The sequence below is a fragment of the Natrix helvetica genome, assembly GCF_964273705.1.
Source record: "Natrix helvetica genome assembly, chromosome: 5".
Classification (NCBI taxonomy): Eukaryota; Metazoa; Chordata; class Lepidosauria; order Squamata; family Natricidae; genus Natrix; species Natrix helvetica.
In genome coordinates, this window is record NC_138551.1 from 44858223 (window position 1) to 44930311 (window position 72089).

Consider the following 72089-nt stretch of genomic DNA (forward strand, 5'->3'; position numbering starts at 1 on the left):
TGATAATTTATTCTTAGATATGTCCTTAAAAGATGATTGTCCCAGTTGTTAAACTGTAATTCCAACAGCCATATCTTTAGATACAATGCTGTAGAATGCCAGGAGTTACAATTCACTTACTGATAAACAAGATTCCATTTTATCTGCTTTTAAAAATGCACTTTTATCTGCTTTAAGAAAAGTTTATGCAGGTCCAGCTAGAAATATGTTGAGGAAAGATAACTTGTCCCTTAAATCATGGACTTCAATTCATATGATCATTTTTGTTGAGGAGATGTGAGGTTTGGGATGCCACTCATTTCTTGGGATACTCTAAAGCACTTGTGTATTTGTTTCTTTGCATTCTCTGATCCTTTACCATTCCAACACTTCTGAAAATACGGACAGTTCCAGAAAGCAAATTCAGTCACATAATTCACTTTCTTATATCCTGATAATAGAGAAATTAAAATGCATACATTAAATTTCTACCTTATTATTTCATAATGCCTGTATGAAATCAACTCCCTGCTGCCAATGAGTGTTTAGTCCTTGATGTCTGCCAAGGCAGTCACACACAGGGCTTCAAAAGCAATTAAGACATGTGATGCCAGCGGAAGAATATACAGTATAATAACATAGCAAAACATATAATTAACACTAATTACATATCACCAAGCCCATAATCTTAATGGCCTTTGAAAGAGCTAGATCCACAAATTTTATGTGATATGCAGATTTCACTAGGCCTCCCAAATCACGTTCTTTCAATAGACTAAAAGGGAATGACTCTTAATTTCTTCATGGTTTCTAACAAGAGAGCAATCCTGAGAGTGCTTTGCAGGAGAAGTTATCTCAAGACCTCCCCCCACCCCCCAAAAAAGCCTAACAGGAAGCACATGTTTTTTATAAGGAGTGGAGAAGCTGCTTTGTAAGTAAAACATTCTCGGTTTTACAGAATTGGCTTGCCCACAAGATAGAAAGACATAAGCAACTAAAGCCTCACAAGTACCTCAGAAAATGTATTAACCTAAAGCACAGTCAGCAATCCAGGGGCTGCAAAACCTATCTTGCTTCTCCCACAGCACATCCTGGGCCTGAGTTTGGTGGGGAAATTGGGTTTTGAGTGTCTTCTAATAGGTAAGATGCCTTAAGGCACACAAAAACACATTTTCAAAACATTTAGAAATCTTTATAAATTGTAGTGGGTTTTGCCATGTAGGTGAGTGCCCATTTTATCCTCTATGGCCGTTCAGAGTGAAAAGAAACACAAATTTATTTTGGTCCTCCTCATTTTAATTACATCATATCTGTACTAGTCACTTCTCTTATAGCTCTCAAAAACAATTTTAAAAAGCTACATCTCCCAGGCTAGATTATAATGATAACCATATTGGGCCTTTAAAAAAAACCTGTAATCATGCCAAAATTCCTTGTTCCTCAAGGGGACCTAATTGGCTCCCAATCAGTCATAGACGTTTGCTATAAGAGGAAATAATTCCTCTTCATAATCATAATTGAAAGCAAAATATGAGTGCAAGATCTTGATTTCACTGCTTCTCCTCAACAAATAATTTACAATGAGTTGTAATTTTGACAAGTTGTAATGTGTCCAACTGCCTTTGCAAGTTATTCAAATTGGCAACTATCACTGCAGCTTTTCAGAAAAAATCATGCAATTTCTTGATGTGGTGTTTGACATACAACTCTCAAAAAAAAGCCAACAATTCTACTAAAAGGTTAATATGAAAAGTTAAATTCAATTAGCCACAGATTACAGATGCAGGCTAGGCTATTTGTCACAGGGTTGAAAGGCTGGTATAACTTTAACAAAAAGTATCTTCTGTTGTATAGTTAAAGCTGAAGCTTTCTTCCATGACCTAATCAACATATATTGCTAGTTTGAGAGTCTATTTGCTGAAGGCTAGTGCCCTTTATTCAATGATGAGATAATTTGCCTTGCCCATTTGGTTTGGAATGGACCTTATGCACTTAGTGATTGGTTTATCTATGAGTCAGTGATTATTTGTTGTATTTATGTAGATTGTATGAAACCAAGCCTTATGTCTTATAAACCATGGCTTATACTTAAAGTATTTTGGTTGAAAGCTCCACCCCCACAACAAGGCCTGGTATGCTGACTTAGCTTGGCAGGGGACAAAGTGTGTTTTTTGTACGAATGAGCAAAGAAAACCAGAAGTGTTTGACACTCAAGAATCCCACCCCCCCAGTGTGCAAGTCATCCCAGTGGCCCCACTAAAGCAAGCAGGGACTGTGTTAGGCAACAGGTGAATGATTGCATTTCTCAAGAAAACCACCTGAATAGTATTATATGAAAGAATCTCAAGCCAGGTGGCATTCAACATGCTACTTGAGAAAGATGGTCCAGCTATATTAAAGAGTTCCAGATGTCTTGTTATTGATGTTACCATGAAGGAAAATCCAAAACTGCAAAGATAGAATTACAGTGGAAACATGGAGCATAAGAAACATGAATATAGAAAAGCTTATTTCTTCACTTTCTTTAAACGACCAAAATTAACATACATAGACATCATCAGACAGAACTTTAACCAGATCTATATCTCGACCAAAATTAGGCTGAGGGGGGAGGTTTAAAAGTACAATGACTATATATGTATACTTCTTTGTTCTATTTTTACTTTATATGTTTAAAATTAAATATTGAAAAAGAACTATAAATACCATCAACATAAAATGGAGCTTATAAAAGAAATGGATCATAGATCAACTGAAGTTTTCTCTCAAGGCACAAATGACTAAGTTCCAAATATCTTCTTTTGGATATATAATCTGAAGACTCAGATTGTCCTCATCTTTTTCCTTCTTTCTTTCCCAGACTTCTCAAGGGATATGAGGATAATCAACAGCAAGATGGATATACTCAATTACAGCAATGATAGGTGCATCATGAAAGACCTGAAGGACAAGGCTAAGAGGAGACAAACTTCCTTTGAAGGCACTTGTAGTCAACTTGATGGCATATAAGCAATCAAAATTGGTTTAGCCCAGCCCAATGTGTTTTATTTAGGTTAACAAATAAATCATGGCTATTAAAACAATGGTTTTGTTACATATTTATATTTCTTATTTTATTTATTTATGTATCAAATTTAGAAATCATCCACCACTGTTGTAACAGCGAATCAGCGAGTAATCTAGCTTCACCATGGGAAGGTGAGAGTACCTCTAAAATGCTGTGCTTCCACTTAATCTTTGTAATTGGTCATCTTAAAGTATTCAAATTAAGCTCTTTGCAAACTACCACAAATTGTTGGTGTGGTTATCACTCACAGTATGTCAAGCACCATTCAGCTCTGGTAATCAAAACTGTTTTATTTATTGGCCTCTTATAAATATTGGCCTACAACAAAGAGCTATAAGATATATTTGACATTTTTGCTGTCATTTTTGTAGATTGAATGTGGCTAATTGTCATGTCTATATCATTTTCTATGGTACAATAACTTTTGGGGCCTGATTCACAGTACAATAAAGCTATAGTGACTTGTTGTTTGACTTTGACTTAGCAAGAAGTCTGAATCTAGTGGCTTGTAACCCACAATTTAACCACTGTAGTCTCTTCCACAAGACATAGTTAAAAAAAGATCTCAGGGCAATCTGTGAATTCAGCATATAGCAATTTTTCCCAACACCTCCCCCAAACATTGGGACACCACAAATCCCATTTTTTTCAGGAATAACATTCAAAGACCCCTTTTGGGGCAAAGCATATGGAGAGAGAAATTTACAATGGAGAAACCCTAGTAAAATTGTTTACCAAGAAATCATACTTTTTTCTTACAACTATTCCAAAATCTCTATTTGAGGAACTGAAAAAAAAAATCCTTTCCCTTATTTCTTTGTTGCAAATTGCCCTCCTCCTTTTCATGCTCAAAAGGCTGTTTTGCCTAACAGAAAGAAGTCCATTATATTACTTTTGTAAAATATATGGTTTAGCTCACTTAATGAGCTGATGACGCGTGGTAGTAAGGTAACCACTATCCCAAAGCTCCCTTGGATTTATGGAATTAGCTTTACTATTATTTAGAACCTATCCATTTAATCAGCATTTACATGCTACATAGCACACATAATCAGTTTGAAGCAAGCACTGACAAGTAACTACTTCCAGGTATAGAATAGAATAAAGAATATATAAACAAAACTCAACTTTGCTTTTTCTATGACTACTTATCTTTGCTGTAGAAACTAATTCACTGTATCAATGTTATTACATTTTTAATGGATGCCTGTAACATCTACATATATACTTCTCTAACGATTGAAGAAATAAGGCCTCTGAGTTTCCTAATTCCTAAATAATAGAACTAATACTGAAGAGCTGGTTAAAGAGATTGAGTAAATTGAGATTACAGGAAATACCTGGTTAAAGGAATTGAGTAAACATGCCATCTTGAGCTTCAGGATACTACAGGAAGAGAAATTGGAACATAGTCATACATCCTCAAAAGAAAATTAGGCTTGCAAGGGAAACCAAAAACAGCAAAAGAACTTCTTTTTTATTATGTCAAGAGTGAATGAAAGAAAATGGCTACTGTGCTGAATGCACTTTGCATATCATGTAGATGCTTATGCTCAATTGATCATTAGGCATTTCCTTTGTCAATCATATCAGCAATGATATACTCAAGCAGTAGATGGTTGTTGCATCAATAACCTACAAGATATCTTTGTGGAAGCTCCTGAAGACAATTTCTCTCATTGAGTCTAGAAACCTAAGGTTGATATGGAAGCCATTCACGGTGTGATTGTGCTTGCTGCTCCCATGGGGATGGGGTTGAGGAGGGCTATATTGTGAAATGTTAATGGAATTGGCCATGCAGAGTCATCTTGTGTGAGTTGGGGCACCATATAGATGTGTTTAATAAATACTGAATACAGTTGTAGGATCAATTCCTACAAGCAGCATCCTACTCCTGTACCTGTACCGCCTAACACCAATGGCAAGTGCTCACACAGAAGACCAAAGCAAAAGTAAAGATAAAGGTAAAGGTTTCCCCTATCCAGTTGTGTCTTACTCTATGGGGTGGTGCTCATCTCCATTACTTACCTGAGGAATCCAGCATTGTCCAAAGATATTTCCATGGTCCTGTGGCCAGCATGACTATATGTCAAAGCACATGGAATGCTGCTCCCTTACCAGCAAAGTGGTACCTATTTATTTATTCACATTTGCATGGTTTTGAACTGCTAGATGGGCAGGGCAAGTACTGCTGGGGCAAGTAATGAGAGCTCACTCCGTCATGTGATGCTTGGGTGTTGAACCTAGCTGTCACCTTTCCAGTTGACAAGCTGAACATTTTTAACAGCTGAGCCATCACACCCCTTAAAAGCAAAGGTAGGAGGACGCAATTGATATAGACATGATATAGTTGGACCTGGCCGCTGTATTGGATTGGATGAAATGTTGTTTGTGTTTAAAAAGCAAGTTCTGTACCTGTGGGAAAATGCTAGAAGATGAGGGTAGGATTTGCATTGTTTTTTCCACAAAAGTATTCAAACAGACTACCAAATCTTTTGACAAAAACAGAGAATGGCTAATCAAGATAAGTAAAGAGATTATTAGGCAGCACATGGCTACCATTAACAAATTTAGATATACAGGACCAGACAAATCATTTCCAAGACTTTTGAAGAAGTTTCCGATTTAATTTGGAGACACGGGGGCAGTTGTGAGCATGCCAAAATATGCCCACATAACATTACTATTTTGTGAATGGCATTGGTTGCAAATAACCTTCTTAGTGCAATTCAGTGTTCTCCTTATCACTTTTACATTTCTTCATGGCATGAAAGGCATTTTGAGTTGGGCAACCATATAAATTTGTTTCATAAATAAAATAACCCAACCCAGAGTACAAATCCAGGAGAGTTGGCATGCTTGGAATTGCATTAATGGGACTCAAGAAGCAGGTTGTCTTCTCCTGGCCTTCTGGAATAACACACCCTCTAGAGAAGTTTACAGCTCCAATCCTGAAGCTATTTAAATTAACCCCTGAATAAATTAATAAATTAAGAGAAAGAACTTAATAAATTAAGCTCTTAAGGCTTGGGGGTTAACGTAGATGGTGAACTCCTGTGGAGTGTTTGATTTGGATATTTTATAGCTGTATTCTCTGGACATTTATTTTTGATTTGATTGTACCATTTTAAATTCAGTGTTGCAATGGAGGTAGGTGGTCTATAAAAATAAACAAGAGAAAAAAAGAGTTGCTAAAACATCCTTGTGTCAGTTAGATAGCTCTAGCGCTTAGGCTTATATACCTATATAATTTCACAGTGCTTTACAGCACTTTCTAAGCGGTTTAGAGAGTAAGCATATTGCCCTCAACAATCTGGGTCCTCATTTTACCCACCTCGGAAGGATGGAAGGCTGAGTCAACCTTGAGCCTGGTGAGATTTGATCTGCCAAACTGCTGGCAGCCAGTGATCAGCAGAAGTAGCCTGCAGTACTACACTCTAACCACTGCGCCACGGCGGCTCAATACCTGTTTTGTCACTAAACTGGTTACCAGTAAGATTCTGGGTACAATTCAAAGTGTTGACTTGTCGCCAAAGATTGTACAAAATTACATGTAAATTATACAAATCCAGAACTTTTAACCCCTTTTCCATGCTGCCTCTGCCACAAAGAAATCTGCTATAGATTTTTTTATACAGATTAATTCACTTGTGAAGAGTTCCAATTCATCAGTCACTTCATTTCATTCAGTTGCACATTTGGTGATTTGGAGTGATGAAGAATCAAGGTCAGTCAGGAGCCAAAAAAATAATCCCAAAAGAACTGGGCCTAGAAAGTATGGCATCTTGCAGATTAACTGGAACAGCTAGTTCTTTTCCTCCCTCCCCCCACTTAAAGAATAATGTTTCATTTATTCAAGCTATAAGCACCACCATGTGTCTAAAGTAGCTAAAACATCAATTTGTGAAATTTCATTTAGAGACTGTAGACTAAGCACAAAGATTTCCTTCCTTATGCAGCATAAGATACCAGCAAAATCCACTGTTAAAAGTTGAAATAAATCATTACCATAGATTATTCCCAGTTCCAATGAAATGCTAATTATATTCTACCATATCTAAATGTGCAATCTGTTTGATATTGCTCTTTTGTCTCACTAGGCAAAAAATATTGATGTAATATGAAATAGTGCTTTTTCATATATATGAAAAAAACCCTGATATATTGGTTAATGGTTAAATAAATCATGACTTACCAAAATGTAAATCTCATTCTTTCCAGACATCTTCTACTAGTCAGGATGGTTGGGGAATGTAAAAGATACCAGACTGGGTTTCTTGTTATAATGCCATAATGTTTATATGCTTTATGAATAACTAAACAAAACCTTTCCTGCCCAGAAAATTGCCATGTCTCTTATATGGCCATTTCTGAGACATCTGCACATTGATTTAGTGATTTGAGGGGGGGAAAGTCAACCAGCACAAGGACTGGCTATTTTAAATGGGATGTATAGTATCTGCTTGTACAAATCTATTTTAGTTATTACTTCTAATACCTAGCACCATTCTTCAGAGCTAACCAAGTAAACATTGAGACAAGCTTGCGTCAGCACAATGGCCTCTAATCCAACAGCAGGAAAAGGTAAAATGCAGATTTCCTTGAAGCTTTAAGTCAGATTCACTCTCACTTATTAAACTAGGAATGTTAAGTAGTAATTAGAGAAAGATAGTCTTTGTTCAGGAGAATTTGTGCAAGAGTCCATTATATGTGCTTTGATTATTTTTGTGGGTTTTAACTCTATTAACCAGTAAATTAAAAAAGCTTGTCTTTCTGTGATAAGGATCATTTTTAAGAGTGTTCTTATTGAAAAAAAACCCCAACCATTTATTAAATTACAGAAAATGTTCATGTTGCCATCTAATAGGTTTTTTTTTCTGACACCAGTGTGGAATTCTTTGTAACTTAAGGAGGTATTTTTAAACTTTTAAGACGTTTTGTTAGGCTATTTATTTAATAAACAAGCCTCTGTAACCCATTCACTACAATTCATTTGCCCCAAGTCAACTTGTAGTTGCTGTTCTTCAGGTATTGACATGAATTGAAATGTTTTCATCCCGGAAAAAATATATAATTAAGGCCAGTTGATAAACCCATTAGCCACTACTAGCTCTTTTCAATTTAGTGTATACTATTAACTAAAGACCACAACCAATAACTTTTATGAAACCTATAACTCTTGAGCTTATATTTTCCTACTCCCATACATACATGGAACATCCAAACAAAAGGAGAAATAAAATATTTACAGACAGGTGTCGATTCCAGTGCATGTAGTAACTTCAAAGCTAACATACCAACACGTTTCTCATCATGCTGATAATTGTGACTTTTGAGAGCCAGGCCAAATATAACAAGGCAGGGAGTAGCCCTGCCCTGAAGCCTCAACTGTTTTATGTAGTTCCAACACCTTTATATACAGCAGTTATTCCTTTCAAAGAGAGAGTTGGGGAAACCAATATGATGAATGTGTAGGTCTAATTATTTTGCCTGTTCTTGTGTCCTAACACTGCTTCTTTTGCTGGGCAGAAGAATTCTTTATATCCTTTTCAACTATTAAAACTATAAAACCTAGGCATTCTGAACAGAAGTGGAAAATGTAGATTAAAAATTACTCATGTGTCTGTTATAGTAATAGCACATCTATTTTTCTCAAGAAACAAGTTTTAATGATCTTTTTTTTAAAAAGATCAGGAAACAAGCATAGTAGGGTTTTGTTGTTTATTTGTAATGCAGAATGTACCATCACACATTTTTTTTGACCAAAGCCTTAAGGGTGAGGAAAGAACAGCAAGATACATCATCATGTCATTCTCGATATTTATTTCAAAATTTATTAGGTACTTACTAACTTTAGTACTCAGACAGGGAAAATATACCAGATAATGAGTTTTCCTCCTTTCAAATAATCTACCAGATCATGTCTTTCCAAGAGTAGAGATATTGCATCACCATAAACATATTTAAAAAGTATAAGCTAAAGCAAGAATGTCAAACTCGTGGCCTGCAGGCTGGATGCATCCCGCGATGCCCCCCCCCTTTAGCGAAGGGGGAAAAAGTTGTGATACGTGACGACACAGGTTTGACACCCCTGACCTAAAGTGAATGTGGGGCCCTTAGTGCTCTCTGAATTTGCTTGTGAATGTATCAGTTTGTCTTCATTATGAAAGCCTTTATTAAAGTGTCCTCATTTCAAGATAATTTTTGATTGAGAGCTGCCAGAGTTTGTTATGAGATAGGTGATGAAATGAATGTTTTAAATAAATAACAAATTGTATCAACGGAATTGTCTGTATAAAAAATGGTCACACGTCTTTTTTTTCAGCGCTGTTGTTAACTTTGAGTGGTCGCTAAACGAGCTGTTGCAAGACTACCTGTGTAAGAATTACATGAAATAAATTCAAAAAAATGTATTTAATTGAATCAGTCCTTCACAGACTGCAAATCTATAAAACATTAATTTAAATGTGAAACACTGGTTTGATTTGATTGAACTGAAACATTTAAGTATAGTTTAAGGCTAATTCAGTTAACAATATTCCTTACATAATATATTTGAACTCTACATAACAAAATAACAGATGTAAAGCAATCGGCATCCTCTTAATGTAATAGATTTTTGCAATAAATATGAAATGGCCTTAAAAATGTGTTCCCTACTACTGCCCAACTAAATCAATAAATAGAGGAAGTGTGTGTGTATGGCCTTTAATTTAACTCTCAGGAAATAACAAGTATGACTGATATCAGAAGTCAAATATTCCTTCAGCAAAGTTCATACTAAATTGTGGCCATCCTGTTTCCGTTAGAACTGCTGAATAAACAATATTAGATTTAAAAGATAAGTATTTGTATTAGAGATTAGCATGGAAAAAAATTGTCTTCTGCCATACATCCCTTTATTATTTCTTGTAAATATCATGGGTGGGGCTTGCAATCAGAGAAATCAAATATTTTTAATGACTAATGATTGTTCAACCAACATTGAGTTTATAGGAGTTATATCAAGTTCAATTTCTTCAGTTTCAGAAGGAACTATATTCCTTTCAAATATCTTCATGTCCAATCACATAAAATGTTTTTAATGTAGGCAAGCAGAATGCTATAACAGAAAGTAAGATTACACTGACCACTTCTTCCCCAGGACAAAGATAGTTCACTTTATTGTGTAACATTTTGATGATCAACATTCTTTTTTTTTTTTTAGTTAAATGAAATTACGTAAATAATAATCCTTAAAAGGATAATTCTCATTGGTGACACATAGCTTCCACTGACAATATTTCAATATTTTTCTAAGTAGTAAGATATTCCCAGATCATCTCAATCCTACTACTCACAAGGGTGACTGGTACTGTGATGGAAGATAATATTATATTACAGATATAACTGCAGAGACTTAAGTTTTTACTAATGGAAACTGATTACAGCTCTACAGTACTTGCATCCCATCTATTGGTATGTCTTAAATTGAGAAAGATTTTTCTTCCAAAGTGTAAAAAGATTGATGCATGCTTATATACAGAGAGGAGCAAAAATTCATGAATAGTTTTGCAAGATTTGTTTTTTGGTACCAACTCAGAGTTCTGCTATCAGCCTCTGTCTATAAAATGTTCAACTGGGAGATTGTCAAGAGTTTCAGGTGTTTTGTTTGATTTTTTTTTTTAAAGACCAAGTGATTTCTGGACCATTTGTTTGGCTATTTTGTTGAACTGTTCTCGGTCTTCTCGCCACATTTTAGAAGCATCCACATTGGCTCCACTTTCATCATTTGGTTCTAAAGTGGGAAAAACAAAGACTGATCAATTGGTGAAAATACAGTAATAATATTTGCTTACAGTGTTTCTCATTAAAAGAAGCACACACACTGAAGTAAAACATACATAAGGTCAAGAATTCCAAAATTTATTCCATTTCATGTATTGTTCCAAAAGTATAGAGTACAGTAACTCCAGTCACTTACAACAAATATAAGAATCTTCTTTTTTAGCAACTACATAAAGTTATTTTAATTTTGATTCAGGTCCCTTGCCATACTATGTCTTGGCATTGCAAGTGATCATGATATTTGATTTCATATGTTTATATCTATCTTCCTACATCCACATGTAAGGAGAAAAAGGAAACTTCAGACTGTAGTTTGCTGAAAATGCCTTGATATTTCTTTTAAAACACTTAAAGAGGCACTTAATGTACTTAAATAACTCCCTGTAAGTTCTGATTGTGCACAAAGAATATGAGAATGGAAAGATCTTGAATTTTAAATATTTAACCTATTCCCATCATGAACAAGCAGACTATTAAGTGAATATTAACAGAAACATTAGCATCCATGGAGAGATGTATGTGTAAGGAATGAAAAATAAATCCATGCTACCAGGAAAAAAATTAAGAAAAAAAAAGAATGATGGATCTTCCTGAGGTAGTGTGTGGATAAAGACAAAGAAGCTGGAGTTGAATCCTGTTGAAACCAAGAGTCTGTTCTATTGCAGTCACTACAGAATTCCAACGTTTCTGAATGGATCTGCTCAGAATCAGCCATATTGCTGGAAGGAGGACCTAATAGCCAGGAGTACTCATTACTTTGGCTAATATGACAACTATAAACTCTTCTAGACAGTGATATGTTTGCCACAATAATATAACATGCAATGGTAACTTCAATATTAAAGTATATAACAGGCTACTTCATGGGTGTCAAATTCGAGCATGATGTTTTTTGCCTTTGCGGAACCGGGATGGTGTGGCCTGTGTGTGGCACATCTGGCCCGTGGGCCGCCATTTTGACACCCCTGGGCTACTGAGTGATTTTTAATAAGATTTTGTTAATTTATAAGACTCCAAAACACCTCAGTAAAGATACTATTTTCATATTGGACTACTCAAGTTTTTTTGCTCAGAAAGAATGCCCTATTGACTATGCCAGAGCTTGCCCGTTTTCATAGTAGAGGCATGTAACTGTGATTCTAATATGAGTATTTTCCATAATCGTATGTATTGTGTGAAATAAGCAATTAGGTAAGCCTCATTATGGAATGTCTGCTGAAAATTGAACATATACCTATTCACCTAGATATTGTATTTTAAAATCTGTCTTCATTATTTATTTTAATTACTTTAATCAAGTGTGTTTTTAATATTTAAATCTATATTTATATTTTTGATGAAAAGCATTATGAAAATAATAAAACATTTCTATTAATTTTGTGTCACTTTGCAATATAAGCTAGAATCAAATATCTAAAATAAAAAGTTTCTTAATTATTTCCTTAACTTTCAAGAATGGCCCTTTAAACTTGGCCTTTAAGTAGCTTAGCAAAAAAAAACCTTCATATTAATTTTTCATAGTGCCTAGCATTACTGAGACCAACTGTGTACCCATTCGTCTACATTGAACAACTTGGGAGATAAAATGTTCTAGAAAAGTCTAGTAATTTGTGTTTTATCTTCACTACTGTCTCTATGAATGCCATCCTTTCTCATACCTGCTAGCATGCTAACCACTGACAAGAGGATCTTCTCCACACTTTGCACAGGACTCCATCGTTCTGCACTGGTCTCATAGCCCATTGGATCATCTCCAGGAGCATGAAGAATGGAAATGCAAACTCTCCCATCTGGATAAACTGAGAATATTAGACAATAAAATGGGAAGAATTTTTCAAGTTAGTGCAATATTGATTCAATAAAAATTGTATTTTGAGACTACGTTAACAGCAACAAAAGAGTTTTACCATCAAGGATGGAAACTATCTCATCTAACACATTTGTTGAGAAATCTGACAGCAATTATATACTCTTTCAATTCTAATCTAGTTCTCTGTAGGCTGGAGTTAAACATCACTATAGCTTTCCTGTATATTTTCATTTTTGTCAGAGAATGGCATTATAGTAATTTATAGCTAAGTAGCTGTTTATAGGATTAATAAAGTTGACAGATAAAAGAAGTAAAGAAAAATGCAAGACAGGGAACATGTACTGGGGCAAATACCAGTTTCATCATAAAATAGCAAGATATGAACAAAAGAGGGAAGCTCTGTCTTTATGAGTTAATAAGTGTAGAATTGGCTTTGCAAAATTATAGCTGAATTTAAAATAATTTAGCTTCAGTAAATAGTAGCAATTTGCTGATCTAGTCTGGGCTTGAAAATTAAACAGGGTCAGGCCTGGTGCATATGGTATCTGAATCAGAGAATACCAAGGAAAACCATGGCTGTAGGCTAGAATGAAGTGTCAAAAACATGTTGGAAGAAGGCGATGATACTTCTATACTGCTCCCAAGAAAACTGACTAAAATCATTAGAACTGAGTTGATTCTGCAAATGATTTTCCTTAAAATAAATTACATCTGGGAATTTATAAATGGGATAGAACAATTATTAATGTGTAATGTTCCTCTAATGTTTATGTTGTGTATTGCCTTTGTTTTTAGTAACATTCACAAAATAGTATTAGCTAAAATCAAAATATATTTTGAAATACATTGTTTGCTAAAATTAAGAATTAAGGGTTCACACTGTAAAACTAAATCTCAATGAAAAGTCCAATTGAACGTATTTGATGCCTATAGTAACTAGAAGTGAATGCAACATGCAAGATGTTTATCTTTCTTGTTTATATTTTGAATATTAATAATAAAGTCCCCCTTCAGTCAAGTTCAACTACTAGTGTCCATATTGACACATCGTCCAACAGAAGTTTCCAATAATTCTAATAATCACTCTTGTATTTTTCTGTGGTACTATTTGTTTGATTGTGGCACTGAGGGAAGACCAAACCGTAAATAAATATTACTTTTGAAATTCCTGTATCCTGGGGAAAGTGCATTTTCCAAGTTTCAAATTTAATACTATTTAATTTTTATACTATTGTGTAACTGCAAACTGTTAATTGTTATACTTAAGCTGATATGTTTACTCCTTTTTCATAGCCCTAGGATAAAATGTAAAATAAAAGAAGGCATAGAAATTTAATAAATAAAAAAACCTGGATGCTTCCCTTTTAATTATTTATTTAAAATATCTGTATGGCCACTAACTTAGCACAACTCCAGCTGTGCTTGCCTAAAGCTAAATGCTACAGCCAAATTTCAGAAAAAGGAAAAGAAAACTTTGAAAGATTACTATAGTTTTCTATGGAGGCAATGTAAGCACAGCAGGTAACGATGTCACATTATAAAGTTCCAATATATTTTCTAAGAATATGTTTCTCTCTCTCTTTCCATCCATCCATCCAACACCAGGGCCTGAAGAAGAAACTAGAGACAATGTGGAAAGTAAAGACCAAAGTGGTCCTAGTAGTGACAGGAGCACTTGAGTATGTGACTCCTAAGCTGGAAGAGTGGTTCCAGAAGATCCCAGGAACATAAGAGTTCTTTGCCTAGAAGAGTGCAGTGCTACAAACAGCTAAGATATTATGCAAAGCCCTCAACTCCCAAGGCACTGGTAGAAGACCTAAGATTGAGGCTGACACATACAACCTATAGGATGAAAAGGGAATTTCAAAAATTATCTATCTATCATCTATCTATCATCTATCTATCTATCATCTATCTATCTATCTATCTATCTATCTATCTATCTATCTATCTATCTATCTATCTATCTATCTATCATCTATCTATATATATATATATACAATGATGATGTTGTGTTAATAGTTTTATGATGTTATGTTATTAATAGTTGATATTACTGTTTTTATTGTATTCATATATTATTAGTATAAACAACTTATGGGTTTACATCATAAAAGCAAAAATATGCTGTACAGCAGTATCTGCAGTGGTAGGCGTTCTGTTCCACAGCTCTCCGGAACAGCTTGCCTTGCAGAAACCTAACCATGTGAGTGCCAGCCTAATTTCTAGAGAGATTATTCTGTAATAGAGGACTACAATTAAGAAACATGGCTTACAAGATCTTGCCCACTTCAGCTTGCCTGCCTAAGAAACTATTAAAGATGTTGGCAACATCTGTTCTCTGGACAAGTGGAGTAGATGTTTCTATGCAGAGAAACCAATTTTGTACAACCTTTGGCGACAAGTCAACACTTCGAATTGTACCCAGAATCTTACTGGTAACCAGTTTAGTGACAAAACAGATGTTGAGCCGTGGTGGCGCAGTGGTTAGAGTGTAGTACTGCGGGCTACTTCTGCTGATCACCGGCTGCCAGCGGTTTGGCAGATCAAATCTCACCAGGCTCAAGGTTGACTCAGCCTTCCATCCTTCCGAAGTGGGTAAAATGAGGACCCGGGTTGTTGGGGGCAATATGCTGACTCTGTAAATCGCTTAGCAAGGGCTGTAAAGCACTATGAACCAGTATATAAGTCTAAGTGCTATTGCTATTATACAATTGTAAGGAATTTGAAAGAGCGATCACATTTTGAATTGCAGTTTTCAAAGACAACCCATGTATAGAGAATTGCAATAAACCAAACAAGCAACATGCCGAACTTATAATGGAAAGATTATCCTGCTCTAGATGGATCTATCACTAATGAATCAGCAAAGGATCTTGGCTTTAGTTTCAAACTACCTAACCAACAATGGTCAATAATCTAGGATCGTGAAGGCGAACCTATGGCACGCGTGCCACAGGTGGCATGTGGAGCCATTTCTGAGGGCACGCAAGGTGTTGCCTTGTCATCTCCAGCATGCATGTACATGCTGGCCACCTGATTTTTGGGCATTTTCAGAGAAGCCTCCTGAAGCCTCTGGAGGGAGAAAAACGGCCTAACGGGCAACCCGGAAGTCCATTCCCAAACTTCCAGTTTGCATATTGGGCCATTTTTTGCCCCCTCTAGGCTCCTAGAAAACCTCTGGAGCCTGGGAAGGGCAAAAAACGGACCTACTGGGCCCACCGGAAGTCGGAAAACAGGCCGTTTCCGGCCTCAGAAGGGCCTCCGGAGGGGGGCGTTTTTGCCCTTCCCAGGCTCCAAGAAAGCTGTGCGTGCATGTGCAGGGCAGCACGGGGGGGGGGGCACATGTGCATATGCAGGAGACACGGCGCAGGGGAGCATTAAATTATGGGGATGGACACGCGAGCACGTGCAATAGTGTGCACATGCGTCCTTTTGGCACCTGAGGTGAAAAAGGTTCACCATCACTGATCTAGGAGCTGCAACTCATGATTCTGCTCTTTCAGGAGAGAGCCATCCTTTTAGGTGTCAACATGGAGAGTTGTCAAGAGTTGTTAGGTGTCAAACACAGAGAGACTGTCTCTCTCTCTCAGCTGGTTTACATGCCTAAGGCAGTATTAGAACTCATATTTTTTTTTGTTTCTAAACTAGTGCCTTAAAACTAGACCAAACTCACTCTATGTTAAATATGTAATATATTTACTATTTTTTTTAAAAAAGTCTTCAGCCTAGTTCACTTGTGGAATTACATCTTGGTTTGGAAAAAAGTATTCTGAAGTACAGTCAGGTATTACATAACTTTCATCCCACATCTCTGTACACTGCTCATCAAAGAGAAAAATATTATCAACTGTTGGATAGATGCCGTCCCTAAGATTAAAAATCTGTTTAATTCATAACAAAAATGAATTTACAAGTGCAGAATTACTTATCAATTAAATGTGAGCAAAACAGTTAAGCAAAATCCTAAAAAAAAGTAAATAATTTAAAATCTACATCCTAATTGGTGTTGAAAAAGTTCATAACTCATTTAAAAAAGGATTCAGATTGCCATAATCTAGGGGAGAAAGGCAAAATGAATAATTAGTATTAGTATTTATTTTTTTTTAAAATGAGTTATGAACTTTTTCAACACCAATTAGGATGTAGATTTTAAATTATTGCATAGACTTAATAGGGTATTTCAATTGATATGAAAACAGTGCATCATCTACTGGCAAAACTTACTGTTAGGATGAAACATTTCACATGTGAACCTCATCTTTGGAGGACTTAAAGGATAATCAAGAGGAAAACTCAGAATAGCAGGAAAAACTCCATACTCAAAACACGTGTCTTCTGGACCCCTAGAAGCAAATAAATAAATAAACAAACAAATAAGCTTTTTAAAGTCTGGGGTTATTTAATACTTTTAAATAAACAAATATTAAAGGTCTGTTTTCATATAACCATAATAGTGAAATTCATTGAAATAAGAAAAAAACATTAAGGAATACCTATTCTATTGTTCTACTAACTGAGAAAGAAGATGTGTATTACAGGCATACAAACTGTTTCAGTGGCAAAACATTCTAACATCCCGTTCAAACTTTACCAAAAGTATGGCAATGCCCTTCCAGCTTACCAGTATTTCATCCTTGAAAAGAATCATTCTGACTGTGAAATGAAGTGTTTGGGGATAAGAATATTAGCTCCTAAATATGTAACACATATTTGTTACAGTTGCAAATGAGAAAAGTCCCCTAATGATACCATACATTTTAACCTTTATTTCTTAAAAAATAAACTGGCTATTTAAATATTAGGAAAGAGTTGTCCTAACTAGTGACAACTCAGTTATCCAAAGAGAATATGCATGATTTAAACAAACGCAGCTTCTCTAAAGTATAAGACTCCTCTTATTCAAATACGGCTAGGACTAGTGATATAAAACTTATAGGTTTCTTAGCTGGAACTACCTTTATATTGTTAATTATTTTAATAAAAATTACATAATGTTTTAGTGAAATTCTGAAACATTAAGATAACTTTGGAAGTGCTTAGATTTGAAATTTTACTGAGTCCTCTCTCTTTTGGTTTAGCTTTTACCAAATCTGAAGTACACATTTAAATAAAATGCATATAACAGAAATTATTTAAAAAGACAGCAAGTCTCTGCTCTCTACCGATCATCCTGCATTACATTATCAGTTAAGTCACATCACAACAGTTCTACACTAAACAGTCCTTACAGTAAATCTATACCAATTTCATCAGATTATTTTATTTCAAGAAAGAAGCCTAAAGAAATTTAGGCTAACCTTTCCCATATTCATTACCCCTACCCTAAAACAAAAAGCTGAAGGGCTGAGAAATCAAAGCTTGCACATTTAAGTTATAAGGAAGGTCACAACACTACATAATTGCTAGGGTGTGTTTATTTAATTGAATTCAATCTGTCTCCAAGGCATGTTCCAAATTTTAGTACCTGCACGTCAGGAAATATTGCTAGCAAGTACTGAAAATGCTGCTTTGAACACACTGTTTATTCAACATGGACAAAGGTGTCAAAAGCTGCAATTTAAAAGATTTTAAATAACAAAAGAGTATTACATTGCAGCCAGGCATGGAATATAGGCTTCTGCACACTAAGCAATTTGTGATTTTCTACTTTATGTTATTTAATGTTATTGTATTCTAGTTTGGCCCACTATACAAAAGCAAAATAGAAAGAAAAAAACCTAACCTCAACTGAAGTTGTAGTTTGCAATTATTTCATACGCTGAAATTTCATCACTTGAAAATGAAACTAATATCATGTGATAGAATCTTACTACAGTGTTCATTCAAGTCAGAGGTGGGTTGCTCCCGGTTCGGCCGAATCTGTAGTGAAATTCACGCCTGGGTCGCAGAACCGGCAGTGACCCAGGCCTGCCACATGCCCTAACCAGTTCCCTCACCACCACAATTTTATTTTTAGTGACTGCGCATACACAGTTCACTGTAAGTTGTTCTGCGCATACACGAAGAACAATGTACATTGAATAGTGCATGCACGCGCAGCATGCGTCTCGCACACACAAGAGCGAACTAAGCTGCGTGCGCATTGCAAACTAGGAGTAAAACCAGTAGCAACCCACCGGATTCAAGTAGAAGATTTTGTTTAAAACAAAATTTATGTGGTAGAAATATTGATCATTTCACATAAATATTATCTTATATTAAAGCATTTTGTAAATCCTTCTAAAAAACTAAAAGGATAGTTTTTGGACCAACTGTCTGCAGTTTGTTTCCATCTCTTTAGGAGGGGTATTTCTCACATCCTGGAAGTCAATAACTGGAGTTTCACAATAAATTATTTTTAATGTAGAAAAATGAACTGCGAGAATTTTCATTATAAGTCAGTGCTTCTCAATTATTTTGTCATGCCCCTCCTAGGAAGAAGAAAACATTTCGCGCCCCCCGCGCGACTGTAAATAGTATCATTTGTCTATAAAATTGTTATAAGTACACCTCTGCATAACACTGTATCCTTATTAACGTATAAGAGAATAAAAAAAAGAAAAATGTGGATCAATTTACAACAAAGAATAGCTTTATTAACTGTAGCAGAAAAGATTTAAAGGAGCACAGCTAGAACATATACATACATATATTTATATATAGAGTATCACAGAAGTGAGTACACCCCTTAACATTTTGTAAATATTTAAGTATACTTAAATATTTGCAAAATGTTAAGGGGTGTACTCACTTCTGTGATAACACTGAAGAAATGACACTTGTATGTGCATGTATACACACACAAACACACACATATATTTCCTGCACGCAGTGATTTCTAGAAACAACACCTGCTCGTCTCAGTGGGAAAGACCCACGCATCCCAGATGCGAAGATAGTCCAAGTGGTCTCTCCCTCTGTCTCTCTCTCTCCCTCGTCTCTCTCCCTCTCTCTCTCTCTCTGCCTTTCTCTTTCTCTCTCTCCTTCTATTTCTGTCTGTCTTTCTGTCTCCCTCTCTCTTTCTCTCTCTCTGTCTTTCTCTATCTCTCTCTCACTCTCTCTGTCTCTTTCTGTCTCTCTCTCTTTGTCTCCTCTCTCTCTGTCTCTTTCTGTCTCTCTGTGTCTCACTCTCTCTGTCTCTCTCTTCTCTCTCTGTCTCTCTCTGTCTTTCTCGGTCTCTCTCCTCTCTCTCTCTTTCTGTCCCTCTTTCTCCTTCTGTCTCTCTCTGTCTCTCTCTCTGTCTCTCTCTCTCTCTCTGTCTATCTCTTTCTGTCTCACTTCTCCCTCCCTCCCTCTCACTAGCTCTCTCTTTCTCTATCATCTTCTGAAGGTGGGGGGGGGTGAAAAGGGGCCCATTTTTTGTGCCTCCTGGGGCATCTGTGCACCCCATTTTTCACCTCCCCCACCCCCAGAAGCATTCTACTGGCAACAAATGGGCAAAAATTGCCCGTTTTTTGGCCAAAACCTGCCATTTTCACCCATTTTTTGTGCTTCCTGGAGATTTTCAAAAGACTTGATAGCAAAAGCTTTTGCTTCCGCTTCCCCTCGCGGCCAGTTGCAGGGCGTGGATCCTGCTCGGAGAAGGCGGAGCGGCAGCTCCTCCCTCAGCCAGGAGCCAGCGGGGGCTGGTCGGACAGGCAACCTTGGCGGGAAACTCCAATCCGCCGCCTTCGCCATTGCCGCCTTCGCCGCCGTCATTGCACCCAGATGGAAAGGGAGCCTTCGCGCCCCCCTTTACGGAGCCTCGCGCCCCCCCTGGGGGGCGCGCCCCACTATTTGAGAACTACTGTTATAAGTCAATAATTTCATCTTAAATAACAAGAGACAAAGTGGAACACCTCAGAATAATAGTTTTATGCAGTCATCAGATAATACATGTATCCTGGAATATACACAAAACATTTGACTACAACTGGCATTAAACAAAGTTGAAATATTGCTAAAGAAAATAAAAAGGTGGAGAATGTTCGTGCAATGATATACTTAAATAGGCAAATATTTACATGAAGTCAGTTAATGAGATAATCAGTGTTTTATGTTCATAGGAAGCTTATTTCTTCTGTTTTCATTTTATCCCACCCCTTCCACTTCCTAATGCACAAAGGGGAATTCCAAGTTGAAACAAACTCACATATCATAGAAACTAAAACATATAATTACATATCTAGATAACCTTTGGATATATCTTTACATATCTTTAAGCCTTTGGATTAAAGTTGTACTTATTATTTTAAAAATTAGCTGTAGGCTAAACCAAACAATGACCAGTGCCGATATTGTTATGATAATAAACACTAAGCTTTAAACAAATCATCAATTCCAAATCTAAGATATTCTGATATGAAATAGAAAAAACATTTTAGCCTGCATATAATTCAATGAATTTATTTGCATACAAAAGTATTCATAATCACAATTTAATAGCCAAATTCATTCATTTGTTGGAAGAAAGATGGGTATTTGTATGCTTTAGACCAGTGGTAGTCAACCTTTTTCTACCTACCGCCCACTAATGGATCTTTCTTGATGGAAAAATTTCCTTACCGCCCACCAGTTTTTGCGCAAGTGCAGAATATTTTTTAGAAAGGAGGGTGTTTTTTAAAAAAAGAAATGTACATACATTTATCTTTTTATTTCTACTTTATGCATGTTTCTAATGTTTTTAACTTTATAAAGTTTAATTAGAAAACAATAAAGTAAATTGAAATTAGCTTTACTAGTGATAATGGGATCTTTGAGGCTGATGCTGCGAGACTAAATATTTGATATCTGGTTCGATTTTCGTAAGGAACAAACTAAGGTCTCCTCTTTCGGTGCTTTTCCTTTTTATCTCCTTTTTTATCTTCCTTAGGGCTATGTACAAAAGTAAGTCTGAGCTAGTTAGCCCACTTATTATTATTAGCCAACAACAATTCTCTCCTGCCTTTTCTTTCTCCTATTTTGCAACTGCTCTGCTCCGCTTCTGCCTGTCCCTGCTATCAGTTTCTACTCGACTTCTCCTCCTCCTCCTTTCCCCACAACCCCACTCCCTTTTAGCAGTGATGATGTTACCTAGTTTGGTAATGAAATGTCTGTAAGAAAACCACCAAGCTCAGAAAGCAGCAAGGATCCCCTATCCCCCACCTCCTCTTTCTCCCTTTCATTCTCCTTTTTGTCTTTTCTGCTCCTTCCCCACCCCACCCCCTTCTAGCAGTGATGATGTTACCTAGTTTGGTAATGAAATGTCTGTAAGAAAACCACCAAGCTCAGAAAGCAGCAAGGATCCCATATCCCCCACCTCCTCTTTCTCCCTTTCATTCTCCTTTTTGTCTTTTCTGCTCCTCCCCCCCCAAGCTCAGAAAGCAGCAAGGATCCCATATCCCCCACCTCCTCTTTCTCCCTTTCATTCTCTTTTTTGTCTTTTCTGCTCCTTCCCCCCCCCAAGCTCAGAAAGCAGCAAGGACCCCCTATCCCCCACCTCCTCTTTCTCCCTTTCATTCTCCTTTTTGTCTTTTCTGCTCCTCCACCCCACAAGCTCAGAAAGCAGCAAGGATCAAAATAGGAGAAAGAAAAGGCAGGAGAGAATTGTTGTTGGCTAATAATAATAAGTGGGCTAACTAGCTCAGACTTACTTTTGTACATAGCCCTAAGGAAGATAAAAAAGGAGATAAAAAGGAAAAGCACCGAAAGAGGAGACCTTAGTTTGTTCCTTACGAAAATCGAACCAGATATCAAATATTTAGTCTCGCAGCATCAGCCTCAAAGATCTCATTAATCACTAGTAAAGCTAATTTCAATTTACTTTATTGTTTTCTAATTAAACTTTATAAAGTTAAAAACATTATAAACATGCATAAAGTAGAAATAAAAAGATAAATGTATGTACATTTCTTTTTTAAAAAAACACCCTCCTTTCTAAAAAATATTCTGCACTTGCGCAAAAACTGGTGGGCGGTAAGGAAATTTTTCCATCAAGAAAGATCCATTAGTGGGCGGTAGGTAGAAAAAGGTTGACTACCACTGCTTTAGACACTTGCATAAGATTCTAAATACTTTAAACAAGCATCATTTATTAGATATGGAAGAAACAAATTATTAAGCAAATGATCAACAGCAACTCTGCATGAATTTTTTTTCATATTTTGGAAATTATTTCAAGTAAGTTATTACAGATAGTCTTTGACTTGTATTTGTTTACTGACCGTTTAAAGTTACAATGGCACATGATCACTTGATCAAAATTCAGGCACTTGGCAACTGCCATATATTTATGACTGTTGTAATACTGTCCAGGAGTATGTATCACTATTGGTAACCTTCCTAGCCAGCAAATTCAATGGGGAAACCCATATGTGCTTAATGACCACATGATTTGCTTAACAACTGTGGCAAAAATGTCATAAAATGGAATGCAACTCACTTAACAACTGCCTTGCATAGCAATGGAAATTTGGGGCCCAGTTGTGATCGTAAGTCAAGGACCACTTCTACAATAGTTTTGGGTTTTTTTTTAAACTATGTAGTTTTTAAGCAACAGTTATATATATTCCTATTTAGTGTTGTAAACATAGTATTGTAACAATAATACATGAACTATGTGAAGAACTTTTTATATTTCTGTTGTAGATTTTTAGCTTTTTATCATTATGATTATTTTTAGAGTCTGATGTATTGTCTATGCCAGTGTTTCTCAACCGTAGCAACTTTAAGATGGGTGGATTTCAACAGAATTTTCCCAGCCATAGTTGAAGTCCACCCAACTTAAAATTTCTAAGCTTGCTAACTGCCATGCTGCCTAGGGAATTCTGGGTGTTGAAGTCCACCCATCTTAAAGTTGGGTTGCTAAACCCATGCTAGCTAGGGAATTGTGGGAGTTGTAGTCAGCCATCTTAAAGTTCCCAGGGTTGAAAAACATGGTCTGTAGGTCTTTAAATTGATTGTACTCCATTCTCTTTATATTGGCCTTTGACCATAATAGAGATTTGATTTGATTTGACTGTGCAGGTCAGTTACTTAATTATGATCTTTCATTTATTTTAGTATTTCTGTAATATATTGCATTTGTGTAATTTTGAAGCCCCACAAATACAAAAGTCAAGAAAAAAGTCAAATGCCAAGGGGAAAATACATTTCCAAAGAGAAAACCCGTGACTGCAAATCTTTCTGATCCTTACAATTTGTTTAACGCTATTATTACTGCAGAGCAAATGTCCAAGAGGTCTCTCCCCTCTCTATCAATCTCTTTCAGAAAGTTGAAGTTGGGAAGATATTCACTTTGCCCAGGTAGACTATGAAAGAAAAAGTGTGTTGCACCATCAGGAGGTTTCCCTGCTTGCAGATCAAACTTCCCAAGATTGTATCTCTCAGACAGCATTGCTTCCTCACCGAATGAGATTTGTAACATTTTATTCCTAGCAAATGGAGAAAGCCAGGATGTTCTTCTGTAGCATTGAGTCTTCCAAAAAAACATGGCTTTAATGCTTCAAAGAAAGCTACTTTGTTCACACTCCCATTCTTTCCAAAACATCTCTTCTAAATTCCAAAAGTGTTTTTTCAAGAGGCAATTGGACTTTTTGTTTTTTCTTGAAAATGTTTCGTTTCTCATCCAAGAAGCTTCTTCAGTTCTGAAGAAGACCTGGATGACTGAGAATCTCCATAGACATCTCTTCTACATGCTTCCAAAAGCCTTACTTTATATGAATTCTTGTTGACCATGTACTCAATCCACCAGTCCACTATTTGTGAGTGCATTTTGCTGCATTTGAATGGCCAAAAAAAGGTAGGAATACTGCTGATGAACCATCCTACAGCCAGTCATGATGATGTTGGCATGGCACTGAAACTGTTTTTAACCTGGTGAATGTCCTAGTCAAAAACTAAACAGGGTATGCCTGTGAAATACAAATTTGTTATTCCTTCTAGATCACTTGGAGTTCAAATTTGTAATTTATTATTTTTTCTGAAACATTTAGCAGGGCAAGATTTTAATTACATTATTTTGCAGTGGATCTGGAAAGTCTGAATCAGTAAAACAGTACTGACCTACTCTGTGCTACAAGGTTCAATATTATCTATTAGAATCACCATCTACATGAAACCACAGAAGATGATTCTCTGGAGCTTTGAAGTACAGTTCCGTCAGTATGCTAATGTGTTGTGGCCCAACAGGATCTGGTTGAGCTGCTGATGGACTCGGATAGCAAGGAACCATATGAGTCTGCCCTGTACGATGTGGAGGACCCTGTGCAGGGTTCAGACTCAGAGCAGGGACCAGAGAGGCTGGTTTGCCACCAGGAGGCACCTGAGGCATGGAGCAATGGGGAGGATCAAAGGCAGTTTGTCCCTGATGCTAGATTGAGAAGGGCTGAAAAACACTCCATAGGCAGACTCACAGAAGATGATTAAGCACAGGTGGTTGTGGATTGGCCCCTCCCAAGAGAGATTATAGGTGAGGCATTGGGAAGGGACATTTGCAGGAAACAACTGTTCGAATTAGTAGTTAAGAAAATCTATCTGTGTATTCTAGCCATGTCTGTTCATTTGGACTATCTGCGTTGCTTCATTTGAATTATCTGGTTTGCTGCAGTTACTCTATTGAACGTGAGTTGTCTGGGCCCTCAGCCAAAGGATTCGTTATCTCAGTAATGAAACAGTGGCAAACAGCCAAGCCTGTGTTCTGGTTTATTCACAGGCATGGGGGTGGGGGTCAGAACACTAATGATACCCACTCCTCTCATCAACCCATTCTAAGAAAGCAATTGGTGCCCTTCCAGAGTCGCCTAAGTTCAATAATAGCATAGATACAAAAGAACAAGTTGACATTTAATCCAGACAAAATATAAGTGTGATTGATTTTAAAAAATGGATAGAGTCTGTTTTGAATGGAACTGTACCACCTCCCTGAAAGAGCAGATCCATATTCAAAGAGTGCTCCCTGTCTCTTAGCTCATTGCTGAAGGCAGTTGTAGTGAGGAACACCATAAGTCATTTATCACATTATTTTAATGACAATAAACTGAGTAACTGGTGGGATACAAAATATAAGAGACTAAAAATTATGCATTAGAAATTTGCTAAGTAATTTCATCTTTTTGTATTCAAATTGCATTTCCCAATGATTGCATTAGGTAAAAGAGAATAGCTCAATGAAATTCTCCTTCCACATTATAAATTTGTCCAGGAAGATAACTGGTGTCTTCATATCTACAATTCACCTTGGGTTCCTGTATGCTATATAAACTATTACCGGTATAATAATGCTTCTATAAACATTGAAGATTCTTTCAGACATTGCAGAGGAGACCAATGCAAACACGTATTAACAAATAAAATGAAACCTATTTGATCAGCAAACTCTACCTTTTATTATTTATTTATTTAGAGTTGTTAGGGCCATCGACTCTCGGTGGCTTACAAAATCTTTTCTTATTAAGACAAAAATTAGTGCATTATAGAACTATAGAAACCTGCAAGCATAATAGTAACTTATGTGGATAGACAGATAAACAACATTTGAAGTGTTCCAGAAGAATTCTAAAATTTGACATTCTGATTATTAGAAAATTCACAAAGTCATTTTTTAATTTACGATGTTCAATAGTGGAAGTCCATCCATAATTTAAATTATCCACGATCTAATTTTGGAGGGGGAGCCGGACCTCGCCGGAATAACCGAGACCTGGTTGGGCCACGAGGGAGGTCTACCCCTTGTGGAAATGTGCCCACCAGGTTATCGAGCATTTCACCAGCCTCGGGCCCAGGGAAGGGGCGGTGGGGTAGCTGTGATTATCCGGGAAGACTTAGAGCCGAGAGAGTTCACTGTGCCGCAGACATCCGGGTGTGAGTCCCTCGTCGTGAGATGGGGCCCAGGGAGGCAGTTGGGCCTGCTGATAGTATACCTGGCTCCTCGCTATACGTCAGCGGCCCTGCCCGAACTCCTGGAGCTGATCTCATCGGTGGCGGTTGAGACCCCCAAACTTTTGGTGATGGGGGATTTTAACCTGCCGTCGATGGGAGAAGCGTCTGAGGGGGTGCGGGAGTTCATGGCTTCCATGACAACCATGGACCTGACCCAGTTAATTCAGGGCCCTACTCACGAGGGAGGCCACACCCTGGACCTTGTTTTTGTCTCTAGCCAGTGGACGAGTGATCTGGGAATAGGGGTCCTAGACATTATTCCCCTGTCATGGTCGGATCACTCACTTCTCCGGCTGGACTTCCCTGGTGCTACCCCCCGCCGCGAGGAGGCGGAACTGGAAGGTATTAGATGGTTCCGCCCCAAGCGCCTGATGGAACCAGATAGGTTCCAGACGGAACTTGGGCCACCTCCTGTGGACCTGACCCGCCCCCGGGTGGAGGACCTGGTGGACGCATGGAATAGTGCTACTACCGGGGCCCTAGACCGGGTGGCGCCTCTGCGGCCTCTCCTGCGGCGACGAACCACCCTGGCACCTTGGTTTACCGAGGAGCTAAGGGTGATGAAACGCCACAAGAGACGCCTAGAGAGTCGTTGGAGATCCTCCCGTTCCGAATTTGACCGAGCACAGGTACGAGCATATTTGAAGACGTACCTTGTGGCATTAAGAGCGGCCAAACGTCAACATTGTGCCGCTCTTATTGCGTCTGCAGATAACCGCCCTGCTGCCCTGTTCCGGGTGACTCGTTCCCTCTTGTCTGAGAGACCACGGGAAGCCCCACTTCAGGGCAGAGCAGAGGAGTTTGGGAAATATCTACAGGACAAAGTCGCTCAAATCCGGACGGGATGGGCCCCTTTCAGTGGTCCAGTAGAGACGCCCGTGGCGAGTCTTGAGGGACCGCTTTGGGAGGAGTTTGACTCGGTTGCCATCGAGGATTTGGACAGGTTGCGTGGACGTCTGCGACCCACCACATGTTTATTGGACCCGTGTCCCTCCTGGCTTGTAATGGCATCCTGGGAGGTTACGCGCGACTGGCTCCTGGGCCTGGTGAACGCCTCGTTGGGTGAGGGGTCTCTACCGGCCGCCTTGAAAGAGGCGGTGGTGAGGCCCTTGCTCAAGAAGCCTTCCCTGGACCCAATGGACCTAGTCAATTATCGTCCAGTCTCCAACCTTCCTTTTTTAGCGAAGGTTGTAGAGAGTGTGGTGGTACAGCAGTTCCCTCGTCACCTGGAGGAAAATGATTATCTAGACCCGTGCCAGTCCGGCTTCCGACCCAGGCACAGCACGGAGACGGCCTTGGTCGCATTGGTGGATGATCTCTGGAGGGCCAGAGATAGGGGTTGTTCCTCTATCCTGGTCCTATTAGATCTCTCGGCGGCGTTCGATACCATCGACCATGGTATCCTGTTGCACCGGCTAGAGGGGTTGGGAGTCAGGGGCACCGTTTTACGGTGGTTTGGCTCCTACCTCTCTGATCGGACGCAACGTGTGTTGGCAGGGGAGCAGAGTTCGACCCGGAGGTCACTCACATGTGGAGTGCCACAGGGATCGGTGCTCTCGCCTCTCCTGTTCAACACATATATGAAACCGCTGGGCGAGATCATCCGTGGTTTTGGGGTGGGATATCATCTGTATGCTGATGATACTCAGCTATACATTTCCACCCCGAACCACCCCAATGAGGCCGTCGAAATGATGTCCCGGTGTCTGGAGGCCGTACGGGTCTGGATGGATGGCAACCGACTAAAACTCAACCCTTCCAAGACGGAGTGGCTGTGGCTTCCGGCCTCCCGGTTCAATGAGGTGCTTCCATCTCTGGCCATTGGGGGCGTCCAACTAGCCCCCATGGAACAGGTGCGCAATTTGGGCGTCCTCCTAGATGCCCGGCTGTCCATGGATGACCATGTGACAGCTGTGGCGAGGGGGGCGTTCCATCAGGTTCGCCTGATGCGCCAATTGCGCCCCTTATTGGACCGGGATGCCCTCCGCACAGTCACCCATGCGCTAGTGACGTCTCGCCTGGACTACTGCAATGCTCTCTACATGGGGCTTCCCTTGAGATGCACTCGGAGACTACAGTTGGTCCAGAATGCGGCCGCGCGGGTGATTATGGGGAGGACTAGATACTCCCCTGTAACACCTCTCCTGCGCGAGCTGCACTGGCTTCCTGTGGTCTACCGAGTGCGTTTCAAGGTTTTGATTATGATCTTTAAAGCGCTTCATGGCACAGGGCCTAGTTATATGCAGGATCGCATCCTGCCCCACACATCCCTACGACCAATTCGCTCACACAGAGAGGGACTTCTCCGGGTGCCGTCCGCCAAACAGTGCCGGGGGGCGACACCCAGGAGCAGAGCCTTCTCTGTGATGGGCCCAGCCCTGTGGAATGACCTCCCCCGTGACATCAGGATTACTTCCGATCTCCGCTCCTTCCGTGTACAGCTGAAGACCCACCTCTTTCAATTATCTGGCCTGGCTCAATCGTAATCTTTCTTATTCCTCCTAACTGTTTTTAAATTGTATTTTAAACGTTAAATTTTAATTGTATATTGGGTTTTTACAATCGGGGTATTTTAATGCTGGTTTTTTAATTATCTATATGATGTAAATAGTTTCCTCCTCCGAGTCCGTGTCCGTGTATGCGTATGTATGTTTTGTATGTATGCCTATGTGTTTTTGTATATTCTCTATGTTTTATATGCCCCATTGTACGCCGCCCCGAGTCCTACTTGGAAAGGGAGCGGCTAATAAATTCAAACTTATTATTATTATTATTATTATTAAATGTACACTATTCAAATAACTTACATTATCAAAGCTTCACACTATTCAAATAACTTACATTATCAAAGCTTCCCACTCAAAGAAATTTTCTTCATTCATAGGCCCTATTTAAAAAAAATATTATGTTAATATAGGCTTTCTAATTTCAAGATACAGGTATATTTTTAAATAGAATGTCATACCTGCTACTATGCCTTCAGGAGGATTCAAAGTCAACTCTAAAATGAAGAATAAACATTTTCAATATTAATTTAGTTATACTTCATACTTTTCAGAACATAAAAACAAAATTGGCCAAGCAGTTGGCCGGGAAAATTACATTACCTTGATAATTTCTGCCTAGTAATAATAGTCAAATAAGAAAAAGGGAAATCTTTAGAATAAAAGTGAACAATACACATTGCTACATTTTAAGAGGACATTCCCAAATACATTTACAAAGGAGTGGGATGCAATGAGCACAAACTGAATCTTCACTATGCACATGATTGTACAATTACAGTGGCAGTATAGTCTGAAAAATTCTGGAAAAGCTTCCTGCTTTTTCTCTTTGAAGTTATTTATGTTAAAAAACAATCTTTTTTAGCATACAAGACATTTCCATTAATTTGTATCTATCATACATATTGATAATTGATCATTATTAGATTTGCTATTTCCTGCGAAATCTTTAACAACAAATGTCTCATCTTCATCCAAAAATTTAGCTCCTCAATAATTTTTAGGGGGAAAAAAAAAAGGTAGGTGAAAAAGAGAATGAGAGACACCAACCAAAGTGAAAAGAGGAGCTATTGCTCTCTCTAGTGGAAAAGATGCAACATCAGTTCAAAAGACCATTAAATTATGACTTTTTTATACCGAATCATCATGGCCCTTTATACATATGAACTAATGGTTAACTGATAGAATACATGACCGCCATTCATGAAGTCCTGATATTTAATCACATTTCAAGGCAAGACTGAACAAGGTAACAATATACAGAGTTCATTGCACTCGTCAATTTCATTGTACCATTTATCTCAGAGACAGCTAATATAGAGTTCTCCTGGTATTATTTTTCGACTCAACTTCCTATTATCCTTCACAAGAGTTTATGCTGCCCCAAAATTAGTAGAACATCTGGAGGCTATTTCTAGTTTATCTACCTAGCTCTAGTTCATTTAATAAGGCACTGAAACAATAAAAGAATGTTTCCTATTAGAGTTATCGCTTTTACAGATATATATACTTTGTGTTTGTGCATATATACTTAAGAACTTGTCACAAACACTTAGAACACATGGTGAAAGACACAAACTCTCCAAAGATTCAGACTTAGTGAAAAGATGGAAAGGGCTGATCTTAGGCTAGGCCAGGGGTCAACAACCCACAGCTCTGAAGCTGCATGTGGCTCTTTCATTCCTCTGCTGCAGCTCCCTGTTGCCGTTTGGCTCCACAATTGATAGGACTTTCAGTGAGGACAGGTAGAGGAAAAAGGATGCCGTGCTAGAAGACTCTATGGTGGGGGATCTGGACTTCCAGCTGGCTTCACGAGGAGCCCCCATGGGGAGCCGACTTAATGAGGGCTTCCGGTTAGGGCCTTTGTGGCTCTTTGAGTGTTTAAGGTTGCCAACCACTGGGCTAGACTGTTCTGTAATCAAAACATAAACTTCACCACTGTAGTTCAATCCTGAATCAGGAAACACTGCTGGTTCAGTCACCATACTTTACACTCTGGGGATCAGTTAATATGGGAATAATCTCTCTGTTGATTTATAGGAAATGCCACTTTCTTTTTTTACATTTAACATTTCAAGCTGTCCTACACAGAGGCAGTTCACAACCCCAACCAGTTTACACATTCAATAAGAAAACATTGCCAAGTGGTTAATGAACTGTACTAATCCAGGCAATCCCATATTTGTTTCCTTATGAAAAAGAAAACAGCCACTATTAAAACTCTCTTGTACATCTGTTTGTAACCTTCAGTTGGTTGAAACAGTGTGTCATAGAACACTTTATTTGTTCTATGTACCTCAAACAGATAAACTTACAGAATGTGTCCAAAAATAGGGACCCATGATTCCCATGGAATTTAAATTTTAAGGATTTTTGGGTGATTTTTATTGGCCCCTGCTGCACCACTGCCCTGCCATGTAGCAGCACCATGATCTGCTGCTTTTACATGCATGACTATGATTTCCAACACTCCCTGCCAACTTCCCACAAACTAAAGTCATTGGGGAAGCTGACAGGTAGTTTGGAAGTAGCTCCTGCTCCTGGTGCATTATGCCACAGTATTTTTTTTAATCAAGGTATGTTGGGATCTTTTGCAATGGTCAAGGTAGCCTAACGACATAGAAAACCACATCCTTTGCTATGCTTCAACACCTGCTGTTTATGCAAGAAATGCTAACCACAGAGCCTGTCCAGAGAACTCCGGACAGGAGAGAAAAAACCACATCCTATGGAAAGCTTTAACCAATTATATGGCTGTATGCTAACCTGTTTAGTTCTGCCCTGCCACAAGCAGGTAACCAATCATGTAATCACACGATAATAATGGAAACTTTTTGAATGCCTTCTGACTTAATAAAAGCAGGCTCCAGAACACATTCGGGGCTCATATCATCTCAAGGAAACTTTGCTGTCATCCTGTTATTTCATCTCATGTATGAGCCCTCCCTAATGCAGCTGGCGACGCTGCATTTTGGTGACCCCGACGTGATTTCTTTGCGAAGAAGCCGTTAGATCGAACTGCCCATTCTCATCGCTGGGGAAAGCCGCGCAAATCGTCCGTCTGAAAGACGACAGGATCTCGTGAGTTATGGGTGGAAAGTTTTCCCAACCTCAAATAGGTCATTTGAAGGAATTGGGGGAATTAATCGATGCTACTTCTAAGATCGCCTCTCAAAGTGGTAAAAAATTACCACGAATAAAGAAAAAGGAGATTAGGAATTTGTTAACTTACATTTGGCAAAAATTTCCATTTTACCCTGAGAAAGGGACTTTAAAAATCTCTATATGGATCAAATTGGGGGAATATTTGCACCAATCTCCTAGAGCACCTATTCAAATAGTGATTAATTGGCGCATAATTATGGAATGTTTAGTTGTTCATCATAAATATGATCCTAATTCACCTTCTAAACCAGGAGGTGGCGTACCTCCCCCGTACGATGAAATTCAAAAAGAAAAGGCTTCACTCTCTACCTTAAGCCATCCTAGAGCGACTGCTCCAATTCCTCCTTTACAAACTCAAGGAGGATCTATAGTCCAAGCTCTCCATCAGGCTAGACGGGAGGGTCAAATCGACCCTGAAGACCTTGAGACCTCTGCTCTGTTTCCAGTAAGTTGGGCAGCTCCACAGGGAGCTCCTGCCGGAGCAGCAGTCCAACCTGTTCACCATCATGTCAACTATAAAAATATAAGAGACATTAAAGCCGCTGTCAGGGATTATGGTCTTCATTCTCGCTATGTTCTTGGCTTGCTTACTTCACTTTCCTCGGCTACTGCTGAAATGCTTTTAGCTGACTGGCAATCTCTTTTCGGAATGATTTTAACTCCCTCTCAATATGTTATTTGGAATTCAGAATATGGAAAACAAATTGCCATTGCTGTCACTAGTGGCCTTCCTCAAAACGTACTTTTAGATGATTTAATGGGGACTGGCACTCGTGCAACCATTGCACAACAGATTTTGTCTGACAGAGCAGCATTTCCAATAATTAAGGACGCTGCTTTCACTGCCTTTAGAAAGGTAGATGACAACCAAGGTGTTCCCCTACAAACATTCTCAAAAATTATGCAAAACCCAAATGAAGATTATGCATCTTTTATTAGTCGTCTTCAATTGGCTTTAGAACGACAAATTGACAATGTGGAGGCTCGCAATGAATTAATGATGAAATTGGCTTTTGAAAATGCAAATCCTGACTGTCAAAAGGTGCTTCAACCCATTGCCAATAAGCCTGGTACTGTTTTAGCGGATCTTTTACAGGCTTGCCGCATTGTGGGTACTACAAGTCATAAAATGGCTGCTTTAGCTTCTGCCATAACCACGTCTTTAGCTCCGTCTTCTTCTTCCTCTGCTTCTGAGGTGCTCCCACTTTCGCGCCCTACGGGAAATTGCTTTAACTGTGGTAAACCAGGACATTTTAAAAATCAATGCAAAGCACCAGGAGGTGGCGCTAATCGCTATTCCTCCCCAACCATGGCCAGACCTTCCACTGTTTGCCCTAAATGTAAAAAGGGTTTTCACTGGGCAAACCAGTGTCGCTCCACCAACCAGTCTCAGCCACATCAAAATTTTCCCAAAAGCCCATCATCTCAAAACCAGCAACAGTCGGGAAACTAGTTGAGGGGCCTACAGCTAGCCCCGCCCCAAAGGCTGAAATTGAACATTCTAAAGTTTGGTCACAGTCATACCCTATGGTTGCTAATGATACAATTGACTATGTAATTCCTGGAAAAGTTGATTTTCTTTTTATTTCTCCACAAACCTCTATCCAATTGCCTCCATCTCTGCCTGTCATCGTTATGCCTAATCTTGATCTTACTGCTCAGGGGGTGCTTGCTTCTCCTTTTTTGCGTTCCTCTGACTCTCTCTCTGACTTAGCCTTAGCAATCATAGTCAACTCTCCAGTTACTATAAAAAAGGGAGATGTTGTAGCCACTATGATTGCTCTGGATTCATCTTCTCAGGCGTTGGCCTTAGAACAAACTGTGGGGCACTTCCGCCCTACTGCTGAATTTCACCTCAATGGGCGTTCCTTTTTTGGTATTTTAGACACTGGAGCTGACGTGTCAGTAATCCGGTCTGCTGAGTGGCCCTCCCATTGGCCCACTGACTCCGCCCCGGCCGTCAGAGGGGTAGGTGGATCTCAGTCAGCTCGCATTAGTAAGGATTGGCTTGCTGTCACTTCAGACTCCAGTACCATCACCGCCCACATTAAGCCTGTCATTTTGCCTTTTCACATCAACTTGTGGGGAAGAGATTTAATGTCACAACTTAAAGGCAAACTCACATTACAATGAACCCTCAACAATTTGTACTTCAATTGCAATTGAAGACTACGACCCCTATTTGGGTCGACCAGTGGCCATTACCTATAGAAAAACTACAAGCTTTAAAAGAATTAGTTGCTCAACAATTAGAAAAAGGCCACATTGAAACATCTGTTAGCCCATATAATTCACCTGTTTTTGTCATTAAAAAGAAATCAGGCCATTGGCGTCTTCTGAATGATTTGCGCCTCATCAACCACGTTTTACAACCCATGGGGGCCCTCCAGTGTGGCCTACCCAATCCTAACCTTATCCCTCAAGATTATGACTTAATGATTATTGATTTAAAAGACTGTTTCTTCTCTATTCCTTTACATCCTGCGGATAAACATCTTTTTGCTTTTACTGTCCCTGAACTCAACAATTCTAAACCTACTTCCAGATATCAATGGAAAGTCTTGCCCCAAGGAATGCTAAACTCACCTACCATGTGTCAATATTATGTTTCCCAAATTTTACAACCATATCGAAAGGCATTTCCTCAATTTTTAATTTACCATTATATGGATGATATCTTAGTAGCAGCCCCTGGCCCCAAAGGGACTGTCCTCAAAACCTTTCCTACACTGCAAACCATATTACAACAAGGAGGTTTGCATATTGCCCCTGATAAAATTCAAACTTCATATCCTTTTTCTTATTTAGGACACAAGGTCCTTGCCTCTCAATCTGTTCCTGTCCTTCCCTTTTTAAAACTTCCTGATAATCCTACTCTTTTGCAGTTGCAACAATATTTGGGTTCCATTAACTGGACCCGTCCTTATTTAAGCCTTACTACTCATCAATTGTCTCCTCTTTTTTCTGCACTAACTTTAGGAAAACATCCTTCTGATAGAATAGGTTTAACTCAAGAACATCATGCTGTTATAAAATTAGTTAATGAAGCCTTATCAACAAAATGGGTAGATAGGATGCAAGAAAATATCCCTTTATCAATCTTAATCATCAACACTCCTGTCATTCCCACTGCTGCCCTTGTTCAGGTTGTTTCTCCTCCAAAACTTTTTATTTTAGAATGGATACATTTATCTCACACTCCTCGAACCTCTATCACTCAGAAATCTTCTCAGTTTGCTCATTTAATAATAAAATCTAGAAATCGCTCAAAAGCCCTCATGGGCTTCGAGCCTGTTGTGTTGTTTGTTCCTTGCTCTCTTGTTACTTGGGAATCTTTATTTTCCACTTGTGACCACCTACAGTTTGCTCTTGCGGATTGGCCTGGTAAAGTGTCTTGTCATGCTCCCCATGACCCTCGACTATCTCTCTTGAACTCTGTACCTTTTCAGTGGTCCTCCCCCTACTCACCTGTTCCCCTTGCTAATGCAGTCACTGTCTTTGCTGATGGCAGCAAGCAGTTTGGTGCATGCACTTGGCAACAGGATGGTGAATGGATAATTAAAACCACATCTGAACAAACTTCTGCTCAACGATCTGAATTAGCTGCTTCCTTATTGGCCTTTCAACACTTTCAACATCAACCCTTTAATCTTATAGTAGACAGTTTGTATGTTTTCCAAGTTATTTCTTCCGTCTACATGTCTTATTTATCTCCCTCTATTGAATCTTCTTTGATGTCATTATTTTTAGCTTTACAATCTTTTATCAATGCTAGGTCAAATCCATTTCATGTTTCTCACATTAGAAGTCATCAACCTTTTCCTGGCATCATCCAGGAAGGCAATGACCGTGCTGATGCAGCTGCCACTGCTGCTTCTGCGTCTACAATTGTCTTTCCTCTTACCTCTCCCACTCCTTGGGAAAGTCATTCATACTTTCATCAAAACAAAAAGGCTCTCATTAGACAATTTGGCATCACTGCTGCCGAAGCCTCGGCAATTTTACAACAATGTCCTACTTGTAGTAAACAGTCTCATTCCATTCCTATGGGTGTCAATCCCAGAGGAACTGAATGTTGTCAAATTTGGCAAATGGATGTTACCCAATATCCTTCCTTTTCCCCATGGAAGTATATTCACGTATCTATTGATACTTTTTCTGGGTTCATCATGGCTTCACCCCAAAGGGGTGAATCCACCAAGCATGTTATGAATCATTGCATTCGTACCTTTGCATCGCTGGGACGTCCAAATGAACTCAAAACTGACAATGGCCCTGCTTATACCAGCAGTGCCTTTGCTGACTTTTGTTCGAAATGGGGAATCACTCATAAGTTTGGCATTCCCTATAACAGCCAAGGTCAAGCCTTGGTTGAAAGGGCTAACCAAACCTTAAAACATGCATTAGACAGACACATTGACAAAAAAGGGAAAAACCTCCCTAACCTCCCAACGGTGCAAAACATTTTGAACTTATGCTTATTTTCCTTGAATTTTTTAAACTTGACTGGCACTCCTGCCTCCTCTGCTGCCACAAGGCATTTTTCTTCCCCCTCCCTCTCTTTCCCCCGCCCTCAGGTTTGGTATCGCCAACTCCCAGATCCTGCCTGGAGAGGGCCCGCTGATCTCATCACCTGGGGAAGAGGCTACGCAGCAGTCCAACTGCCTGACAAAGTCTTGTGGGTTCCTGGTCGCTGTATCCGGCCTTACTTTGCACCAGCACCCCAACCATCTCCGCTGCCAGCCTCCCCGTCTCCTGAGTCTGCAACCATTGATGTGTGACTTTATACTCCCAGGCTACTCCTTGTGAATTCCGGATCGCCATGTTTGCCAATTCCATCCCAAGTTACATCCACATGACTGTATTCCTAACAATACTTTGCCTAACATGACAATCTTTAACCTCCCTCTCAGAAGTGGTTTTGCAAAACAGAAGAGGACTCGATTTATTTTTTTAAAAAAAGAAGGGGGGGTTATGTATGGCCTTAAGGGAAGAATGTTGTTTTTATGGTTATGTATGGCCTTAAGGGAAGAATGTTGTTTTTATGGTTATGTGTGGCCTTAAGGGAAGAATGTTGTTTTTATGCAGACCACTCTGGCATAGTGCAGGACTCTATGACAAAACTCAGAGAAGGCCTGAATAAATGAAAACAGGAGAAGGAAGATCAACAAGGATGGTTTGGAAACTGGTATAACCTTTCCCTTTAGCTCAACACTTTGCTAAGTGCTCTTATAGGACCATTAATTTTGCTTGTATTAGTGTGCACAATTGGTCCATGCTTATTTAATCGCTTTTCTACATTTATTACATCTAGAATAGATTCATTGCAGACCATGCTGTTGCAATCCCAGAATACCCTCTGGGACCTCGAAAGCAGAGGGACCTACCAACCCATACCTCAGGATGAGGTGTCAAATAATTTCATCGTGAGTGAAGAGGATGAGTCAATCCTTTAGCTCACTTTGCAAACCATACAAACATCTCCTCAGAAAAACATCAGGGTAAGGTCAACGATACAGGCTGAGTCGGAGGACTTGACCTTGTATCCAGTGGTCAGTGAGTGATAGTGAATCTCGGGCCCGGAGGGGCCTGGGCCACACTCCGGCTCCAACCGCCACAGCCTTTCCATTGAAATAAAAAAAGAAAGGAGGAGATGTTGGGATCTTTTGCAATGGTCAAGGTAGCCTAACGACATAGAAAACCACATCCTTTGCTATGCTTCAACACCTGCTGTTTATGCAAGAAATGCTAACCACAGAGCCTGTCCAGAGAACTCCGGACAGGAGAGAAAAAACCACATCCTATGGAAAGCTTTAACCAATTATATGGCTGTATGCTAACCTGTTTAGTTCTGCCCTGCCACAAGCAGGTAACCAATCATGTAATCACACGATAATAATGGAAACTTTTTGAATGCCTTCTGACTTAATAAAAGCAGGCTCCAGAACACATTCGGGGCTCATATCATCTCAAGGAAACTTTGCTGTCATCCTGTTATTTCATCTCATGTATGAGCCCTCCCTAATGCAGCTGGCGACGCTGCAAAGGTACTTCAAATCCACTAACTTAAAGAATGCATAAAACACCCAGGACTCATTACTGCTGTGAAACTCATGATCTCATAGGTTGTCTAATTTTCAGATAAATTTGTATACCCAAAAAAAAATAAAAATAAAAATAAAGAAGGTAACATATGCTACCTTTCCTCAGGTAAGAATTCCTGATATCTGAAAGCATTGCACAGTATCTTGCAGGCTCAAATAATACAATACAATAGCAGAGTTGGAAGGGACCTTGGAGGTCTTCTAGTCCAACCCCCTGCCTAGGCAGGAAACCCTATACCGTTTCAGACAGATGGCTATCCAACATCTTCTTAAAGATTTCCAGTGTTGGGGCATTCACAACTTCTGGAGTTGTGCAATCAATGTTGCAATCAAGCTGGTTAAAATCTTCCAAGTGGCTCTGACCTAATGACATTTATTCTATCACTCAGACCAAAGGCAGAAGAATATTGTCCTCTAGTGTTAAATCGCCCCAGTCCTGAGCAGATCAGGAAAGAGAATTTCTGGGCTGAGAAGCACGACCACTGGATTTTCCCGGCTTAATTCTCCCCCTGCCTTCTATTTTGTTTCCCAGTTCAATATTTTTCACACTTGGCAACAGGCTGGCTGGGGAATTATGAAAGCTGAAGTCTACGCATTTTAAAATTGTCAAGTTTGAAAAAACATTGCCCTAGTATAAAATTTGACCTGGCAAATTTTGGGGATGGGGGAGATATCTGAAAGAAGAGCGACAGCCCAAACCACTAAAGCCCGCCTCATTGCTCTCCCATAGTAGCCGATAGTAAGACACCCAACCCCCCCCCGGCCCCCTTTTCTCCCCCGTGCCAGGCAAAAGCGTCGTACGGACAATTTCCAGGGCCCCAGGAGGAGTCAACGCATGACCGGGCAAGAAAAACAGCCGGCGTCACCCGAGAGGCAGTCAATCCATCCCGATCTCTCTGTTTCCGCACACAAAGCCTAACTACTCACGCTTGTACTCCGCCATTAAGCGCTTGAGCGCCGTGCCCGCCATGGCTCAGGTAGCCTCGAGAAAGCCCAGCCGCCTTTCTAACTTGGCCGTTTTGGTTGTTTTTCTCCCTAGCTTGTCCGAAGCGCTACTTCCGGGCGGCTTTTACCATTAAAAAAAAAAACCAGGAACCAACCACAACCGAAATCTACTCCCCCTCGCTTCGCAATCAGCACGCGGAGCTACTAAACGTGCAGAGTGATCCATAGCCATTTCATAGACGTTGTTGCTATGGGCAAAGGGCGGAACTGGGACCAACTGAGAAATATATATATTCTGTTTCACTGCGGAATTGGAGAAAAATGTTTCCTCCCTTCTGTCTCGATATTTGATGTAATGCGAATCCTAAAAATACCCATCTACACAATGCACTTATCTCTATAAGGAAGCATGACAGATATTTATGTTTCTCTAATAGGCGTGTCTTAGACAGGGCAGAAGCGTCGTATTTTTGAAAGAAGTCTTCCCCGTCACTGAATGCAGCTAATTTCTAGTCCTCCCCACGGAATTTACTATGAGTTAGTTCAAACATTTCATGTATTCATTAATCCTGTTGCCCTCGAACCTAGTATGTCATCAAAAATGACTCCACTCATTCGCTGTGTTGGGTGGCCTCTAATTGGGTAATGAAATATCTGCAAGCGAAACAGAACACAAAGGACTGCACAATTCAATCCTGAGCTACGTATGTTCTTCCCTATTGACTATGTGTATATAATTGCAGATCACCAGTTTTATAGGAACCAATTACATTTTCTTAACTCAGATTTTGTCTATTACAGGGAAAATCCCATCAATTTGCATGCATAATACCAAAATAATATCCTCTCATATATTACCACAAACGTATTTCAATCCTACCTATTTCTCATGTTTCATGACTGAGCATCATGGGAAGACATTCACATAGCTCTTTAAAGAGTTAGTTAACATTTTTCTGAGTCATTAGATTGAAAAGAAATACTTTCATGAGTAGCATCAACCAAGGAACACAAGAAACAGGTTCAGGTTTCTTTTGCAAAGTTCTTTAATTGCTAGTATTTACTTCCAACTAATAGAAATTAAGTTATATTAGTAGTTAATGAGGAACCCAAATTGAAATCTCTCAACCATAATTTTTTTTTGATCTAGTCACTTTCTCTACAGTACCAGGTTATTGTTGGATTAAATGAATTCACTTCAGTGAAGTCAACCTGCACTCTAGATAAAGTGGAGTGTAAATTAAATCAAGCTATTTGGTTATGGCCAGATGGAATCAAATAATTATCTAATAGAAAATTGAGATATGTAATTTAGTTACCAAAGACACTTCCAAATGAAAATTTTGGAAGAGACCATACTTAATGGCATCAAATATTACATTCAGAAAATGTGTAAAGATTGGCCTGGATATATAAAATTTAAGAACCTTAGGAGCAAATTAGGTTATACTTAGTGGGCAACCATTTTTGGAAAAATGAATATAAAACATGGTCTTACTCTTTAATTCACTATCATGATTTTCTCTGCTTTTATAGTAAACATTTCTAATATACATTTAGATCAAGCTAGAACAAGGAAGTAACCATAGGAGCATTTTCTACAAAGTAACATATAGAATCTTCAAGATGGACCACTGTTATTGAAATTGTATTTCTTCGTTGGTTGTATTAATACCCTAAATATTACATCCATTCTCAATAAAAGAATTTTAATAAAGATGTGCATATGAATATTGTCAGCATTTCAGTGATACAGCTTTGAATATAGTCATATGAAATTCAGCAGCATTAAATGTAAGCCAAGAGACAGAGTACCAAATTAGGTTTACTGTGTACAGTAATAAAGGACAAGTATTGTACAATTGAATAAACAACAATTTTAAATGAATATCCCTTCCTGGACCATTTACAATTATAGGGAATAATCTTCTCAAAAGGGTTTCTTGCAAACCAGTACTGTTAAATATAGATATAAAAGGCAGAAACGTACTTTCCTAAGGAGCAATGAAAAAGCGTACAAAAAGTAAACAAAATAGTTTTAATTTAGATGCATCCAAATCATGTTACTACTAAAAGTCATTTAAATGTGAGATATTGGGAAACAGATCCTTCATATTCAATATTTTCCCAATGGTATACTTGAACATTTAATAGTCACTAATATTGAAATTCCTTGTTTTTTAAAGTTAAGAATTAATTTACTCAACAGAAAATAAATTCAACTCTAGCATTCCATTCTGCTTCACTGGGTTTCCCAGACAGTGGTTGCAACAAAGGAAGTTTAAGATCCTAATGCATAGGCAGAATACAATACACAGACCAGGCTATAAAGCAATGAGCGTATAAGATCAACTTTTAACAAAAAAGATATATAGCTTTTATTGTCCAATAAATCATTGAAGAAATGTTTTGGGTGAAAACTATCTACTGAGAGTTTCTCCTGCACAGGGAGTTGCACAATTAACAAGAATTACACAGGAGACCTTCTTAAAACATCCTGATCAATTAATTTAAAAACTATCAAATAGTCTGGCACTCTACCCTGGATATGTGAAATTTATAGTAAATGTGGAATATTATGTATGCAAATAGTGTAATTGCTGACAAACTCATTAACTTCCCATTACTTTAAAAATTGATTCTATACTATTTTATTATGAAAAAGCACATGTACATTTGCATTACCTTTAACTGCCACTATAATCAGCATTCTGCAAGTATTGCTCTTTTCATATATCCCCCATTAACAGTTTTAGAGTAATAATTGTTTATGATAAAATTCTTTTCTTCTATCCCAAACATCATTTGAGAAAAAAATCCTATCACAAAGAAAAAGTATTTCAATATTTACAGTCATAATTAAGCAATAAAACAATAACTAAAGGCAGCACTAAGTATGTTCATTGTACAGTAGGTTGGTGTTTAGGTCACCATTTTAGAAGAACAAGATGACAGTAAACAACCAGTAATTACTTATTTGAAAATTTAATTTTTTACTGGGCCCATTTTTATGAAGTTATTTTCCATAGATACAGCTTCAACTTGCACACGCAGAATATCAGGGACAGGAAAAAAGATTTGGATAAATGTCCTCAGAACATGAGAAGATTCCTGTATGATTGGCATGTTCATTTGTTTACTATTTAATAGCAAATCCAAGGACAGATGATGAAGTGGGTGATATTTTGTATTCCTCTTCAGAAATGAAAAGGACATTTAGCATATGCCACCAGTTTGCTGTTGAAAAACATCAATAGTATCTTCATCTTCCATTTCCAACTGTTAAAACACAAAGAACAAATGTTTAAAAATGTTATAATTTGATTTTTGTAACTTGTTAGAATTTTTTTGCAACAGCTCAATAAGGGAGATGGCCAGTTAAATGCTGTAGAATTTTCCCAGATATTATGGTTTCATATTTCAACATTCCATTTCTGCTGATTTAAGAGAACCTCATAATTAGAAGAGGAAAATCTCTGGAGAAAAAAAAGTACTATATAACTCTCATGTACAGGAACTATAACATATATAGAGATAATACATTAAACGAAGTCTTAATAAAAGCTGCCCCATATCTTTTATAGAAACCTGAAGTGTGAATTGAAATATTAACCATATTAAAAAACATATTTTCAATTATATTCCCTTATTTTCAAAAGTAATTCATTGATGCTTATTCAGTAACATTTAGAAGATCTTCATCTCTTTCCCAAATACTTTATGCCAGTGATTTTTTAACCTATGATATGTGGACTGCTGCAGGAACACGATGTCACCAGAAGCTTCACAAAGGCTTGAAGATTATTTAAATACTGAGTTAAGTCTTGGGGGTCCGTGGCCACAAAATGTATTTAAAGGGGACCCATGGTGAAGAAAAGGTTGAGAACCACTAATTTATGCCACAGGTACTTAGCAAAAGATTGGTTAAATATGACCACAAGCAACTACTGGCTAATGATTAAAATAAAAATTAAATCTACAACACTAAACAGAGAATATTCATATTCAAATGATTTTGATCCAGGACTAGATGAACATATTTCATTCATTCTAAGACTAGCTCTTGAAATGTGACTACAGCTTGTTTTTTTTAATCCTGTAAAATAATAATACTTTCATTTTTACCTGGAATTAAAAACAACTTATAATAGTCTTTTAGATAGGTTTACAAATGAAGGCAAATATGTTGATATGCTTAAATCATGCTCCCCCAAACACTTATGTACAGAGTTGGAAATTATCACATTTTAATAGAATGTATTATCAAATATCAGCATTATAAAGTTGTAGCCTTACTAAGGACCATATTCATGTGGCATTTTCTCAATTCTCCAAAAAGTATATTCAAAGTGAAATACAATGATAATTAATACTGATTTTATAGGTGAGAAAGCTCCCACCATGAAAAATTATTTCCTACAAACAAGAACATATATGTACAAATAAAACAAACAATGAATTGCATTGTCTCTGGTATTAACTATAGAATGTTTATTATTTCTAATTATTATGAGGTGTATGATATGGAAGACCCAGTAAATACCATTCATATTTACACCAACCAGCTTTATTATATTCCATGAAGGATTATGCCCTACAGTTATTTCATTACTAGTATATGTCTGTTCCTCCTGTTCTATCCTTTCCCCATTTTATCAGAGTTGGATAAGAAAGTCCTCATTGTTTTAATAATGATTCTATCAAGAATGTTATGATTTAGAAATGTAGAGAATGTCTATTTCTCTCATGGAAGGGGCCTCACGGAATGAGATCATTATATGTGGATTATGCTCAATTGTACATCATCATTGGTGAATTTAGTGATGCTGTGGATGTCATATCTTGGAGTAAGGGGGATATGGGGGTCTGGGAGGGGAATAATCTTCAAGTAAGCCCTGGCAAAATGCAGTGGCTTCAGATTTTGAGCCCCTCTGGATCTGAGAACTTATTATCTTTGATACTGGATGGGGTTACACACTGCCTCAAACAGACCTTGGGAACAATTGGGGGTCCTCTTAGACCAGGAGTGGGCAATTCATTTTCCTAGAGGCCACATGTGAAACTGGACTGGGGGAGGATCAAACCAATAGGGATGCTGGTATGGCCTCTGTTGTCACCACCATGGACCAGATAGGGGCAGCCATTTGGCAGCAAGCTGTAAAATGCCTAAATCTGTTCCAGACTCATAACTCCTGCTCGAAGAGCAAGTGGCAGTTGTGACTTGGAGGGTCTTTGCCCATATTGTATGCCATTTGCACCCATTCCTACACCAGGAGACCTACGCATGATCACCCATGACCTGGTAAACTCTAGGTTACTCTACTGCAATGCACTCTACATGGGCCTGCTCTTGAGAAGTATCCAGAAATTTCAGTTGGCACAAAATGCAGCAGGGCAAGCAATTATGTGTTTTTAGAAGATACCTATCATACCTCTGCTTTGTATTGGTTACCAGTTTGTTTCCGGATCCAATTCAAGGTACTGTTGTTGACCTTTTAAGGCTTTCATGGCATTGGGCCAGGTTATTTGAGTGACCACCTCTTCCCAATTTCATCTGCCCATGCTATTATATCTAGTAGAGGGAGCATATTATGTGTTCTCTTATCTAGGGAATTTATATTGGCAAGCTCTAAACAGTAGGCCTTTTCTGCTGTGCCACCTGCACTGTGGAATCTTCTTGAAGTTGAGGTTGGCCTCATCACCGTTGAGCTTTCATAGATTCCTCAAGACTTGGTTATGCCACCATGCCTAGGAAACCCAGAGAACAGGTGAACTTAGGAAGTGGCTCCAGTTTTTTAAAACATCCCTTTGTCTGTTATTCTTTTAGCTTGCTTTTTAAAATTGTATTTGTTAACTGCTTCTAGCATTGTTGTACACTGCCCAGAATCACTTGATCATATGAAATGAGACTCTTACCTGTGCAGGTGTATCTGTTTCATTAATTGGCTGCCCATCAAATCTGAATCTAATCTGTCTCATTGACAAACCCTAGGAAAAAATAACTATATTATATACACACACACAATGCTTGCATTGCTAAATCTGCATAAAATAAATCTTAGGTTATGTCAAAGTGGATATAGCATAAAGAGAGCAACCAGAGTCCCTTTGTGAGAGAGATGGATGGTTCCCAAATGTGATAAATGAAATAAACCTCCCATTTTGTTAAGACTAACAACTGATTAATTCTGTATATGCATTTGCTACAAGAACAAAGTTGCCCTCATGCATGCATGTTCAATACATGTCTAATTTTACCGATCAAAACCACCCTATTAGAAATATAAAATAATTTGCTTAGTATAAAGACAGCTATGTGTGAGATCTCCCCCTAAATAAACACACACAAACTAGATATGTAATAAATACTGGACAAGGTAACAATAAGTTGGATCATCTAAATCCAGTTATCCCTTGTCAGCGACAATGTAATATAACATGAAAAATGATTGTCATAAAATGAAGAGATTCTACAATACAGATATACTTGGCTCTTGTTTCTTCCCTAATGAGAAAGGTAAAATACACTAATTAAATGAATACAGCATAAATAGGTGCATTTTTAAACAGAAAACCTGTTGCTGGAAATACAAGTATATCTAATTTTATGTAGCGTACATGTTTTATACCACCATTGCATTAGCACTTGAGAAATATTTCAGCATTGGATCTCCCTGGGAACACAAGAACTTGGGCAGACAGAAATATATTCAGCATAAATGTTAAGACTTAATAATGTTAATTTAATTACCTGTCTCTCACAATAAGCTTTCATTAGTTTACTTAACGGCGTGTGGCGCTTTATTTTAAACTGGACCACCGATCCATCTTGACCAGCAACTTTTAAATTGATATGGTCGTTTTCTGTTTTTACTCCTTCCTGCAAACAGAATATAAATGTATCAGTGTTCATGAAGTTGTCACACACATGATCCTGCAAAAATATGAAACACTTTTCAAATTGATATTTACCAATATGTGCTCCCTTGTAATGCAATTTCATGGTGCACTCTCAAAAGTGCTTTTTAAAAAGGCACATGGACTGCTTTTTCCTTGAAGAAGAAGAAAGTGTTTGGCTTTCCATCCAAGAAGCTTCATCAGTTCTAATGATGGGGGGATGAAAAGATAGGTACTTCTTGGAAAAGAAGTGAAATAGGAAAAAAAAAAACAATCCAGTTGCCTTTTGAAAAAGCATATTTGAGAAAATTATGTGGCTAATTGGATTATCTCTGGTTATGTTGCTTCTCTTCTTCCAGCCTCATGTTTTCAGTACATATGGACACATACACCTCCCTCCCCCTACTAAAGTGGGGTGTATGCTTCCATATATATATACACATTTCCTATCTTCCTCCTGTTAGAACTCTCTAAGCCGGGCATTTTCTTCTAACAACCCCCACAGTACAAATTTTAAGATTTTTTTCAGGTTCCACATTTTCCTCATAACTTTAAATATTCTTGCATTTTAGAAAACATTATTTATAGCCAGATCATTTTTCAAACATAAAACCTTTCAATAGCTCACTAAAAACATAAACATGTTATAGGAAAAAAGAGGCACGAAAATTTTCATGCAATATAAACACAAATATAAGATAAAAATAGGCTAAAGAAGAATAGATGGGGAACTTTATTTACATTAGGGTGAAAAATTGTACCAATGCTATTTAGCGTGGTCTGTCTTTAAGATACCAATTTTATTTGATATTGCTTTGCTGTGACTTTTTATACTCTTGGAGCTTTTAGGTAAAACTATCTTATATAAAATATAAACTGAACTCCAGAAACTAGTAAGTAAGTGTTTACTACTAGCAAGAACTTAAAAGAGTTTGCTACATTTCTACCCAAATTATTTTATTGTAAGGCTATGGGATGGTTTTACAAGAAAAGACCTAAATGATCAGGTTCTAGGGACAGATGAAGAAGTTCTAGCTATTTGATTGCCAAGAGTCAACATTGGCTTGATGATACATAATCCATCAATGCATACTATATTGGAAATAAATCCCACTGAAGTAAATGAGGTATCTCCAATTAAATTTGTGTTTGTAGCTCTTGTAAATTTCACACTCCAATCAGCACTGCAAGCTCCCCAATTCTAACTGCAAGCAAGAGCTATCTATCATTCATCTATCAATCATCTATCATCTATCTATCTATCTATCTATCTATCTATCTATCATCTATCTATCTATCATCTATCTATCTATCTATAATTACATTCATCCGGTTCTTTAGTTAACGATATGATATCCTACCATATATATCTAGGATTATAGGGTTTATAATCCAAAACATGGAACAATTTTGGAAAACGAATTCCTAACGAAATGAATTTCCTCTGAAGCAATCGAAGAGTCTTTGGGAACCTCGGTAAGGACTCTCATCCACCTCCACTAATTGCACGCAGAAAGACAAAAGGAGGAGGAGGAGGAGGAGGGAGGAAAGGAAGTCGAGGTCGGCCCTTTACTTAAGCCGAGACTTCCAAGCACGTGGTGAGATCCCGCACTATCTAACTCGGTAGCTGGAGGAGATCGGGAATCCTTTGGCTGCTGTGGCCAAGCCAAACCGACTCCTAACGCCGCCCCATCACGGAGATTCTCCGGGCAGCTCAAAGTACAAGGCACAACGTCGGAGGCGCATTATAATGCAGCCCATCTACCGACTGGGCTGGGCCGGATACCGAAAGTGTCCGAGGTGTTGAAGAGAAACACGCGGCTGCGGCCTAAGTACCCTTTCCCAATTCCTGCGGGAGCTCCTGAGAGAAAGAGCGTAGGCGAGCCGCCCCTTCGCAGTGCCCTCCTTCCGGGTGAGGCGGGTCCGGTTTCTCGCTCACAACCGGGGCGGGGAACATTCATCCTCGGGCCCAAGACGGGGAGTGAGCCGGGTTTCCCTTTCGGGAGGAGCCCCGCTCTCCGTTCTCTAAGGCGCCGAGCGCGGCCGCGGCATCACGGAAGCCCCTCTGAGGGGATAGCGCGCCCGCAGACTCCCGAGAGGCCTGGGCCTCCGCAGGGAGCCGAGGCAAGACACCTAACGAAGAGCGAGATAGTGCGGAGCGAGGGCGACCCAGCTTACCTTAGGTTTCTCCTCGGACATGGCGGCGCGTCAGGCAGAGACCTCTCAGGGAGCGAGTCTGCACGCGCTCGGCTACGAGCCCCTCTTCCCTCCTCGCTCGCCTCTCCCGCCTGCAGCAACTGCTCGCGTGAACGCGCTTCGCGCCCAGCGATTTTCTGCTTCCTGTTGGGCCCAAGTGGGTCACGTGGGGCATGCACGTTCCCGGCGCGCGCTCCCGAGCGATGCTTGGCTCGTCGGGAGCGCGCTCTATGGGGGTGGGGGTTGGGGGAGGAGGTGATGGCGCCGAAGGTGCGTCACGATCGTCTGAAGTGGGAGCTCTTGTGGTTCCTAGAGAATGTTACGAGGTAGGGGCGTGGTCACTTAGAGCGCGGGAGGAGGAAGAGGCGGAGCCAGTTCCCCTATTTTTTAAAAAAATGCTGGGGAACTGGGTGGGGCTGTAGACTTATTAACCTAAAAGGGGTCTGAGCTATGCTGTAGTGGTAGCAAAAGAGAAAGAGAACCTAACCTGAAAACTTCTCAGCACGTGTATCTTTTATAACACTCACTCGCATGAAAAAGGTTACATTTGTAAGTCTACTTCCAAGCTGTGGTTTAGAATTTTAATTGGAATAGGCTATTTAAATTTCAATCCCCCTCATGAAATGGGAAATCAGTAATTAGAAAATGAACGAGAACAATGACATCAGCATTATATCTATCATTCTTGATTTGTATTGTGTGTGTGTGTGTGTGTGTGTATACAGCAGGGGTGTCCAAACTTGGGAACTTTAAGACTTGTGGACTTCAACTCCCAGAATTCCCCAGCCAGCATGGCTGGCTGGGGAATTCTGGGAGTTGAAGTCCACAAGTCTTAAAGTTCCCAAGTTTGGACACCCCTGGTATACAGGAACTGCGGATTAGCAACTTGTTTAAAAATATTGGCCTGGGGGAAAAAATGAAGCTCTAAATGCATTGTTCTGTAGGAAGTTAGCACCCACCTCTCTCCAAGGAAAATGAAATATTCTAGGAAATATTAAAAAGTCAGAATGTTATGTTTCCCTGGATGAGAAATGGAGAAACATGATTTTTTTTTAGGCAGGAAGCAGACTCAATAGCTCTCACCCTCCTCAATAGCCCACAGCAGATGTCAGCACTTGGTATCATAAGCAAATGCCCTCAGCCAAGATCCAACAAAGGTAGGATTAGCCCTCAGCCATAGTAGGAATTGCCCAAAGCCCCTTCATAACACCATCACCCAGCAAGATTCAACCTGTCCCCATGGGAGGCTGACAACCAATCAGAATACATTTATTACACAGGAACGGGAAGTTCCAAGGCAGGACCCTCCCTCTCTCACCTATGTACTTTTTTTTCTTTTTTGCCCAGGACCCAAAAAATTCCATGTGGTCCTGTCTACCATTAAACCAATTTTCCAAGTCCACGTTTCCACTTTCTTCTCACTTGGAACGGAACCCAGATGGACACTTCTTCCAACAGTTCTTAGAATAATCCTATGCAAATGCCCACATACACACACATTAACAACTATGAGTATTTCTATTATGAAATACAACTGCTTCACAATTTTAGCCTATGATAAAATCATGCATCACTCGGGGTGGGGAACCGTGGCCCTTTTATGACTTATGGACTTCAATTCCCAGAATTCCTGAGCATGTCCGGCTCATGAATTCTGGGAGTTGACATGGTTGACACATGTCATAAGGGCCAAGGTTCCCAACCTCTGCTCTAAGCCATAGATTGTAGTTTCATGATACACTAATTATGAACCTAGACTCAATATGCAGGGTTTTGTGTTTTGTTTTTAATTGAGTGTTACATGAAGTGTGGCACTATAACCCCATGGTTTATGTGGCTTACCATAATGTGTGAATCCAGCCACCTTTGCCACTACATGCATGAACTGTTCAGTATGAGTTTCAAAAGTCTTTTGTTCTTTGAAAATGAAAGCTTTTCCTGCATACCTTTAAAAGGTAGGAAATAAGATGATCAATATGACAATCCTACTTGAAGCAATAAAATTCTTTCCCTATGGAAAGTTCCCTACGAACTTGCAGATTTATCCCCCCAGATTGGAAATGGGAATGAGGTACAATTAAATACAGTTCTCTGAATAAATTGGCAGAAGGCATGAGCTAGAGGAATTAGTCATTCTATTAAATTATCCCTCAAAAAATGCAGAAATTTCCTTTGCTGAAAATTTGAGAAATAATGAATCTGTATAAGGTTCACAGAAAATAAACCAGATAAGTAAAGACTTTGCCTATTTTCTTAATTTAACTGAATTTTTTAAAATATGCATTTAAGTTTTAGCATTTACCCCTTCTACTTTCTATTAATTGTCAGTATACCATTGTTCTTAGTATTCTTTGCAAATATGTTACTAAGTTTGATTTTACGTAAGAAAGTCATTTCCTTAATTTAAGCACAATGGCAAGCATATTCACAAGGGGAAAATGTATTACTTTAGAAGGCATCCAAGTTTCATTAAGTCAAAGTCACTGAAATCTTTATTTTATAGTGGCAAGAAATTAATTCTAAATCACTGATTTAATACTTTTTAGTAGCTGATCGTTATTTTCAATCACCTGCACATGTATAGCATGTTATAATTTTTACACCTTATTTCATCAATCCAGAATTCTGATGCAGAATTTATAAAAGGAGGAGGAGGAGCTTCCCAACAATGGCGGTCGCCTCCTGAGCTCCTAAGAGAACTATGGAGCTCCCGACTGGGTAGGGATTGCAGCCGGCCCAATGGCACCGGAGGGGCTGAGAGCTGATAGCCCGACCACCCTGGCTTGTTTTGGGCTTGTTTTGGCCTGCTAGGGTGGTCGGTGAAGATCGGGCAAGAAGGAATGGAGGGCTGTAAGCGGCAAGCGGCTGGGAGAGGCTCGCGTAATTATGGCGACGATGCGGCTGCGCTGACGGTGCTGGCGCCGACAGACTGGAGACAGCCGGAAAATGCCGAAAAAACAAAGAGGAAGGGGCGAGAACCACCGGAGAGCCACCGGAGCGCCATCGGAGGCACCGGAGGGTCATCTATGGCACCGTGGGCACAGGGAGGAACAATGGAACATCGGAGCGCCGGAGAGGCATTAAAGACATTCTTTTTAAAGACATTGGAGAGGCACCAGAGAGGTGAGCAGGGAAGAAGCAATGGGAGACGGCTGCGGCGATGGAGGAGTAGAAGGAGCCGCAGCCAGGGACTTCCTCATGTTATCTTGCTGTTCCTTCCCGTTTTGGCTGGGAAGTGAATGAAGACCTGAAACAATGGCTGGGGGCGGCTGGGAGCCTTCGAGGCCACTAGTGACCTGAAACAACGGCTGGGGGCTATGGACAGGCCTGATTAGCTGCCTAGGCTAAAATAACCAGACCAAGAATGCCCCCCCCCACCCATTAAGGAACATATATCCATCTGGGACCATCTGAACCATCTCCCTCTCTTCTACCATCTTTGTCTCTCTCCATCTTTTGGGACACTTAAATACCTTCCCCCCTTCCCCCCCCTTCTTCTTCCAAATTACCATCTGGACATTACCATCTGGACATCACCAAATTAACATCTGGACATTAAAACTCTTGGTCCTCCATTGAGACTCTAGCCCTACCGGCTATTAACTGTTATCTATGTTTTATCTGCACCCTTACCCTATGGGGACTTTTAACATTCAACAATTTACTCGAGTTTGACCTGCTCCACCTGCGAGAAGCCCCTCTCTCGCAGGCATGGCCCTTGGCTCTCTCAACGGCCCGCCTTGATGACGGGTTCGTGGACCCCGAGAGGTGCAGGAACCGGAAGCTAAGGGGATTTTTAGTAAAATGTTTTTTATCTTTTTTAGGGGGTCCCAGGGTGGGGGGGAGGGTTAATCAGACCGGGAGGAGGGCCAGAGCCGGACAGACAGGTGAGTCCAGGAAGGACGGGGATGCGGTGGAGGGGGGGAATATAAAGGTCACTAAAGCAGAGGGTTGTCCTATTACAACGGTCGCGGGGAGGAGGGGATGCGAGGACAGGATAAGATCCCAAGGTCGGTTGGGAGACCGCGGCTGTTGGTTACGCCCGGTCGCTTGTACCAACCCCTGCAGTCTAGGTGGACAGGTCCTACAGAGCCAGGGCCTGCGGCTGATGCTTTGCAACGCAAGGTCTGTCACCAACAAGGCCCCCCTCATTAATGAGTTGATCTCAGAGGGGGAGCTAGACCTTGCAGGGATAACAGAGACCTGGTTGGGCCACGAGGGTGGTTTACCCCTCGTGGAAATGTGCCCACCGGGTTTCCGTGCATTCCATCAGCCTCGGGCCCTGGGTAAGGGTGGAGGGGTGGCGGTGGTTATGCGGGAATGTTTAGAGCCGAGGGAGTTCACTGTCCCTCAGATACCCGGGTGTGAGTCCCTTGGTGTGAACTGGGGCCCAGGGAGGCAGTGGGGCTTGCTGATTGTATACTTGGCTCCTCGCTATGCATCAGCAGCCCTGCCCGAGCTCCTCGAGCTAATCTCAGCGACGGCAGTTGAGACTCCCAGACTTTTGGTCATGGGGGACTTCAACTTGCCGTCAACGGGAGCGGCTTCCGAGGTGGCTCGGGAGTTCATGGCTTCCATGACGGCCATGGACCTGGCCCAATTAGTGCAGGGCCCCACTCACGAAGGGGGCCACACACTGGACCTCATTTTTGTATCTGAACAGTGGACGAGTGATCTGGGAATAGGGGATTTAGTCATCACGCCCCTGTCATGGTCAGACCACTCATCCCTCCGGCTGGACTTCCCTGGCGCTATCCCCCACCGCGAGGAGGCGGAACCAGACTCTATAAACTGGTACCGCCCCAGGCACCTGATGGAATCTGACAGATTCCAGACGGAGCTTGGGCCAATTCCTGTAGCCTTGTCCCGCTCCCGCTCCGAGGACCTAGTGACTGCCTGGAATAGGGCGACGACTGGGGCCTTGGACCGGGTTGCGCCTTTGCGACCTCTCCTGCGGCATCGACCCACCCGGGCTCCTTGGTTTACTGAGGAGCTTAGGGTGATGAAGCGCCACAGGAGACGTCTAGAGAGCAGGTGGAGGTCCTCACGCTCCGAATCTGACCGAACACAGGTAAGAGCCTATTTGCGGACTTACCTTGTGGCAATAAGAGCGGCCAAACGTAGACACTGTGCTGCTCTTATTGCGTCCGCGGATAACCGCCCTGCCGCCCTGTTTAGGGTGACTCGCTCCCTTTTATCGCAGGGGGCGCGGGAGACACCCTTACAGGGTAGAGCAGAGGAGTTTGGGGAATATCTTCAGGACAAAATCGATCAGATCCGGAGCGGGTGGACCTCCGTCAGTGGACCAGACGAGCCGCCAACAGCGAGTCTTGAGAGACCATTCTGGGAGGAGTTTGACTCTGTTGCCCCCGAGGATTTGGACAGGTTGCGTGGACGGCTGCGACCCACCACTTGTTTAACGGACCCGTGCCCCTCCTGGCTGGTACTGGCAGCCTGGGAGGTGACACGAGGCTGGCTCCTGGGCCTGGTGAGCGCCTCACTGGGTGAGGGATACTTACCAACCGCCTTGAAAGAGGCGGTGGTGAGACCCTTGCTCAAGAGGCCTTCGCTCGACCCAATGGAGCTAGCTAACTATCGTCCAGTCTCCAACCTCCCCTTCTTGGCGAAGGTTGTTGAGAATGTGGTGGCGCAGCAATTTCCACGACACCTAGACGAATCCGATTATCTAGACCCACGCCAGTCCGGCTTCCGACCCGGGCACAGCACTGAGACAGCCTTGGTCGCGTTGGTGGATGATCTCTGGAGGGCCAGAGATAGGGGTTGTTCCTCTATCCTGGTCCTATTAGACCTCTCGGCGGCTTTTGATACCATCGACCATGGTATCCTATTGCGCCGGTTGGAGGGGATGGGAGTCGGAGGCACCGTTTTGCGGTGGTTCGGCTCCTACCTCTCCGACCGGAAGCAATGTGTGTTGACAGGGGGGCAGAGGTCGTCCCTGAGGCCACTCACTTGTGGGGTGCCACAGGGGTCGGTCCTCTCGCCTTCTGTTCAACGCATATGTGAAGCCGCTGGGTGAGATCATCCGTGGTTTTGGGGTTGAGTACCATCTTTACGCTGATGATACTCAGCTGTATATTTCAACCCCAAACCACCCCAACGAGGCTGTCGAAGTGATGTCCCGGTGTTTGGAAGCCGTCGGGGTCTGGATGGGGGACAACAGACTCAAACTCAACCCCTCCAAGACCGAGTGGCTGTGGTTACCGGCACCTCGGTTCAGCCAGCTGACTCCATCGCTGGCCATAGGGGGCGAACAACTGTCCCCTGTGGAGCGGGCGCGCAATTTGGGCGTCCTCCTTGATGCCCGGCTGTCAATGGAGGACCATGTGGCAGCCGTGGCAAGGGGGGCGTTCCACCAGGTTCGCCTGGTGCGCCAATTGCGCCCCCTACTGGACCGGAGTGCCCTGCGCACGGTCACTCATGCGCTGGTGACGTCTCGCCTGGACTACTGCAATGCCCTCTACATGGGGCTTCCCTTGGGACGCATCCGGAGACTGCAGCTAGTTCAGAACGCAGCCGCGCGGGTTATTATGGGACGTACACGTTACTCCCACGTAACACCTCTCCTGCGCGAGCTGCACTGGCTACCTGTGGCCTTTCGGGTGCGTTTCAAGGTATTGATCACCATCTTTAAAGCGCTCCATGGCAGAGGACCTAGTTATCTGCAGGATCGCATCCTACCACATACGTCCCTGCGACCTATCCGCTCACACAGGGAGGGGCTCCTCCTGGTGCCGTCTGCTAGGCAATGCCAGCGGGCGACACCTAGGAGTAGATCCTTCTCTGTGATGGGCCCAACCCTCTGGAATGACCTCCCCCCAGACATTCGAACTACCACCGACCTCCGTTCCTTCCGGCAAAAGTTAAAGACTCACCTATTTCAATCAGCTGGCCTGGCACTTTCTTAGTTTTACCTCCCAGGGATTTATTTTATTTTAGGGTTTGGGGTTTTAATTGTGATGTTTTTAGGTATTTATTTCTTAGTACAGCCTATCTCCCCCTCCAAATGTATTTTAAATGTAGCTTAAATGTATTTAATTATTATGACTGGTTTTATTGTATTGACTGTACACCGCCCCGAGTCCCTTTTTGGGAGAGGGGCGGTCTAAAAATCTAAGAAATAAATAAATAAATAAATAATAAAAATTGTTTCTACAGTGTTATTCATATCTCAATAATTTAATGCACATTTCGTACATCTAGGTGACCTGGAATACCATTAAAATAATTAAAAAATACACTTGCTTAAAAGAAATGTTTACAATCTGTACATAAACTGTAGAGTTCCAACAGTAGCCACCCCACCCAGATGTCTTCTATAGAAAATACTTTGTGACATTTCTGGTCCAAATGGAAGCACAATCTAGGTACAATTCAGAGGAGAATAGTTTTGTAGGATATGTAGGATAAAAGAGAGCAGTAACCTACAATAACAGAAGAGGGCACTGATTACCTTTGTTAGCAATGAACTAATATTTATGATCACCAAAAACCAGATAATGTTCTTAAAGATCCTTTGAAATCCTTAACATTAATGAAGAACGGATTAATAATTCCAGTCATTAAGATGAATTTTGCATCAAGATTATCTTAAGAGGAATTCCAGTGTTAACTTCTATTAGATAAATTCATGAGAATGTTTTTAGACTGCCTAATGCCACATTCAAATGCAAGTTCTCATTTTAAGATCAAGAGTTCTGAAGATTAATAGGAAGAGATTTTAAAATGTTACGGTAACTTTTTATTTAGTTAGCCAAATATTTTACATTTTTCACTATTGTTAATCTTAATATGACAAATGATTTGCATTAAAGTTTTTGTAATACAGTGTTTTATCTTTTGGAAATACATATATTCAAGCGGGGAAAGCTCTAGAGAAACTTCACTATGACTTTTATAAAACAGTCAACTGAAGAGTAAATACATGATTTACATTTCAAAGGAATTGTAATTACTGTACAATTGACAACACAATACTCATAGGACTACAGAAGAATACTATATATTTCAGGGCATTTACATTTTATTTAAATGGGTTAAGATGAAAAAAAATTAACGCTAATGTTGTTCCATATTCTTCACCAAATTCTCTGGTGTTTTATTATTTTCTTCCATTCATTTCTCATGTAGGTAAAGAGCTCAAGTAAAATACTCAGGGAAAAAAATCTGTAAATTATTATAATGTACCCTTTAAACAAAAGTTATTTAAATGTTTTTTTCAAAAGTTTTCCAATTAACATTAAATGTTACAAAATCAATTTTTCTTAGTCTTGATCTTGTCAGAAAAAAATAAAATTTTTTACCTCCAGTGCATAAGATCAAAATGTAGAATTGTCTGAAAACAGACTATTGCATCAAGCCGAAAGATTTTATCAATAAGACTTAACGTACATAAACTTACATTGTGGTTATAAAGGACATTCTTTCTGACGTTATACAATAAGTTACCATTTGGATACACAAGGATACAATGTGATATAATTATACGTTATACAGTTTGGCAAATTTTTATTACAATATTAAAGTAGTTCAAGAAGACTGAATATAGCTGAACCTTTACAGTTTAAATGCATATGGCTAAAGTATAAAGTTTAAAGCAGTATCTTATTAACATTCAGTTTAATGACTTCTATGGTAGATTTTAAAGGCACAAAAGAGAAGGACTAAACATATTTTGCAAAAAAATACAGAATCAATTTATAAAAGTGCAGACCTTCAGAATTCCATGATAACAAAAATATTTTGAAAGCAATTTCTTTCTGGAATAATTTAGTCACTTTTGCCAGAGAATCTATTAAAGTGTATGATATTTTTGTATAGAAAATTCCTAAGTATATACTAGGATTTTTAAAACCTTATTTCTACTATTAATATTAGAATGTCTCAAACTGTTGGTCACAGAAGAAAAGGATACAATATGTGCACCATCCTGTCCCAATTTATCAATAAATTTGGCTTAAGACTTTGCTAGCAATTGAATAATGCACAAAAAGCAAAATATAGTAGCACAAGCATTTGCTTAATAGTTAGGAAAAAAAATAACATGAATATATTGCAGCCTCCAGAGTTTTAGAGGTATGTTGGTTTGTTCATAAATTTCAGTCTTTATCTGTCACTGTAATTATGGTCAGTTCCATCTTGCATTAAGACCATTTTTCTATTTGCAATTAAGGCATCTAATGTACATATCTTTTTTTTCACACCTGTACATTATAGAGACAGTACTGCCAGATGATATTTGAGTATTTCAAAAGAAATCTTAGTTATTTTCAAATTTGGCATACGGATTTTCCTCTTTAAACAAGCCTGAAAGAAAAAAAAATACATATTTAGAACATTAAAAATATCAGTGTTATGTGGCAAAGTCTAAAAGGCAGTGGAACAGAGGCTGGCTTTGTCCTGAAGTCCTTCCAGATCACCAGAAGGTAAATGCTACCACCACGACCCCAAGTGTTTTCATACCCCCTTTCTTTTAGCTAGAAGCAAGACTTAAAACTTCTTATTGTGCTGGGCACTTTTATGTTATACATGCCAGTTCTTTCCTTGGCTTCCAAAATGAAGTCAGGAGACCCATGTAATAAAATCCAGTGTTAAGACTTAAGAGAGCTGAAGAGACGGGTTTCCTCCAAAGGACAAGAAGAAATCTTAAGCTCTGCTTTCTAGCTATTGGCTACTAAAAATGAAGACCACAATAGGTTATAACTGTCAGAAACAGGATTTAGAGAACCTTAAACAGATACCAGATAGTAACCAGAAGAGATTAGGAATGTAGATATGGGCATGCAAGGATAGTGAAAGGTTGCTGCAGAGGGCCAGCAACCAAGTAGTGAAGAAAAGGATGCCTCATAAATTTAACAGAGAGGCAGCACTGAGGACTTTGGACAGATCATGGAAGAAGGCACCTGTACAAAATCTCACTCTCTTGCTATCAGTAGATCTTTGCCAGCACATGAGGTCAGCAGAGAAGACAGCAGTGCATTGGCTGGAATCAACAAACAAGTGATTTTGCTGGGAAAGGAGTAAAGTATGACAAACTTACAGCAGAAATGCTCTTAAAGATTAAAATAGGACAGAGATGATAGATTTAAAATTATTAAAGTATTAATTAAGTATTTAGTAGAAAGACACAGATTAAAAAACAAAACAAGGTACAGAAATATGGGACCTCAAAACAGAAAACAGACTAACATGCAAAACAAAGTTATAACATAGATTAAAATTAAGAATATCAAGATAAAATAAGGCCATAGTAATTAGTAGGAAATACATAAGACAAAGTAAGAATAAGGTAGAAAAAAATAAAACAATTAAGCAGGTTTCATGTAATTTATGGCGTATCTTTTTATTATTGCAATAAACATTTTCCAATAAAAGTGGGAGTGTTTTGCTTGAATCCATACCATCCCTGAACCTACAATAGTCAATATTTAATAATTCAGACTGCAGATGTAATGATATGGTAATGTAAGAAAAAAGAAATTGCTCAACATCTTCAAATTAGCAACTTGTTTTTCAACAATTGTTAAACATTTCTTACAGTTGATATTTATATCTACTGTGTAAAATAGTTTTTTCAAGTATATGCATTTTCAGTTGCAAAGAAATTATCATGTATTTTATAATTCTGAATATCGTTTAATATGTATATGAAATATGTTATACATTCTTTAGATAAGACACTAAACAACACTTCAAAGTCCATATCATAATCACTGAAACACAAATACTGAAACCAGTCGGTATACACCCTTCTTACTATGTCAAATAACAATGCAATTGTTTTCCTCCACCCCTTTCAAATTCAGCTTTAGAGGAATCAAGAAGTATCAGTCACGAAAGGAAGAATATACTCCTGAAAACTATTTTGGGGCTTTATACCCAGATCCCACCAATATGTTAAACAACATTCTTTGTAACAAAAATATCATGACATAAGATAGTTTACGGTAAAAGTAAAGGTTCCCTTCGCACATATGTGCTAGTCGTTCCCAACTCTAGGGGATGGTGCTCATCCCCATTTCAAAGGCAAAGAGCCAGCGCTGTCCTAAGACGTCTCCGTCGTCATGTGGCTGGCATGACTTAACGCCAAAGGCACACGGAACGCTGTTACCTTCCCTACAAAGGTGGTTCCTATTTTTCTACTTGCATTTTTACGTGCTTTCAAACTGCTAGATTGGCAGCAACTAGGACAAGTAACGGGATCTCACTCCGTTATGCAGCGCTAGGGATTCGAACTACCGAACTGCCGACCTTTCTGATTGACAAGCTCAGCGGCTTAGCCACCAGGCTTTACTTTAAAAAGATATAAAATATAGTACACATTACCATATTTTTTCCGGATTTCATCATGTCTAGTTTTCATCTCTGCTCTCCTGTATGAAAGATCAAGCATGTTATTTTATGGAAGAAAGAGGAGGAAGTCCAAATGAATTACCCTTTATCTAGCAAATAACAAAAATAAATAAATAGAAGTATAATGGGTTAGAATTATAATATAGTCTGGACAATTACCGGAAAACCTCTCCACATGCTAGTGAAGAGGGAAAAATGTTCCAGTCAAGCATCAAAATAATGTAATGAAAACTGTCGGGTAAGCATATTTAATGCAGAGATTTTCCAAAAGTTTCATTTAATCTGATCAGCACAAAACTAGTTCCACAATTTCAGTCCAAATATGTTTTGTTAGTTGCGAAGTTGTGTCTGACCCATCATGACCCCATGACAATGTTCCTCCAGGCCTTCCTGTCCTCTACCATCCTCTGGAGTCCATTTAAGCTGTCCAAATAAAAAAGCTGCCCATTTTAAAAAGTCCAAATATAGACTATCCTATAATGCCTATTCTGAACATTTTACATTCGGTACAACCCTAATACTAAATTTAAAAAAAAAATACATTTGTGTCCGAATCATTTTAAAAAATGGAAGGAACGTTGGTCCTACCTGAATGTTCTTCTCAGTGTGGCACAGGATGGTCCAGGAGTGTGTTGTTCAATCCTTATTTGCCCAAGAGACTGAGTCAGAATTTAAGCCACGCCTCCAGCTTCCTCTGTTATTACCGAATTCCGAGTAGGTGCAGCTCCACTTAGAGAAACGAAAGAACAGGCCCTGCCCACAGCATTAGTAGCCCCCAGGGGCCCGGACCTAACCAAAAACAATAACTAGGGTGGAACCTGGACTGTCCTGCGCCACGCTGAGAAGAACGCTCAGGTAGGACCAACGTTGCTTCTCCAGCTGATGGCGCAGGTGGGTCCAGGAGTGGGACATAACAAAACGGCAGTCCCTAGGGCGGGAACTCACTGGTTCGTGGTACCCGAGGGCGCATGTACTCCTTGCAGCACCCTATGCCCAAATGATGCCTCCGCAGATGCGAACACATCCAATCTATAGTGCTTAATGAAAGGTGAGGGGGAAACCGACGTTGCAGCTCTACAAAGTCTCCTATCGGAGCCTGAGCGTTCCACGCGGCAGTTGTGGCCACACTCCTAGTTGAATGAGCTATTATCCCCTGCGGCATCGGCTTGCCCTTTGCCTCATAAGCTCTGACAATACAAGTTCGCAACCAGCATCCAATAGTAGAAGAGGACACCCGTGAACCCATGGCAGAAAGCTGAAAAGAGACAAATAATGCCTGTTTTACTGTGGGGCACCGTTCTCCTTATGTAAATATGGAGGGCCCTCCGCACGTCCAGCTTGTGCCAGGATTTCTCCTGTCTATGAGAGGGGTTGGGACAGAAGTCCAGCAAAATTAACTCCTGAGCCCTATGAAAGTCGGAGTTTATCTTTGGGATAAAGGCGGGATCAAGCCTCAGAACCACCGTGTTAGGCTGGAAAATACAAAGGTCTTCGCTGACAGAGAGGGCACCTAACTCTGAAATCCTCCTAGCCGACATGATATTGATTAGGAAAACCACCTTTAATGTGAGGAAATGCAAGGACACAGTCCTTAGTGGTTCAAAAGGAGGATCCACTAGGGCCAGGAAGACCATGGACAAATCCCAAGATGGGAACCTGTGAACTACCGGGGGCCGAAGATTTCCCGCCCCCGTAGAAACCTCTTCACCACTGGATGACGGCCCAAGCTCTCCCGTCTGTACAAGACCAGGACAGTCAACAGGGCCGAGACTTGTCTCCGAAGTGTGTTATGGGCTAGCCCCCTATCGAGCCCATCCTGAAGGAAGTCCAGGATATTCGGGAGCGAGGGACGTTTGGGGTCCAAATGTGCCTTACGGCACCAAGTACAAAAAATGGACCACGTGGCATTATAAATCCTGGTCGTGGCAGGGTGTCTGGATGCCACGATGGTTCGTATCACCTGTGAGGAGAACCTACCCTCTCTCAGGATCTCCCTCTCAAATAACAGTCAACTGGAGCCATTGCGGCTCCGGATGGACCAGGACCCCCTGGCGTAGGGATATTTTCTCCTGCGGGATTCTCCAGGGTTTGGCAATGGACAGACCTAACAGGTCCATGAACCAAGGCCTGTGTGGCCAGTATGGGGCGACCATGATTACCTCCGCCCCTTCCTTAACTATCTTTCCCAACACCCCTGGAATCAGTGGTAGGGGAGGAACGTATAAAGCAGACCTGGGGGCCACCTGCTGTGTAGGGCATTACTCCCCTCTGCTCCCCGAGTCGGGAACTGCGTGAAAAACCTGGGGAGCTGGGCATTTTCCGGAGACGTGAAGAGGTCTACCACTGGCCATCTGAATCTCCTGCAGATCAATCCGAACAGTTCTGGTTCCAGCTGCCAGTCCGTCTGGTCCACCGTGGCACTGCTGAGCCAGTCCGCCTGGTGGTTGGCGTCTCCGGATATGTGTTCTGCCTTGATGGACAACAGGTGCCTCTCCGTCCAATGGCCCAAGCGCTGAGATTCCACCCAGAGGGCTCTGGAGTGAATCCCCCCACTGCCTGTTCACATGCGCCTTCATGGCCACGTTGTCCGTCAGGAGTAGGACGTGTCTTTGCTCTACAAGGGCCTGAAAGTGTCGAAGGGCCAGATGAGCCACACGCAGCTCTAGTCAGTTTATGTTATGTGTAAGGTCCCGAGGGGACCACCGAGCCTGGGCCAGCTATGTCCCCAACGATGTTCCCTAGCCATAAATGCTCGCATCTGTGGTCAGGGTAAGTCTCTCCGGCTCCCTGAACCCACACCCTCTGGCTAATGCTGGTGAAGTCCACCACCTCAGGGAGAGCCTCACGTGGGGAGGGGGTACTCGAACCTGGAAAGACGAGGCGCTGCGCTTGCTCCTTTGGTACGGGAGAAAGAACCAGTGGAGGGTTCTAGCATGGAGCCTCACCCATGGAACAAGATCTATGTATGAAATCATCTTCCCCAACAACTGGGATAAAGTAACTATGGGTACACGCCGTTCTCTCTGCACCTGGTTGACCAGTTTTACCAGGCTAGCCTTACAATCCTGGGACAAGAACACCATGCCGTAGGAGGAATCTATGATCGCTCCCAAATGCAACTGTCTGGTAGATGGTCGCATGTGGCTCTTCTGGAAGTTTACTGAGAACCCATACTTCTGTAGGGTCTCCACCGTTAGATTTAGATCTTGTAGGACCTTTCCGGTGACTCCGCCTGGAGGAGGATATCATCTAAATAACCATGAAGCCTGATGGGAACACTTCTGAGATGGGCAGCCAGAGCTGCCAGGACCTTCGTAAAAGTCCTGGGCGCCGAGGCAAAGCCGAAGGGAAGAGCCCTACACTGGTAGTGTTCACCAGCGTAGGACAATCTAAGGAACTTCATCCTGCATCCTCTTGCCTGGAGGGAGCTTGCTTCACCAGTGGAGGAGGATCCTGTGGGGAATCCTTTCTCTTTTTGGAGCTCTTCGAAGGAGCTGCAGAAGTCGCCCCAGAGCTACTTTCACTGCGGGAATCAGCCATGGTCTTGTAGCAAACTCTCTGCCCAAGGCCACACCTGACCAGTTCAGCAACCAATACAGTGAAAAACTCCTGTTGTTAATCTGCGACTGACCTCACTGGAGCCTGCAGTCGCAATGAGCCTCTTGGCAGAGAAAAAAGGGGAAACAAAATGGCCACCAACCATGTGACTCCCCCCGGAGGTTCAACAAAATGGCCACTACCTCATGGCCACTAACAAAATGGCTGCTACCACAAGGACCTTCCCAATATGGCCACCGCCCAAGAACCTCTCCCATAAATGGCCGCCCCCATACACGAATGAGAAGCCTCCGGACAAAACAAATGGTGCGGGTGAGCAAACGGCCCCAAGATCATCCGGTCGGCCGCACAGCCCTCCGCAATTCACAGCCAGCGCCGATCACGCTCTGTCATTCCAGACCATTTGCAGCTACGCGGGAACGCCGGCGTGCCACACACGCACTCCTCGCACTCGCAGCCTAGATGTCCGCCCGCTGCAGCCCCTGAGAGCCAGCGGCAATGCAGGATAACCTCCCTGGCCTGCTCACAAGCCAGTAATCGGAAGCAATTTAAACAGAGCCGCAATGGACTCCGATGGCCGGCCCAGCCGGAGCTTGCCTGCGAGGAACCTGGGACCTCCAGCAGGGTCTAGCCCATACAATTAGCTACTCTAGCACAAGCAGGCAGAAGAAAAAAACTTGAGCCAAGTTCAAACACCTTCCATCCAGTAGTGACATCAAATTAATTAAAAGAAATTTTTTTCAAACTATTCTAGGAAAGAAAACCAATTTTCACTAGCAGCAAATGTTTTTTACATCTCTTTTCGGGCAAGACTGAGTTGGAATTGGATATTAGCAGAGGAAGCTGGAGGCGTGGCTCAAATTCTGATTCAGTCTCTTGAGCAAATAAGGATTGAACAACGCACTCCTGGACCCTCCTGCGCCATCAGCTGGAGAACTGAAGACTGTTCTATACTGAGAACATGAAGGGGGCAAGAACTGAGGTGAGACAGAGATGCAAATATAGCTAACCATTTATTTTTAACATTGCACTAACAGTAGAACAGCTCAGTGACAGACAAGCTGATCGCCCTTCTGACAGCGCCTTTTATACTCGGCTGTCAGATGGGACAACCAATCAGGTTTGAGCTCGGCTCCCACTAGGAGAGTGGACCAGAGTGAGAACTTGGAACACAACAGAGACTTACCTGTATTAAGGTAATTTCCCCTAAAAGATGCATTTAGAAAATGAGGTGCTTTATACCCAGCTTACATGTCTAATTTTAAAGTTCAGGAATACTTTGAATAATGTAGAATCCTTTATGCAAGAATTTTGCTTTTAAAAAAAACCTTCACATTTTCAAACTTTTTATTTATTACTATATAGGTGTAAAAAAGATCTAGGAATGGCACTGATAATTCTGACAGATTTTACAGATATATTACCATGCACATATGCAGTTAATCTAGTTTGGAATTTTCATATAATTCATCATATATGGGCACCTTGGACTCCTACAATGAGACCTTATACATCTGTGCTTAGTGTTCTACGCAGACATCTTCCAGAATGGTAAACAGTGGGATAAAGGCAGGGACATCAGCAATTACTGGGAAGGTAGAAAGAGTAAAAATCAGGGAAAGGGTGAGTAGGTGAATCATGCTTGGATTCAAATGAAACTGCAGCTATGGGAAGGAAAATGGTGGGAAAATTGGCAGGCAGGCTGGATCACAGGAGGAGTGGAGTAATGGAAAAGGAAAGGAGGGAAAACCACGCTGGATTTTGTCTTATCAGAAATTGTTACAAGTTTTGCTTTGGTCAAATGGGAAACAGTTTGGACAAACATTCAATCATATTCAAGTTTGCTTCACTCACAAGGAAAAACACTTCCTTTTTTGTGCACACTCCTATTTATCATGTCTGTGCAAAACTTCAAGAAAAAATCCAATTGTGAAGCAAACTTTATTTCATGATTTGCATGAAATGACCCATAGACTAGAAAAAGCAAGCCCGACTGGCGTCCATAAACTAGAAAGAACGCACCTTTCTTCCTGCCGAACTCTCCTTTGCTCTCTTTCCCTGGAAGCCTTTTCATCCTCTTTATCGGTCCTGTTTAAATTAGGGTTGCAAACAGATTGCAATATGTCATTATTCCATATTACGAACTCATCAAACCATTAAAAAAATTAACCAAAAATAGACTCCCATTAAGGTATCCAGGTAAGATTCTATGGCTGATTAAATGTCTCTGAAGGAACAGAAAGGGCATTGAGGGAGTGAATGGCACCAGTGGTGACTTCTGGCTGGCAACATATTTAGAAACACTTTCTTAATCACTTAATCAGATACAATAAATATACAGTTGAAAAAGTCTTTGAAATCAGCAGGATAAAGAAAACGGTCACCTACTGAGCCAGCACTCCTTCCAAATTACAGAAAATAAAGCAAAAAGGAAAATAATATTTTAAACACTTTTAAAACAAAGCAAAATATTTTGATTAAGAGAGAGAGAAATAAATAAAGGGAATGGTATGGTACGAATGTAAAAAGATTAATATTCTGATGAAAGTGCTTTTGGTGCTATTTGAAATTGATTAAATAAATAGACCAGAAATCCCATATCTTTGTGGGAATGAAAATTGTTCAACATCCAAGATAAAAGGCAGTGGGATTTACGAAACATGATGCTAAGTGTAATGTGAGATCAATTGTGTCTTTTAGAAATATAGAAAAATAGACTGAACTAAAACCTTAAGGATATAGATATGTAGGGTTGAAGCTATTTGCATGGGACCAACACTGACAAAGGGGATTTATGCTCCAAATAAGGCTAAAATAACATTTTATAAAGGACTTATGGATAAACAAGGGGTCAGCAACCTTAAACACTCAAAGAGCCATTTGGACCCGTTTCCCACCGAAAAGAAAACACCTGGAGTCACAAAACGCTTCCGATGCCTGACAATTTCTGGAGTGGCCACAAAACTAGCATATGTAGTTGAATTAAACATTCTGTTTTCTTCTGAAACTTTTATTTTCTTGGATTTATCCATGCTTGGCCTACCGAGAGTCGAAAAGCTCAATAAATTGTGTGCCGGCAGGTGTCACACATTGGTGGTTGTGACGCATATTTTGAGTGACAGGGAGCCGCAGCAGAGGGATGAAATAACCACATGTGGCTCCAGAGTGGCAGGTTGCTGATCCCTGGGATAAACTAACCAACTTACCATCTGAAAGCTGGTTTTTAATGGGAGATTGGAATGGTGTAATGTGTCCACAAAAAGATTGATTTTTTGAGAAAGATAATAAAATGACACAAGGTAAATTACCAAGAGTTTTTTTTAAAAAAAATATGGACAACTTAGAATTGTGGATGCATGGAGATACAAAAATGGTGGTGCAAAAGAATATACTCATTTTTGTTCAAATACATACAGTACAGGTAGTCTTCAACTTAACAACAGTTCATTTAGTGACTGTTCAAAGTTACAATGGTGCTGAAAAAAGGGACATGAGTATTTTTCACACTCATGAAAGTTGCAGCATCCCTATGGTCACATGATCAAAATCCAGATGGTCGGCAACCGGTTCATATTTATGACCATTGCAATGTCCTTGGATCATGTGATCAGCTTTTGCAACCTTCTGGCAAGCAGAGTCAATGGGGAAGCTAGAGTCACTGAACAACAGTGTGACTAATTTAACAACTGCAGTGATTCACTTAACAACTGAGGCACAAAAGGTCGTAAAATGGGACAAAATTAACAACAAATGTTGCACTTAGCAACATAAATTTTGAGCTCAATTGTGATCGTAACTCAAGGACAACCTGTAGATCTTTCTCAAGAATTGAAGAATTTGGTCACTATTCTTCAAAGAGTAGAGATACTGCCAAAGATCTTTTCAGGCACAACCCAGCACTCATTAGCACTTAAAAAATCAGTTCTTTCAAAGGGAGGTTAAATGAAACATTGTTTTAGAAAGCAGCTGTAATGGATGTTAAAAGAATATTTAATAATCTTAATAAAGGTACAGACATAAAGACAGTTTGGGGCACAAGCACAGCTTTTATGAGGGGACATTTTATATAACAAAAGCAGCAGCTCTTCCAAAAAAGAGACAAAGAAAAAAAGCAATTTTAGATAATAATCTTACGAGGGTAAATTATAAATTTTATCTACTTCTTTGTAACTTAAGGAGGATCCACAGTGCTTAGAATGCATTATTGGAGGCTGACTCTGTCCACTGCCAGATGTTTGATCCTGACCAGTTTAAGGTTGGCTGAGCCTTCCATCCTTCTGGGGTCAGTAAAATGAGGACTCAAGATTATTCCGGGCAATAGCTGTCTCTGTAAACTGCTTAGAGAGGGCTGTAAAGCACTGTGAAGCCGTATGTAAGTCTAAGTGCTATTGCCATTTTTCATTTGTCTCTCTCTCTTTTTTTTTACTCATTACTCCTCTTTCAAAATTTGTATTTCTATTCTTTTAAAAATAACTTTAATAAAAAGTATAGTAAAACATATTGCTATTTTAATATAAAATTCTCCCAAAGCCATTTGATACTTGCTTTCTGTTCTTTTTTTTTCTGCAGCAGAAACAGCAACAGATGAAAATTGAGAGAAGGATTATTCCTCCCACTACGGACATGGCAATGATCAGTGCTTCAAAATTCACTGAAATATTTAAACACAAAAAAAGTTAAGTGTGGAAACTAACTGCCAAAGAAATATTCATTTAGTCAATTTAGAGTCCTAATTGTTTATTTAAAAAGACAAATTATTTCAAGCAAAGATTGAAAGCTTGTATCTCGAGGAATCAATATTCGAGAAGTTTCATACAAATGAGTTATAAGGAGGCAAATTAAAGCCCCCCCCCCCGCAGAAAAAGAATTGAATATATTTAGTGGCAGCTGGTTTCCCCCCATCCAAATTTTAATTCTCATAGTCATGAATGTAAAATTTGAAATGGGGGGGGGGGGAAATCAGCTGCCACTAAGATTTCCCCTCCCCCCAATTTTTTAAACTCTTATAGACATGAATATAAACTTTCAAAATCAGAAGCTGCATATTTTCTTGTTACCAAATGATGCAGTCAAGCAGAGAATGATACGGTGCAATCATATTGTTTTAATTAATTAGTTAGATTTTTATCCAGCCTGTATTATTTTATAAATAATTCAAGGTGGTGAACATACCTAATAATCCTTCCTCCTCCTATTTTCTCCATAATAGCAACCCCGTGAGATGGGTTAAAATTGTGAGAATGGTCCAAAGTCATCCAGCTGGCTTTCATGCCTTAGGCAGGACAACAACTCAGTTGTCTGGTTTCTAGGCCAGTATTTTAACCAATACACCAGACTGACTATGTTTGCAATTCCTTATACAATCACCACAGGCTTAGTATTTATATTGATTAGTGATTGATAAATTTTTAATCCATTAAATATTTGTATGATACAACTGGGAGATACTGATACTAAAAGAGGTTTTGAAACCCATGGAAATTTGAACTGTACATGTTACAAAGAAACTGTAAGCTTCTGTTAAGAAGTTAATCCTACAAGATTTTACAGTACTATGAAATATTTGCAGGAGGAAAGGTATTGTCTGAAACATAACATGCTAATGACAACTAAAAGAAAATTTCTTGAGTGAACTTACCCCAACATACGCCCCAGCGTGCAAAGCTCAGCTGACAAAGAGAACTTGGAGGGAGGATATTTCGAACAGGATACTCCACACATTTTTTGCTGCTGCTGCACCATAAACACTGGAAGAAAAAAATGTAATTAAATAACACAAGTTAAGAGAGATTGCAGAAGTCAATTAATAAATGAATCAGTGCTTTATTATGCATTACAAAAAAAATGGGGGGGATGTTGTTTCTGTCACGTGCTTGAAGAAGCATGCTAGTCAAAGAATAATAAAAACAAACAGTAGAATAATATTTATAACAATACAATAACGAATCACAATTGTCATCACCATAGTATGGCATTTAACTCAGATACATTCTGTTTTTAAAAAGCAAGTTTTACTAGCCTTCTGTATTTCAGAAATGGGGTCAAAGCTCCATTTCTGGTGGCAAGACATTTTATAATAAGGGAGCTTCAGCAGAAAATGGTCACTTCTAAAGTCCTGTCATGTCTGATTGGGAACCCTCAGTAGATATCCCAGGTTGCCATGCCTTGAGAAGGTTTTATTTCAGTAAGTAATCTGGAAGAAAAAGGGATGTGGTGGCTCAGTGGTTGAAACGATTAGCTTGTCGATCAAAAGGTCAGCAGTTGAGTGGTTCGAATCCCTAGTGCTACATAATGGGGTGAACTCCCATTACTTGTCCTGGCTTCTGCCTACCTAGCAGTTTGAAAGCACGTAAAAAATGCAAGTAGAAAAATAGGGACTACTTTGGTGGGAAAGTAACAGCGTTCTGTGCGTCTTCAGCATTTAGTCATGCCCGCCACATGACCACAGAGACGTCTTCAGACAGCGGTGGCTCTTCGGCTTTGAAACGGAGATGAGCACCATCCCCTAGAGTTGGGAACGACTAGCATATATGTGCAAGGGTAACCTTTACCAAGTTGTTCAGGCTTCAACTATGTAGTCTGTGGACTATCACCAGCACCTTGAATTATGCTCAGAAATCAACTTGTAATCATGGAACCAATTTTATATGGCAATAACAAGTTATCCATGCACATAGGAAGAGTGCTATCTTTGCTATAGCTGGAGTTTCTAGATGGCTTCTTTGCTATAGCTGGAGTTTCTAGATGGCTTTCAAGGGCAGGCACCTGTAGCTCAAGTCACAATAAATTATCCAAACTGTGACAAAGGATGAGTGATCTTTATTCGATAAGAACAGTCATCCGTGCTACGCTAGCTGGGCAAAGGGCTCAATGTAGATATTAAAGGAAATAAAAGAGTCAAGCCTTGTGGCATTTCAAACTGAATGCCCAATCATGGCAAAACCTTTCATCCTCCCCACCACTCCTAACTCAGAACATCCATTCAGGAAAGAGCAGAGCCACCATTGAACAGTGTCCACAGTTCCCATCCCTTTCAGTCCAGGCATCCAGAAGGCTGATATTTGTGATGCTATTGAAGACTGCTAATAAATCCAACAGGCCGCTAGGGTCATGGCCCTCATCCAGGTCCTGCCACAGGTCAGAAATGACCAATGCACTTTCTGTCCTGCACTTTTAAAAACAATTGTTTCCCCATGAAGAAAACGGGAGGCTATTCATTAAACCGATTCAGCAATGCTTCTTATCAAAATGCTGAATTTAGCACGTATTATGCCAAGGGTATTAAAGAAAAAAAAATCCAAATCAGAATTTTAAGGAAAAAGGGAGCACACAAGTGGCCATTTCGAAAAACATGATGCCTTTACTATTATGAAAAAGGTACAGAAATTTATAAACCAGAACATTTGCAAAGTAAAGAACAGAAAAGCAAATAGGTAAAAAACTTGCAAACAGCACTTAAACCGTTTGATATAAACCCACTGGATAAGCAGGATTTCTGTTAATCAGTACGAGTATTTTGTGTCCATGGAGTACAGCGAGTCCAATTAAGTTCCAGAACTGAATAATACTTTTGTCCTAATCTGGCATCAAAGGCTTTAGAAATGCTTGATTTAAGAACTTTAACTTGCAAACATACAGGCAGGCTGAACTGACAGATTAGTTAATTAAAAAGTGAGCTCTGTCAATGGTTGTTAGCTAAAACTTTAAGCAGAGCATTTCTCAATTTCCAGCAGGATTTTTGTTCAAACTTTGCCCCGTGCCTTACAAAAGTTAAGCTGCACTAGATGCTGCGCATCCTGTTTTGCGATATTCATCAAGACAGCTTTTCCACCATTGATTTTCCGGTAGTTGCAATAACTGCCATCTGTTTAAAGAATAATCTGTTCCCAAAATAAGCTGTCACTATTCGAAATACACTGATTCAAAGTTACATATTTTCCATATTTCCTGTATCATGCAGATTGCATCACTTTCCTAATGGAAATTGAAGCTTTTCATATTACGCTAATGTATACATCAGTACATTATTTGACCATTATAATTTTCAGCTTCTCATATAAGATTAGAGATTCTTCAGCTTTACACTTTTCTTTGTCGGAAACAGTACTTGTTGTGCTCACTCTGTAAAGCAATATAGACTATAAAATTAACTTCTTTGCAGTGATTTGTAGTCATTTTATCCACTTTGTCTCCATCATGTATTTCCGTTTTTGATCAAATATTTATATTTCAAATATGTATCAGTGCAGTTTATTATTGTACACAATGTTTAGTAAGCAAATCAGCTGGTACATAAACCACAGAAGAGAACAGTAAATTCTCATTTTAATGGATTAATGAGGGGAATGCTGTCTGCTATATGTAAAGATCCTTCGGATTTTGTTTGCGCACATAGCAACATTGTGCACATGTATAAAATAGCCAATTGAACTTTATGCACGTGTAAAATAGCAAAGTGTCTGCCCAATGGATCTGCTAAACTGAGTTGCAGTGCAGGCTTTACTATGACGACCATAGGAAACAAAATAATTGCTGAAGAAACTATTTTACAACTCCTATTTTATGAAATGTTAATTTTGTACAGGGGGCTTCTCTGCTCCTGTCAAACAACAAAACTATAACATTGATTCTTGGCTAGTATGGAACTTAATTTGGATTTTAAAGTATTGTTAACTTTATACATTTCAAAAAAATTATCCATTTCCATTTCAAAAGTATAAAAAGGTAGTTTAGCTCATTTTTCCAAACAATTAAAAACAATAAAACTTATTTTTTCACAATTGTAAACA

The 72089-nt window shown here is 40.0% G+C and overlaps 3 protein-coding genes across 6 annotated transcripts in view; all 3 read right to left on the reverse strand.

Moving 5' to 3' along the window:
• Positions 1 to 10101: 10101 nt before the first annotated feature.
• On the reverse strand, positions 10102 to 39474 carry UBE2G2 (ubiquitin conjugating enzyme E2 G2). 3 transcript variants are annotated; one of them, XM_081956170.1, is made up of 6 exons: positions 39262 to 39474; positions 29527 to 29562; positions 29403 to 29448; positions 16911 to 17029; positions 12532 to 12672; positions 10102 to 10823 (listed from the first exon to the last, which is right to left on the reverse strand). In XM_081956170.1, the coding sequence occupies exons 1-6, from the start codon at positions 39302 to 39304 to the stop codon at positions 10711 to 10713; spliced, it is 498 nt and encodes a 165-aa protein (XP_081812296.1). In that variant the 5' UTR covers positions 39305 to 39474; the 3' UTR covers positions 10102 to 10710. The 3 variants fall into 3 exon arrangements, with proteins under 3 accessions (XP_081812296.1, XP_081812298.1, XP_081812297.1); XM_081956172.1 differs by lacking the exon at positions 29403 to 29448 and having other exon boundaries at positions 39262 to 39472; XM_081956171.1 differs by lacking the exons at positions 29403 to 29448; positions 29527 to 29562; positions 39262 to 39474 and adding an exon at positions 29369 to 29396.
• Positions 39475 to 41086: 1612 nt separating this feature from the next.
• Positions 41087 to 48564, reverse strand: SUMO3 (small ubiquitin like modifier 3). Of its 2 annotated transcripts, none has more exons than XM_081955308.1 (4): positions 48355 to 48564; positions 46031 to 46159; positions 45196 to 45267; positions 41087 to 42558 (listed from the first exon to the last, which is right to left on the reverse strand). In XM_081955308.1, the coding sequence occupies exons 1-4, from the start codon at positions 48373 to 48375 to the stop codon at positions 42496 to 42498; spliced, it is 285 nt and encodes a 94-aa protein (XP_081811434.1). In that variant the 5' UTR covers positions 48376 to 48564; the 3' UTR covers positions 41087 to 42495. The 2 variants fall into 2 exon arrangements, with proteins under 2 accessions (XP_081811434.1, XP_081811435.1); XM_081955309.1 differs by lacking the exon at positions 48355 to 48564 and adding an exon at positions 47538 to 47677.
• A 7544-nt stretch (positions 48565 to 56108) lies between these two features.
• The window catches only part of PTTG1IP (PTTG1 interacting protein), a 21060-nt gene continuing 5079 nt past the window's right edge, over positions 56109 to 72089 (reverse strand). Inside the window, exons 3-7 of the mRNA XM_081954277.1 lie at positions 68939 to 69047; positions 67846 to 67951; positions 65323 to 65388; positions 59716 to 59762; positions 56109 to 57696 (exon numbers count right to left, since the gene is read on the reverse strand). Of these exons, the coding sequence (XP_081810403.1) occupies positions 57650 to 57696; positions 59716 to 59762; positions 65323 to 65388; positions 67846 to 67951; positions 68939 to 69047 (375 nt within the window). The 3' untranslated portion in view covers positions 56109 to 57649. The remainder of the gene's footprint in view (positions 57697 to 59715; positions 59763 to 65322; positions 65389 to 67845; positions 67952 to 68938; positions 69048 to 72089) is intronic.

Excerpts from the sequence above, each read along its gene's own strand:
- SUMO3 (XM_081955308.1), bottom strand. The coding sequence starts at position 48,375 with ATGTCCGAGGAGAAACCTAAG. Across the intron at positions 46,160-48,354 it reads TGTCCGAGGAGAAACCTAAG|GAAGGAGTAAAAACAGAAAA; the intron begins GTAAGCTGGGTC and ends TTCTGTTTGCAG. Across the intron at positions 45,268-46,030 it reads AAGCTTATTGTGAGAGACAG|GGTTTGTCAATGAGACAGAT; the intron begins GTAATTAAATTA and ends ATTTTTTCCTAG.
- UBE2G2 (XM_081956170.1), bottom strand. The coding sequence starts at position 39,304 with ATGGCGGGCACGGCGCTCAAGCGCTTAATGGCGGAGTACAAGC. Across the intron at positions 12,673-16,910 it reads TGAAATGTTTCATCCTAACA|TTTATCCAGATGGGAGAGTT; the intron begins GTAAGTTTTGCC and ends TAATATTCTCAG. Across the intron at positions 10,824-12,531 it reads AGTGGTTAGCATGCTAGCAG|AACCAAATGATGAAAGTGGA; the intron begins GTATGAGAAAGG and ends TTCCCACTTTAG.